This window comes from Coregonus lavaretus (genome assembly GCF_964263955.1).
Source record: "Coregonus lavaretus genome assembly, chromosome: 30".
Lineage (NCBI taxonomy): Eukaryota > Metazoa > Chordata > Actinopteri > Salmoniformes > Salmonidae > Coregonus > Coregonus lavaretus.
The window spans coordinates 18,480,458-18,552,546 of NC_140017.1; the positions used below are offsets into that span (position 1 = coordinate 18,480,458).

Here is a 72,089-nt window from a genome sequence, read left to right on the forward strand (position 1 = left end):
CTCACACTGACAGCGACACTAAGCCCATCAGAATAGAGTATGTGTGTGTGTGTGTGTGTGTGTGTGTGTGTGTGTGTGTGTGTGTGCGTGTGCGTGTGCGTGTGCGTGTGCGTGTGCGTGCGCGTCCATGTATTTGTGCATTTTAGGGATGATCCTGAGATCACGCTTGGTGTCAGTAGATGTCATCAGACAGGCGAATCACACACACACACACACACACGCTCAGTGGCAGCCCCCCGATACCCAGTGGCTAATGGTAAATCATGTTAAAAGCCTCATCCACCATATCAGGTCCTTATTGAATTAAATCAGTGTGTTCCTATGTTACTGCTACACTAAGAGGATTTGAACACCTTTGTTTAGCACTGTAATCTCTACGGTTACTATCACAGTTCGGATTGGGAAATAAGGGATAATTAACAGATTAAAAGCAAGAATTTAAGAGGTTATCATCTTGTTCATAGTATTATATGATGACATTCTATCTTCTATTCTATTCTAGAGAGAGAGAGAGAGAGAGAGAGAGAGAGAGGAGAGAGACATAGGGTAGAACTAATGTCTCATCCTAATACTGCAGGTGAATGGCCCTACACTGCTGTGTCGTTTGGCAATGTAAATGGTTAGTCCTGTAAATGTGCTGACCCCAGTGTTATCTCTGCTATTACATATCCTGTGTTAAGAGTGGCTATGCCCTTACTGCAGTCTCCTTCACCTCTCTGCCCCCTGGAATCTCCTAAAGGACCTGTTCTCTTCTAGCCAGACATAAACGCATTTCTTTCCTCCTCTCACTCTTATATGTAGGTATACATTTTCTCCTGCCTTCTCTCTCTCTCTCTTTCTCTCTCTCTCTTTCTCTCTCTCTATATGATACACACACACTCGCTCGTCTTCCCCATGCTGAGTGTGTACAGTACCTGAGGAGACAGAGAGATGAGAGGGTGTGCCTGACCTTTAAATTGTTAGCCCACAGACACACACACAATGATTTACACAAAGAAACAAATGGTGGTGTGCGTAGCAGTGACAGCCTGTGTTAGTGAGGGATTTGGTCACATCAGCCAGACGCATATGGCAAGGCTTAATTACGGTTGCCCACAGATGCACATAATTGACCATGTAATCAATGAATGAATGTTGGCTGTTTAGTTAGTGGCCCGTAAAGCCCATTTGCTTTTAAAGGTCTTTAGAATGATGAAGGGCTATGGATCAGGGGTATAAAATAATATACGGACAGAGAATGAATGAATGGTACAATAAGAGAGAGGGGGAGAGAGCGGGAGGGGAGTGTGGGGGAAGAGAGAGTGGGGGAGCAGGTGGGGTGTGTGTGGGGGAAGAGAGAGAGTGGGGGAGAGGGAGGGGAGTGTGGGGGAAGAGAGAGTAGGGGAGCGGGGGATGTGTGGGGGATGTGTGGGGGAAGAGAGCGTGGGAGAGTGGGAGGGGTGTGTGGGGGAAGAGAGCATGGGAGAGTGGGAGGGGTGTGTGGGGGAAGAGAGAGTAGGGGAGCGGGGGATGTGTGGGGGAAGAGAGAGTGGGGGAGCGGAAGGGGTGTGTGGGGGAAGAGAGAGTGGGGGAGTGGGAGGGGTGTGTGGGGGAAGAGAGAGTGGGGGAGTGGGAGGGGTGTGCATCATTTCTACCCCCTCTTTCCACTGCATTTTTCATTGATTCACAGATATACACTGATATTCTAGTCCCTTCTCTCTCACCTACCTGAGGGTTCTAGTATGGTTAGGGAGAGTATGTAGAGATGTATATTAGTATACCACTGTATAGTCCTCTATACTGCTCTTTCTAGAGTGGTGGTCCTGATGAGACAGACTGCCTTTCTTTCTGAGCCCTAGTTATCACTCCTCCACTGATGAATGATGGACGGAGGCTGAACGGGTGATTTACCACACGACTACTGTCTCCCTTCATCAGTGTCCTGTCATCCCCTCCCTCCTCTATCACTTTCACTTCTTCTCCTGCCTCATCAGTCAGCTCAATAGAGAACAGGATCATTACAGTCTGTCCTGAATCACAGCGTGGACAGTGTAGAATAGGTGAGGACATGTAATTCACCACAACAACAAAGTCAAACAGTGGGCATCTCAGGGTTAACATTGATGTACAACAGTGTTATTTTCACGTGAGCAGCTGAACCAATACTTCATAAACAGAGCCATTAGGGATGTGCATATTTCCCTTTCAAGATGATTCGATTCGTATCTAGATACATGGGCTCCGATATGATGCAGGAACGATACGTTTGTTTGAAACGATTCGGTGCGATTCAGTTTGATTAGAGAATGAATCGATGTGATTCAGTTCGATGCGATACGATTCGATGCACTAACATGTGTTGCATAAACTCATTCATTTTCCATTCTGAATTCAAATCTGCTGCTGATGGAGCTCATGAGCTAGGCCTCTTTGAGCTGGATCTGTCTGAGCTGACTTCGGTGTGTGTGTGTTTGGTGTGTGTGTTTGGTGTGTGTGTGTGTGTGTGTGTGTGTGTGTGTGTGTGTGCTTGGTGTGTGTAAATGATGTAAGTATGGTGTATGTACTATGTAGGCTCCTGAGCAGCGCCATAAGGGAGACTAGACATTTCACCCCCAACTCGAAATCTAATGGTTTTGACCATTTGAACGTTTTTAATGGAGTGATCTTCTCTTTCCCTCTCATTTCGACCATGCAGTGCGCCTCGCAAAAGTGGTTACTGTCTCATTATGAAATTATTAACTTTACCTTGTATATCTAAAAATGACTATATATATTGTTTAAAGCAAAACTACCAAAACTATTGCTGATGGTGAACCTGAACAATGAAAATAATATATATTGTACGACCCGTTCAGCAGGTATAGCCAGATGAGAGTTGTGTCTCCGGTAGCTTACTTTTATGCCGGTAAAACACACATTTCAACAGGGCATAGATAAAAATAACCTAGCAAATGACATAGGTTGTCACTCAACTAAAAAAGCCTAATATCATGCTAGCCATTTTAGCATTTGAAGCAAGATCAGGAACAGGCCGCCTACCTCGCGTTGGTCAGCGCGCTAAGCTGGGCACAGTGTGCAGTTTGAGTAGGCTACTGATATTGCCTGGGGTTGTTCGGCATGCAAAATTACTTGTAGATCAATGACTGTCAATACAGCTACATGCAGTTCGACACTGAAGGAGAGGATGCATCAGTTGTCACAAAAGATGAGAGGTATTTTCGGAATGTAGAAAGAATGTAATATGAGCAAAATATGTTATTGAACCAGCGATTCGATGTTTGAATAAATGTTCTGACCGATGCATGCTACGTTTAGATACATTTGGGTTCCACAGACCAATGCACTTGTATCTTAAACATTTCAATTGGGAACCAATGTGTATAGGTGAATCATTACATCCTTAAGAGCCATGGGGATCCATGTTGAGGTCTGGCTTTAGTATGGCTGTTGTCACATTGATTCATGGCACCCTGTCCTGCTTATATACGGTCGATTTGTAATAACATTATCTGCAGGCAAAAAAAAAGCTATGCATATTTCATTACATTAATCAGACGAAAGTGGGTTTGTGTGTGTGTGCGTACGTACGTGCGTAGGTGTATGCGTGCATGTGTGTGATCTGCATGTGCGTGTGTGTTTACCTCACACACCTGGAGGACATTTATAATCACTACTCAGAGGCCCTCTGGCTTGGAGAGAGATGGAAAGAGAGAGAGAAGAGAGATCTAGAGTAAGAGAGAGGAAGGGGACCCTGGCGGGTGTGTTGATGCGTGGGCGGGAGCATATGCCACTCAACAATAAACCACCTTAACTACCAAAACACCAGGAGAGGAAAGACACGAGAGAGACTGAAAGACTGAGCTGCTCTCACTGCCAGATCACTAGAGAGGCTGGCTCACTGACTGAGACGGAGAACAGAAGAAAGAGAGGGAAGAGTTGGAAAGAAGAGAGAGAAGAGATGAGAATGAACAGTGAAGAGAATGAGAAGAGAGTAGAAGTGATAGATTAGATAGAGAATAGATAGAAGGGATGAAAAGGATGGAGAAGAGAAGAGGAGGAGAAAGGGGGAATAGATGCTAGAGATGGAGAAGTGGGCTGAAGCCCTGTTTCTTCATCATAGAAGCAGGCTGTGGATGTCAACACTACTGCATGTAAAGTGTACAGTAATGACTTCCAGTCCATGGTTCAATTTGTCATATGGGGCACAGGTCACTAGTGGAAATAATGTATACTACCTTTACCAGGAAAAGCATGTGAATACACACATACACATACACACACACACAAATACAAACAGGTAACTGCCAAATAAAGGAAACACTTGAGTAAATGAGGGATACAAAGTATATTGAAAGCAGGTGCTTCCACACAGGTGTGGTTCCTGAGTTAATTAAGCAATTAACATCCCATCATGCTTAAGGTCATGTATAAAAAAGCCCAGTTGCCCATTATGTTGGCTACCATGGCTAGAAGAAGATACCCACGGGGGGCCAGTATGAAAATAAATTAAAATGTATGCACTCATTAACTGTAAGTCGCTCTGGATAAGAGCGTCTGCTAAATGACTAAAATGTAAATACTCAGTGACTTTGAAAGAGGGGTCTCAAAGGAGCAAAGGGGGTTTAAAGGGTGTGTGAAGGGCTCTATATAAAATCCGCATTGCGGAGAACGTGGACGGAATCACAGAATCCAGACAAAAAAACGAATTCAACAATATACATTTTTTTATTGAACTTTGTAGGAAATCAACTAAATGTATTGAAGTTATTTGAAAATGCATTAATTTGTCTAAGTTAATCATAAGACATGAACAAAATGCATCTATGATTAATATTTTCCTGCAACTTTCTGAAACGCCACAGGAATGCCCCTGTGTGTCTGTGATTAACTGTGATGATGCTAATGATAACCGTCTTCTGGTAAAGATGAAAAGTATCCTATGCCTACCTGGCAGAATGATTTCATGATTATTTGCATCAATCCAGTGGCCACTAAACCAAAAATCCCAGAGCTCAAAAGTGGTCTCCTGATATGGGGTAAGCATTGTTGTGGACTTAAAACATCCCATTTTGTTGTTTTTCTATAAAAAAAATTAAATGGGAAAAACGGAAACCTGGAAAAACTAAACTAAGAAAACTGATTTTGGGAAAAAATATAACATACTTTATTGGGCCCTATGTGTGTGTGTGTGTGTGTGTATGTGTGTGTGTTTGTGTGTGTATCAGTCACCCAGTTGAACACGTATGGTAGATTCTGAAGCGGCACCTAAAACAGCATTTTCCACCACCATTTACAAAACACCAAATTATGGAATTTCTCATGGAAGAATGGTCCCTCCAATTGAGTTCCAGACACTTGTGTGCCAAGGTGCATTGAAGCTGTTCAGGTGGATCGTGGTGACCCAATGGTTTTGTTTAGGCATTTTAGTTCATTTGACATTTGGCAATGTGAAACCAACCGGACCAAATGAAAAAAATACAATGTAACAAATATTCCAACTCTTATTCAAACTATAGCTCAGAACTATGTGTGAAAACGCCCTTAGAGAGAGACAGAGACAGAGACTACTACTGATGAGACACTGCTGGCATTGACATGCTATACTCCTGGCTCGTCTCACACCTGATCCCTCTCTTTCTCTCTGCCATGTCCCTCTTCCCCACTTAACTTTCATCCCCCCCATCCTCAGTCACAGCCTCCAGACAGACACCACTCATCTCCCTCCCTCCATCCATCCATCCATCCATCCATCCATGACCAGATGGCTGGTGCAGATCTGTCAGCCAGGAGACAGAGACAGGCTCTCTGCTCTGTTCTCTTTGAGGCTCCACACCCTGCTGCCATAAATCACTCAGGCAGAGATGGAAGGATGGAGAGATGGAGGGTTGGCGAGATGGACCGCTTCATGGTGTTTCTGACACAAACAGATCTGGCAACAAATTCATCATCGGGATGAGGGGTGTGTAGGGGAGAGGAGGGGAGGATCAGGGTGCAGAAACATCACAAAACAGATGATTGTTGACAGTGTACAGCACACATCTACTGTAACCTCTTACCACCCTAGTGACCCTCTTGCCAGTCTTTATGTCTGGTCACCTTTCCCCCCACGACCCCACAACCCATGGAAAGTCTCTCAGACACTATATAAAGTTTCATAAGAAAGTAAAACTAGTGGACAAACATTTATATTGTATTCTCCTTCAGGGAGAGAGGGAGGGAGAGAGGGAGGGAGAGAGGGAGAGAGAGAGAGAGATGTAACCACTAGTTCCTGATCATTACCTCTTCTTTCCTTAGAGGTCAGAGTTCATTGGAGGCTGGCATTACCATTGGGCTGGCTTTAACATAGCATCCAGACATGCAGGGGAATCCTGGGATAGCAGCAGGCTAACGAGTACAATGCTCCTCTAATGATGGCTAATGCTAACCACTGGTGTGAGCTAAAGCTAACTAATGAAGGGAGCGCAGCAGAGGTCTCCCTAGGGGACAGCGAGAGGAGAGTTGGAGAGAGAGAGATGTTGAGAGAAAGGGAGGGTAGGAGAGGTGGAGAGAAAAGGAGGTGAGACAAAGAGAGAGGAGAGATGGAGGGAGACAGTGTTAATACTGAAGACGTTCAGGCTAACTAATCAATGGAGCAGAGAGTGGCCCCTGAGTGGCGCCTGAGACCCAGGGTTCATGCATAGGGAACAGATCTGTTTAAATAGGCCCATTTGTAATGAATGCATGTCTGGAGGAGAGAGTGTGGCTATTTAACAGTACCACCACAAACCACAGGAAGTCAAGGTGTCACAATGCCTTCCTCCGCTAATCCCAGAGAGAATGTGTGTGTGTGTGTGTGTGTTGTGTGTGTGTGTGTGTGTGTGTGTGTGTGTGTGTGTGTGTGTGTGTGTGTGTGTGTGTGTGTGTGTGTGTGTGTGTGTGTGTGTGTGTGTGTGTGTGTGTGTGTGTGTGTCTTGTAAAGAGGGAGATGGATAGAGGATAAAAATATCTCCCATAGAAATGGGTTAATCCCCTCTTTATTACTCCTCATCTCCCTTTATTCTCATTGATTGAAGGATGGACGGGCTAAATTTAAATCATTACGCTCCAACGTAAACACCACTTTGTGTTATTTGCTCATACACTCTGTGAGCCCATTGCAATAAACTATGACGTTATTTTAATGCAGATGAGAAATGTGATTGCCTTGATTGGGGCAATATATGCGACCAAAACGGAGAGTGTACACTCCTTTTTTTTTCCAGGAGAATGCTTGGGGAAGTTTTAGTTTTGATAACTTACTCGTTGCACAGAAGCAAAGGGAAAATGTATCTACAACCACTATGTGTGTTGTAAAGCCATGCAGATACATGGTAAGGTAATGTATAGAGAAGAGAATGTACTGTACAGGGCCTTGCAAAAGTATTCATCCCCCTTGGCATTTTTCCTATTTTGTTGCATTACAACCTGTCATTTAAATTGATTTTTATTTGGATTTTGTGTAATGGACATACACAAAATTGTCCAAATTGGTGAAGCGAAATGAAAAAAATAAATAATGGAAAAGTGGTGCGTGCATATGTATTCACCCCCTTTGCTATGAAGCCCCTAGATAAGATCTGGTGCAACCAATTACCTTCAGAAGTCACATAATTAGTTAAATAAAGTCCACCTGTGTGCAATCTAAGTGACACATGATCTCAGTATATATACACCTGTTCTGAAAGGCCCCAGAGTCTGCAACACCACTAAGCAAGGGGCACCATCAAGCAAGCGGCACCATGAAGACCAAGGAGCTCTCCAAACAGGTCAGGGACAAAGTTGTGGAGAAGTACAGATCAGGGTTGGGTTATAAAAAAATATCCGAAACTTTGAACATCCCACGGAGCACTGTTAAATCCATAATTAAAAAATGGAAAGAATATGGCACCACAACAAACCTGCCAAGAGAGGGCCGCCCACCAAAACTCACGGACCAGGCAAGGAGGGCATTAATCAGAGAGGCAACAAAGACACCAAAGATAACCCTGAAGGAGCTGCAAAGCTCCACAGCGGAGAATGGAAACCCAACACCTCTCATCACCCTGAGAACACCATCCCCACAGTGAAGCATGGTGGTGGCAGCATCATGCTGTGGGGATGTTTTTCATCGGCAGGGACTGGGAAACTGGTCAGAATTGAAGGAATGGTGGATGGTGCTAAATACAGGGACATTCTTGAGGGAAACCTGTTTCAGTCTTCCAGAGATTTGAGACTGGGACGGAGGTTCACCTTCCAGCAGGACAATGACCCTAAACATACTGCTAAAGCAACACTCGAGTGGTTTAAGGGGAGACATTTAAATGTCTTGGAATGGCCTAGTCAAAGCCCAGACCTCAATTCAATTGAGAATCTATGGTATGACTTAAAGATTGCTGTACACCATCGGAACCCATCCAACTTGAAGGAGGTGGAGCAGTTTTGCCTTGAAGAATGGGCAAAAATCCCAGTGGCTAGATGTGCCAAGCTTATAGAGACATACCCCAAGAGACTTGCAGCTGTAATTGCTGCAAAAGGTTGCTCTACAAAGTATTGACTTTGGGGGGGGGGGGATGAATAGTTATGCACGCTCAAGTTTTCAGTTTTTTTGTCTTATTTCTTGTTTGTTTCACAATAAAAATTTGGTAGGTATGTTGTGTAAATCAAATTATTCAAACCCCCGCAAAATCCATTTAAATTCCAGGTTGTAAGGCAACAAAATAGGAAAAATGCCAAGGGGGGTGAATACTTTCGCAAGCTACTGTATATGCTGTTGTAAGCTATATCTGTTCTGTACTCCTCTATTTCAACTTAATAGAAAAAAATCACCTGGCTTCTCTCTCTGTCTCCCCCTCTCTCTCTTCTCCCCCCTATCTCTCCCTCTCCCCCCTCTCTCTCTCTTCTCTCCCTCCCTCTCTCTTTCTTTCTTTTTGCGTCTTTTGTGTCTTTAATTGGTTTGGCATTTTCTTCCCTTCCCCAAAAAGAGAAACCATCATTAGGCAGCCGTCCGCTGAGTCGGCCAATCAAAGAGTCTTCTATCTGGGGTCACCATGGGGTAACAGAACAGCGGCTGCCTGTCATTCCGATAGGTCAAAGGTCAACCTTAGACCAAATAATTTCCTCTCCATCTCCCTGGCTTCCTCTCTCTTCCCCTTTCCATCCTGCATTCATTTCCTCAGTGCTGACTGGGCCTGACGAGGCCAGCCAATCAGATTGCATTTTCCGCATCACTGCTCTCCCAGGGTCAAAGGTCAGCCATCAGAAAGGGGGATTATGGGATACCTTCACTTCACAGATTAAGCACCTGCTGATAGTTTCAGATTGTGAGGATGTTTCCTCTGGATTATAGAGTGTTATGTTGACATAACGTTGCCTTAATGTTGTTCCCAGGTTGTGAGCACATCAAATAAAATAAAATGTTATTTGTCACATGTGCCGAATACAACAGTGAAATTCTTACTTACAAGCCCTTAACCAACAATGCAGTTTTAAGAAAAATAAGTGTTACAAAAGTATTTACTAAATAAACGGAAGTAAAAAAAAATATTGAAAAATAATAGAAGAAAATAGAAAAATAACTAATAATTAAAGAGACACAATAAAATAACAGTAACGAGGCTATATACAGGGGGTACCAGTACAGAGTCAATGTGCGGGGGCACAGGTTAGTCGAGGTAGTTGAGGTAATATGTTCATATAGGTAGAGGTAAAGTGACTATGCATAGACTATGCAATTCACATAGTCCGGGTAGCCATTTGATTAGCTGTTCAGGAGTCTTATGGCTTGGGGGTAGAAGCTGTTAAGAAGCCTTTTGGACCTAGACTTGGCGCCCCGGTACCGCTTGCCGTGCGGTAGCAGAGAGAGCAGTCTATGACTAGGGTGGCTGGAGACTTTGGCAATTTATAGGGCCTTCCTCTGACACCGCCTGGTATAGAGGTCCTGGATGGCAGGAAGCTTGGCTGCAGTGATGCACTGGGCCGTACGCACTACCCTCTGTAGTGCCTTGCGGTCGGAGGCCGAGCAGTTGCCATACCAGGTGGTGATGCAACCATTCAGGATGCTCTTGATAGTACAGCTGTATAACTTTTTAAGGATCTGAGGATCCATGCCAAATCTTTTCAGTCTCCTGAGGGGGAATAGGCATGTTTGGTGTGTTTGGACCATGATAGTTTGTTGGTGATGTGGACACCAAGGAACTTGAAGCTCTCAACCTGCTCCACTACAGCCCCGTAGATGAGAATGGGGGCGTGCTCGGCCCTCCTTTTCCTGTAGTCCACGATCATCTCCTTTGTCTTGATCACGTTGAGGAAGAGGTTGTTATCCTGGCACCACACTGCCAGGTCTCTGTCCTCCTCCCTATAGGCTGTCTCATCGTTGTCGGTGATCAGGCCTACCACTGTTGTGTCGTCAGCAAACTTAATGATGGTGTTGGAGTCGTGCTTGGCCATGCAGTCATGGGTGAACAGGGAGTTACTGGAGGCGACTGAGCACACACCACTGAGGGGCCCCCGTGTTGAGGATCAGCGTGGCAGATGTGTTGTTACCTACCCTTACCACCTGGGGGCGGCCCATTAGGAAGTCCAGGATCCAGTTGCAGAGGGAGGTGTTTAGTCCCAGGGTCCTTAGCTTAGTGATTAGCTTTGAGGGCACTATGGTGTTGAATGCTGAGCTGTAGTCAATGAATAGCATTCTCACGTAGGTGTTCCTTTTGTCCAGGTGGAAAAGGGCAGTGTGGAGTACAATAGAGATTGCGTCATCTGTGGATCTGTTGGGGCGGTATGCAAATTGGAATGGGTCTAGGGTTTCTGGGATAAAGGTGTTGTTGTGAGCCATGACCAGCCTTTCAAAGCACTTCATGGCTACAGACGTGAGTGCTACGGGTCAGTAGTCATTTAGGCAGGTTACCTTGTTGTTCTTGGGCACAGAGACTATGATGGTCCGCTTGAAACATGTTGGTATTACAGACAGTAATACAGTGAAGACACTTGCCAGTTGGTCAACGCATGCTCAGAGTACACGTCCTGATAATCCATCCACCTGGTTTAGATCCTACCTGTCGGAAAGATATCAGTTTGTCTCTGTGAATGGTCTGTCCTCCGACAAATCAACTGTACATTTCGGTGTTCCTCAAGGTTCCGTTTTAGGACCACTATTGTTTTCACTATATATTTTACCTCTTGGGGATGTTATTCGAAAACATAATGTTAACTTTCACTGCTATGCGGATGACACACAGCTGTACATTTCAATGAAGCATGGTGAAGCCCCAAAATTGCCCTCGCTAGAAGCCTGTGTTTCAGACATAAGGAAGTGGATGGCTGAAAACTTTTTACTTTTAAACTCGGACAAAACAGAGATGCTTGTTCTAGGTCCCAAGAAACAAAGAGATCTTCTGTTAAATCTGACAATTCATCTTGATGGTTGTAAAGTCGTCTCAAATAAAACTGTGAAGGACCTAGGCGTTACTCTTGACCCTGATCTCTCTTTTGACGAACATATCAAGACTGTTTCAAGGACAGCTTTTTTCCATCTACGTAACATTGCAAAAATCAGAAATTTTCTGTCCAAAAATGATGCAGAAAAATTAATCCATGCATTTGTTACTTCTAGATTAGACTACTGCAATGCTCTATTTTCCGGCTACCCGGATAAAGCACTAAATAAACTTCAGTTAGTGCTAAATACGGCTGCTAGAATCCTGACTAGAACCAAGAAATTTGATCATATTACTCCAGTGCTAGCTTCCCTACACTGGCTTCCTGTTAAGGCAAGGGCTGATTTCAAGGTTTTACTGTTAACCTATAAAGCGTTACATGGGCTTGCTCCTACCTATCTTTCCGAGTTGGTCCTGCCGTACATACCAATACGTACGCTACGGTCACAAGACGCAGGCCTCCTAATTGTCCCTAGAATTTCTAAGCAAACAGCGGGAGGCAGGGCTTTCTCCTATAGATCTCCATTTTTATGGAACAGTCTGCCTACCCATGTGAGAGACGCAGACTCGGTCTCAACCTTTAAGTCTTTACTGAAGACTTATCTCTTCAGTAGGTCATATGATTGAGTGTAGTCTGGCCCAGGAGTGTGAAGGTGAACGGAAAGGCTGGAGCAACGAACAGCCCTTGCTGTCTCTGCCAGGCCGGTTCCCCTCTCCACTGGGGTTCTCTGCCTCTAACCCTGTTGCAGGGGCTGAGTCACTGGCCTGCTGGTGCTCTTTCATGCCGTCCCTGGGAGGGGTGCGTCACTTGAGTGGGTTGAGTTACTGACGTGATCTTCCTGTCTGGGTTGGCGCCCCCCCCCCCCTTGGTTTGTGCTGTGGTGGAGACCTCTGTGGGCTATACTCGGCCTTGTCTCAGGATTGTAAGTTGGTGGTTGGGGATATCCCTCTAGTGGTGCGGGGGCTGTGCTTTGGCGGAGTGGGTGGGGTTATATCCTTCCTGTTTGGCCCTGTCCGGGGGTTTCTTCGGATGGGGCCACAGTGTCTCCGGACCGCTCCTGTCTCAGCCTCCAGTATTTATGCTGCAGTAGTTTATGTGTCGGGGGGCTGGGGTTAGTTGGTTATACCTGGAGTACTTCTCCTGTCTTATCCAGTGTCCTGTGTGAATTTAAGTATGCTCTCTCTAATTCTCTCGTTCTCTCTTTCTCTCTGAGAACCTGAGCCCTAGGACCATACGTCAGGACTACCGGGCATGATGACACCCTGCTGCCCCCAGTCCGCCTGGCCTTGCTGCTATTCCAGTTTCAACTGTTCTGCCTGCGGCTACGAAACCCCTACCTGTCCCAGACCTGCTGTTTTCAACTCTAAATGATCGGCTATGAAAAGCCAACTGAGAGACCTGAGCCCTAGGACCATACGTCGGGACTACCGGCCGTGGTGACTCCTTGCTATCCCCAGTCCGCCTGGCCTTGCTGCTATTCCAGTTTAAACTGTTCTGCCTGCGGTTATGGAACCCCTACCTGTCCCAGACCTGCTGTTTTAAACTCTAATGATCGGCTATGAAAAGCCAACTGAGATTTATTCCTGATTATTATTTGACCATGCTTGTCACTTATGAACATTTTTGAACATCTTGGCATGGTTCTGTTATAATCTCCACCCGGCACAGCCAGAAGAGGACTGGCCACCCCTCATAGCCTGGTTCCTCTCTAGGTTTCTTCCTAGGTTTTGCCTTTCTAGGGAGTTTTTCCTAGCCACCGTGCTTCTACACCTGCATTACTAGCTGTTTGGGGTTTTAGGCTGGGTTTCTGTACAGCACTTCGAGATATTAGCTGATGTAAGAAGGGCTATATAAAATAAAATTGATTGATTGATTGATCTGGCCGTGCGGCCTTGTGAATGTTAACCTGTTTAAAGGTCTTACTCAAATCGGCTACGGAGAGCATGATCACACAGTCGTCCGGAACAGCTGGTGCTCTTTTTTTATTTTATTTTTTTATTTCACCTTTATTTAACCAGGTAAGCCAGTTGAGAACAACTTCTCATTTACAACTGCGACCTGGCCAAGATAAAGCAAAGCAGTGCGATAAAAAAAACAACACAGAGTTACATATGGGGTAAAAAAACATAAAGTAAAAAAAAATACAACAGAAAATATATATACAGTGTGTGCAAATGTAGCAAGTTATGGAAGTAAGGCAATAAATAGGCTATAGTGCAAAATAATTACAATTTAGTATTAACACTGGAATGATAGATGTGCAAGAGATTATGTGCAAATAGAGATACTGGGGTACAAAAGAGCAAAACAAATAACAATATAGGGATGAGGTAGTTGGGTGGGCTAATTTCAGATGGGCTGTGTACAGGTGCAGTGATCGGTAAGGTGCTCTGACAACTGATGCTTAATGTTAGTGAGGGAGATAAGAGTCTCCAGCTTCAGAGATTTTTGCAATTCGTTCCAGTCATTGGCAGCAGAGAACTGGAAGGAATGGCGGCCAAAGGAGGTGTTGGCTTTGGGAATGACCAGTGAGATATACCTGCTGGAGCGCAGACTACGGGTGGGTGCTGCTATGGTGACCAATGAGCTAAGATAAGGCGGGGATTTGCCTAGCAGTGATTTATAGATGGCCTGGAGCCAGTGGGTTTGATGACGAACATGTAGTGAGGACCAGCCAACAAGAGCGTACAGGTCACAGTGGTGGGTAGTGTATGGGGCTTTGGAGACAAAACGGATGGCACTGTGATAGACTACATCCAATTTGCTGAGTAGAGTGTTGGAGGCTATTTTGTAAATGACATCGCCGAAGTCAAGGATCGGTAGGATAGTCCGTTTTACGAGGGCATGTTTGGCAGCATGAGTGAAGGAGGCTTTGTTGCGAAATAGGAAGCCGATTCTAGATTTAACTTTGGATTGGAGATTCTTAATGTGAGTCTGGAAGGAGAGTTTACAGTCTAACCAGACACCTAGGTATTTGTAGTTGTCCACATACTCTAGGTCAGACCATTTTTGGCTCTCATGCATGCTTCAGTGTTGCTTGCCTTGAAGCGTGCATAGAAGTCATTTAGCTCGTCTGGTTGGCTCGTGTCACTGGGCAGCTCGCGGCTGTGCTTCCCTTTGTAGTCCGTAATAGAGAGGGAGAGGGAATGAATGCAGAAGAATATGCAAAAGAACATGCTTTTGTTATGTTGCTATAACGTTGCTGTAACATTATTGTGAGGTTGTGGGAGTGTTTTTCCTATTAATTAAGGCAGTAGGGTGGATGAGGTCAGAGCCCTCCACACCAGGCTCATTACCCAAAGGCACTGAGGATCAATGGAGATGGGCATTTTTCTCTTTCTTTCACTCTATCGATTTTTCATTTATCCCCCCATCCATGTGGCTGGGACGTGTGAGGACCACCATTGATGTTCGCGTGTGAGTGTGTGTTCTACAATATAGTATACCAAATATCAGTGAAATATATGGACAGAATGGGGTAGGTAGGCATCAGTTGAGTTGTGCAGAATCTGAAGTACAGTACATTCATCATATTCTCTGTTGTGAGATCTGACTCCCAGGGTAGCAGTTGCAGCATGCATGCTGTATGTCACATGAGATGAGATGAGATGTGTGCTTTCTTTGAGTGTTGCTCCTTTTCTATTTTAGTTCACTCCTCATCTACATCTCCTACAGTCACATTGGATTATCTATCACTTAGCCTTCCTCTCCTCTCTTACACGCTCACTCTCCCACATGCATTCTCTTTCTCTCTCTCTTTCTCTCTCTCATTCTCACTCATTCTTTTGCATTAATTTCCTCTCCTTCTCTCTCTCCAACCTCTCCCTCTCTCTCCCTGTCTCTCTCAGGTCCAGGCCCAGTGTGTGTTCAGTAGCAGCTCATTAGTATAATATACACTGCTCAAAAAAATAAAGGGAACACTTAAACAACACATCCTAGATCTGAATGAATGAAATAATCTTATTAAATACTTTTTTCTTTACATAGTTGAATGTGCTGACAACAAAATCACACAAAAATTATCAATGGAAATCACATTTATCAACCCATGGAGGTCTGGATTTGGAGTCACCCTCAAAATTAAAGTGGAAAACCACACTACAGGCTGATCCAACTTTGATGTAATGTCCTTAAAACAAGTCAAAATGATGCTCAGTAGTGTGTGTGGCCTGTATGACCTCCCTACAACGCCTGGGCATGCTCCTGATGAGGTGGCGGATGGTCTCCTGAGGGATCTCCTCCCAGACCTGGACTAAAGCGTCCGCCAACTCCTGGACAGTCTGTGGTGCAATGTGGCGTTGGTGGATGGAGCGAGACATGATGTCCCAGATGTGCTCAATTGGATTCAGGTCTGGGGAACGGGCGGGCCAGTCCATAGCATTAATGCCTTCCTCTTGCAGGAACTGCTGACACACTTCAGCCACATGAGGTCTAGCATTGTCTTGCATTAGGAGGAACCCAGGGCCAACCGCACCAGCATATGGTCTCACAAGGGGTCTGAGGATCTCATCTCGGTACCTAATGGCAGTCAGGCTACCTCTGGCGAGCACATGGAGGGCTGTGCGGCCCCCCAAAGAAATGCCACCCCACACCATGACTGACCCACCGCAAAACCGGTCATGCTGGAGGATGTTGCAGGCAGCAGAATGTTCTCCACGGCGTCTCCAGACTCCGTCTGTCACATGTGCTCAGTGTGAACCTGCTTTCATATGTGAAGAGCACAGGGCGCCAGTGGCGAATTTGCCAATCTTGGTGTTCTCTGGCAAATGCCAAACGTCCTGCACGGTGTTGGGCTGTAAGCACAACCCCCACCTGTGGACGTCGAGCCCTCATACCACCCTCATGGAGTCTGTTTCTGACCGTTTGAGCAGACACATGCACATTTGTGGCCTGCTGGAGGTCATTTTGCAGGGCTCTGGCAGTGCTCCTCCTGCTCCTCCTTGCACAAAGGCGGAGGTAGCGGTCCTGCTGCTGGGTTGTTGCCCTCCTACGGCCTCCTCCACGTCTCCTGATGTACTGGCCTGTCTCCTGGTAGCGCCTCCATGCTCTGTACACTACGCTGACAGACACAGCAAACCTTCTTGCCACAGCTCGCATTGATGTGCCATCCTGGATGAGCTGCACTACCTGTGCCACTTGTGTGGGTTGTAGACTCCGTCTCATGCTACCACTAGAGTGAAAGCACCGCCAGCATTCAAAAGTGACCAAAACATCAGCCAGGAAGCATAGGAACTGAGAAGTGGTCTGTGGTCACCACCTGCAGAACCACTTCTTTATTGGGGGTGTCTTGATAATTGCCTATAATTTCCACCTGTTGTCTATTCCATTTGCACAACAGCATGTGAAATTTATTGTCAATCAGTGTTGCTTCCTAAGTGGACAGTTTGATTTCACAGAAGTGTGATTGACTTGGAGTTACATTGTGTTGTTTAAGTGTTCCCTTTATTTTTTTGAGCAGTGTATATGGTGCGGTCCAGTGATTAGGGGGCCAGGGCAGGACAGGTGGTTTAAAATCAAATCAAATCAAATGTTATTGGTCACATATACGTGTTTAGCAGATGTTATTGCGGGTGTAGCGAAATGCTTGTGTTTCTAGCTCCAACAGTGCAGGAATATCTAACAAGTAATATCTAACAGTTTCACAACATATACCCAATACACACAAATCAAGTAAAGCAATGGAATTAAGAATATATAAATATATAAATATATGGACAAGCAATGTCAGAGCGGCATAGACTAAGATACAGTAGAATATAATAGAATAGAATACAGTATATACATATGAAATTAGTAATGTATAAATATATAAACAATATTAAGTGGTCCTCTGTAGCTCAGCTGGTAGAGCACGGCGCTTGTAACGCCAAGGTAGTGGGTTCGATTCCCGGGACCACCCATACACAAAAAATTTATGCACACATGACTGTAAGTCGCTTTGGATAAAAGCGTCTGCTAAATGGCTTATTATTATTATTAAAGTGGCCAGTGATTTCTAATCTATGTATATAGGCAGCAGCCTCTAATGTGCTAGTGAAGGCTATTTAACAGTCTGATGGCCTTGAGATAGAAGCTGTTTTTCAGTCTCTCGGTCCCAGCTGTGATGCACCTGTACTGATCTCGCCTTCTGGATGATAGCGGGGTGAACAGGCAGTGGCTCGGGTGGTTGTTATCGTTGATTATCTTTTTGGCCTTCCTGTGACATCGTGTGTTGTAGGTGTCCTGGAGGGCTGGTAGTTTGTCCCCGGTGATTCATTGCAAAGACTGTACCACCCTCTGGAGAGCCCTGCGGTTGTGGGCGGTGCAGTTGCCATACCAGGTGGTGATACAGCCCGACAGGATGCTCTCAATTGTGCATCTGTAAAAGTTTGTGAGGGTTTTAGGTGCCAAGTAAAATTTATTCTGCCTCCTGCGGTTGAAGAGGCGCTGTTGCGCCTTCTTCGCCACACTAACTTACTACATTTGCACACACTGTATATAGATTTTCTATTGTGTTATTGACTGTATGTTTTGTTTTATCCCATGTGTAACTCTGTGTTGTTGTTGTTTTTATCGCACTGCTTTGCTTTATCTTGGCCAGGTCACAGTTGTAAATGAGAACTTGTTCTCAACTGGCTTACCTGGTTAAATAAAGGTTAAAAAAATATATAAAAAAATAATAACAATTAAAACTGTCTGTGTGGGTGGACCATTTCAGTTTGTCAGTGATGTGTACACCGAGGATCTTGAAGCTTTCCACCTTCTCCATTGCGGTCCCATCGTTGTGGATAGGGGGGTGCTCCCTCTGCTGTTTCCTGAAGTCCACGATCATCTCCTTTGTTTTGTTGACGTTGAGTGAGAGGTTATTATCCTGGCACCACACTCCCAGAGCCCTCACCTCCTCCCTGTAGGCTGTCTCATCATTGTTGGTAATCAAGCCTACTACTGTTGTGTCGTCTGCAAACTTGATGATTGAGTTGGAGGCGTGCTTGGCCACGCAGTCATGGGTGAACAGGGAGTACAGGAGGGGGCTGAGCACGCACCCTTGTGGGGCCCCAGTGTTGAGGATCAGCAAAGTGGAGTTGTTGTTACCTACCTTCACCACCTGGGGGCAGCCCGTCAGGAAGTCCAGGACCCAGTTGCACAGGGCGGGGTTCAGACCCAGGGCCTCGAGCTTAATGATGAGCTTGGAGGGTACTATGGTGTTGAATGCTGAGCTATAGTCAATTAACAGCATTCTTATATAGGTATTCCTCTTGTCCAGATGGGATAGGGCAGTGTGCAGTGTGATGGCGATTGCATCGTCTGTGGATCTATTGGGACGGTAAGCAAATTGAAGTGGGTCTAGGGTGGCATGTAAGGTAGAGGTGATATGATCCTTGACTAGTCTCTCAAAGCACTTCATGATGGCAGAAGTGAGTGCTATGGGGTGATAGTCATTTAGTTCAGTTACCTTTGCTTTCTTGGTTACAGGGACAATGGTGGCCATCTTGAAGCATGTGGGGACAGCAGACTGGGTTAGGGAGAGATTGAATATGTCCGTAAACACACCAGCCAGCTGGTCTGCGCATGCTCTGAGGACGCGGCTAGGGATCCCATCTGGGCCGGCAGCCTTGCGAGGGTTAACACGCTTAAATGTCTTACTCACGTCAGCCACAGAGAAGGAGAACCCACAGTCCTTGGTAGCGGGCCGCATCGGTGGCACTGTATTATCCTCAAAGCGGGCGAAGAAGGTGTTTAGCTTGTCCAGAAGCAAGATGTAGACCCTACTACATACGTCTCGTGTCTGAGCCGTTGAATTGCGACTACACTTTGTCCCTATACTGATGTTTTGCCTGTTTGATTGCCTTGTGGAGGGAATAACTACACTGTTTGTATTCAGCCATATTCCTAGTCACCTTGCCATGGTTAAATGCGGTGGTTCGCGCTTTCAGTTTTGCGCGAATGCTGCCGTCTATCCAAGGTTTCTGGTTAGGGCAGGTTTTAATAGTCAACCAGTGTAACACAGTACTGCTTACGGTGCTACAGACTTTACTGGAGCTTGCGGCATTGTATCAGGACACCTAATCGATCCCAGGCCAGAGAGATTGATAAACCACTAAAAAGTATATTTCTGTCCTGCCTTCAGAGTGTAGTTTAAAGGTAGACTCAGGGAAATGACGTTGCCAAGAGCAGCACCGGAGATATTGAGATGAGCGAGATGCAACACTTTGCTCTCACACAGTCACACACAGTATCTGCGCATGTGAACGGGTTCACATCACGCTCTTACAGTGTGGTATCCACGGGACCAAAACAGCGGAGAAGTTTAGCCTCGCGCTTTAACGCTCATAGTTGTTGCTGAAATTGACCCACTATGTTGTTTACTTTCTGCATCTATGTCATATTACTGAGTCTACCTTTAACTCAGGGTAATGAATGGAATGAGTCTAAGATTAGCATGTGGGATGGTGGGGAGAGTCTGTTTTAGCGTGTGTTTCAGTTCATGTGTGTGTGAATGTGTATGAAATGTGTCTGTGCATAGTACACAGTTCTAGTGGATGCATTGGGCAGGTAAGGCTATAGTTATTTTACAAAGAGAGCCTGTTCATTTATCACAAGGCCATACACACACACACACACACCTCCTCTCTCTCTCTCATACACATACTGGCAAGGAGAATACTGAGAGTAGCCACCGCGGGCAACTCTTTTACCACCCCAACTATAACAACACACCATCGCCATGATTCATCATCTGATGGGCCCAGCTCAAAGCGGTGGGTGTGTGATCAGCCAGACCAAGGTTGTTAGACCAGGGAGGGAGGTACTGTATACATGGACTTTAATAGGCCTGTATATCTGAAGGGGTAAAACAACATCATTCAGGGCACGATTTTGAAATCAGACTTTAAACTGCGTACAAACACATTATACTGCACATTCAGCCTTTAAGTGTTACCTCTACTGTTTGTTCTCTCCAGACCTCTATTTTCCCATTCTCTCTCTCTCTCTCTCTCTCTCTCTCTCTCTCTCTCTCTCTCTCCTCTCTCCTCTCTCTCTCTCCTCTCTCCTCTCTCTCTCTCTCTCCCTCTCTCTCTCTCTCTCTCTCTCTCTCTCTCTCTCGTCTCTCTCTCTCTCTCCTCTCTCTCTCTCTCCTCTCTCTCTCTCCCTCTCACTCTCTCTCTCTCGCTCTCCTCTCTCTCTCTCTCTCTCTCTCTCTCTCTCTCTCTCTCTCTCTCTCTCTCTCTCTCTCTCTCTCTCTCTCTCCTCTCTCTCTCTCTCTCTCTCTCTCTCTCTCTCTCTCTCTCTCTCTCTCTCTCTCCTCTCTCTCTCTCCCCGGGAGGGCTCCTATTAACGGCCTATGGCCCAGAGATACATACGGTTAATCAGTCCTAAATGAAGTAATCCATTATGTGAACCCCCAGACTCCTCAGTGGCATGGCACCTCCCGGTTACCCCCTCCCTCTAGCTGCCCCACATTCTGGGAGGAGGGTCTCGTGGGTGGAAAATCAGAAATGGGGAAAAATGAAGGATAAAGGTAGAGTTTGATTATGGGGTAACAGGGGGTGAGAAGGTCCTTTGAGAGATGGAGGAAGAGAAAGAGGGAGGAAAGAAGGATGGAGGCAGGAGGTAGAGTTTGATTATGAGGTAACGAGGTGAGAGGGTTCTCTGAGAGGGACCATAAAAGAAAGAAGGGAAAGAAGTAAAGGCGGTTGGAAGAGAGGGGGAAGAAGACATCTGCCTGTGTGTGTGTGTTCTCCCATCGCTGCAACGTTGCGTCACAGCGAGATGTTTTTGGTCCCTCTCTGAATATTTCACACATCCGCCTCATGCTCTCTCCCAGAGTGGAAAAAAGGAACCATAATAAATGGATCTGCACCTCTGCGCTCTACTTCTCTCTCCTCCTCCTCCTCCTCCTCGTCCTCCTCCTCCTCCTCCTCCACCTCTTCTCTCCATCTATCTCTTTCGTTCTTTTCTCTCTGTCTCTCAATTTTTTTCCTATATCTCTCCTTTTCTAATCCAGTGCCTGTCCTGTGCTGTGATGTGAGGCGCAGCCCCCTTGTGCGGTAATGGCTCTGAAAGATGCATGTGATGTAATCCAAACAGACTCCCACTCTCACGGTTTCAGGGATGCCGTTCTCCAACCCCCTGTGGACACAGGGCTTAGCCCCCTCCCTTCCCCCTGGCCCCTCCCCTCCCTTCCCCTGGCCCCTCCCTTCTGCTTCCCCTTCCCTCTGCACTACAGAGAGAGAAGAAAGCCCTTGTTGAACTGTTTTAGTTCCTGTTTCTCTCTTCACATCTTTGTTTTCCTTTAGACTAACAACATGGCCACTTTAGAACCTAGTTGATTCCAAACCCTCTCTGTCTTGAGTTGTGAAAGGAGCTTTACTTTAACTCTGGTGTCTTCGAATATCGTATTCCCAATGTGTTTGTGACCAAGCCTGTGAAACTAAAGATGAATACCAATTCCCTGTTTTATCCCAAATGGACGATAAAGCTTTTGAACTTGAACTTTGAACTCTGTTGCACCGCGGGGGAGCCACCAGGTGTTTCAGTAGATCAAAGGCTGTTGAGCGACGGTTAACTTTTGTACCTGTAGATATCCGTGCTCAGGACTCTCCCTCTGACTGAACCTCATCTCAGTAGCTGTCAGTAATTCTCCCTGAGCCGACAGTGATGAGGAACAGTGATGAACTGAATATGCTGAGCATGTTTCTCAGCCGTAGGTCATTACTGATAGACCCACAGTACAATGCCTCTGTCACATCGCTTTGTTACCATGCCCCATACTATAATGAGAAAGTGAGGACGAGAGGACAAGATGGAGAAAGAGAGGGAACAAAGAAGGAGAATCAGAGAATGAGAAAGAAAATTACCAATGAGAGAGAATCAGTGATTTGATGTGCAGTTACATTTTCAGAACCATTGGAATGACAGGTCAACAACACCCAGAACTCTTCCTCTAAGGAGAGAAATGTAAACCTTTTAACCCTTCAGAGTACACACGTGTATCAACAGCATTGCATGCCTTTCTTTTACACTGTCTGTTGTGCATAATGCATTTGCTAACAGAGAATTAGTCTCACAAACGCTTAGCTACATTATCTATGTGTGTTGTCGTTCTCTCTGTCTCTCTCTCATCTCTCTCTCTCCTTCCTCCCTTGTTCTCCCTTCATCTTGATGCTATATTTGTAGATTTCTGTCAGTAAATCTAACAGTTCAGTTTTGATATTTCTCAAACTCTTGACTTTTATTGTTTTAACGTTTTGAACTTGATGTTCCAAAGCTAGAGTGGACGAATGTGCGTGTGTACGTACGTGTGTCTCTGTGTGCGTTATCATCTGGAGATTGTTTATTCGTTTTACTATTATTTTCTCTCAACATTCATATTGTTGGGAAAGGTAAATGCTCAGTTTATAATGCATTTCTGTCAACAGTTGGTGCTGGTATTGTAAAGTAGAAACACATTAAGTACGGTCTGGGCCATGTATGTAAGTGAGTCATGTTTGACATTGGCCCAGTTCTTTTGCCCAGCAGTAAATCTGTAATTATGATGGTGTAATCTAGCTGGGTGACATCACTGTTCCATGGTTTGAGGTTGGGACATGGGGCTGGTATTTGGGCTGGGGATAAGTGGATGAGGTTGAGACATGGGGCAGATGTTTGGGCTGGGGATAAGTGGATGAGGTTGAGGCATGGGGCTGGTCTTTGGCCTGGGGGTAAGTGGATGAGGTTGGGACATGGGGCTGGTCTTTGGCCTGGGGGTAAGTGGATGAGGTTGGGACATGGGGCTGGTATTTGGGTTGGGGGTAAGGGGATGAGGTTGAGGCATGGGGCTGGACATTGGCCTGGGGGTAAGTGGATGAGACTTTGGGGAACAGAGGTCTAGGATGATGTTGCTCAGAGTCAACATGAAGCCGCTAATCCTAAAAGTGAACACACACACACACAGACAGAGAGACAAACATATACACAGGCAGGACACACACATCAGACAGGACACACACCCAGACAGGATACACACCCAGGCAGAACACACACATCAGACAGGACACACACCCAGACAGGACACATGCAGGCAGGACACACACCCAGCAGGACACACACCCAGGCAGAACACACACATCAGACAGGACACACACCCAGACAGAACACACACCCAGGCAGAGCACACACACAGACAGGACACACACAACACATTCAGACATGACAGAAAAACACACATACACTTTGGTAGGACACACATACAGAGATATAGTACACACATTTACAAGTAGGCAACACTCAAACAAACACACACACGTCATAAATACACTCACACATACTACAGTACGCCCAAACTAAAGCGGGATATTTGGGTCAAGCGGTGGGATTGTGGCTGGCTCTGGCTCAGTGGATGTCCTGCATTTGAGTTGCTGCTGCTTTTTACCAGATTGGATTTTGGCCTCTCATCTGCTAATGGCTGGGCACTGAGTTAACCTAATGTTTACTGACTGTCTGAGAGTGGGTTAGCCAGACTGGGCTGCCTCCACTCCTCTTCTCTACTCACTCTCACCGTGTCTCTCTCTCCTCTCACCGTCTCTCTCTCCTCTCTCCTCTCTCCAGTCTACCCTGGTTAGTTTAGTCATTTCCCTCTCTTCCTCCTCTTTCATGACTTAGCTCACCTTTAAAAATGTGTTTACATTTGCCGGTTTCCCTTTCCCCTCTGCACAGTAACCCTAACTTTTCACTCTGACACTGACCTGTGACCTCTGCTAACGGAAGGGATAGCCACATCCTGTCTCAACAGCCTGAGTCAACTACTCTTGTTGTTGAAACACACTCACACACACACACACAGACAGATACACACACACACAGACACACACACAGTGCATCCTCCCTTCATTCCAACTTCTCTCTGACAGACCATTTAAACCTCTCTGATAAACACTAATGCTATCTCTCTCGCTCTGTGTAATAGATTAATCAATGCTACTCTCTCGGCCAATCAGAGGGCTTTTCTGCCCTTAACTGTCACGATCGTCGGGAACAGAGGACCAAGGCGCAGCGTGGAAGGTGAACATATTTTTATTATATGAGTAATCACACGAACAAAACAACAAACGATAACGTGACGTCCTCGGTTTAAACACAAACCTAATTGGAACAAGATCCCACAAACACTGTGGGAAAACTGGCTGCTTAAGTATGGTTCCCAATCAGAGACAACAAGCAACAGCTGATACACGTTGCCTCTGATTGAGAACCACACTGGCCAACATAGAAATACTAAACTAGAACGAAAAACAAATGAAACCTCACACCCTGGCTCAACATACTAGAGTCCCCAGAGCCAGGGCGTGACATTAACTGATGTGGCAATGTCTCATCATTTGGAGGAGACAGTGGCAAGGGCAGAGGCAGTGTCTGAAGATGAGGGGGTGAAGGAGTGAAGAGAGATGTGGAGGAAGAGGGGAGGGAGGGAGAGAGATAGGAAGGGGAGAGAGTGGGATATGTGTACTCTCTGTGTCAGTGGGAGCTTGATAATCAAGTCTCACTCTACTGAACTGTCTACTGCAGAGAGAAGAGGAGAACAGAGCGGAGAGAGAGAGATAGAGTTGCAACATACCTTTTTAGTGTATGTTTAGGGATTGTATATCCAGAGCATCATGACATCTGGTAAACAAACACTAGATAACAATAAATGACTAACAAACCTCTAGAAGTTAGGGTCCCCTCCTCTCCAGTTGTCCCCCCGTCTCCACTTGCCCCCCCTCCAGTTGTCCCCTCCTCTCCAGTTGTCCCCCCCTCTCTACTTGTCCCTCCTCTCCAGTTGTCCCCTCCTCTCCAGTTGTCCCCTCCTCTCCAGTTGTCCCTTCATCTCCAGTTGTCCCTTCCTCTCCAGTTGTCCCTTCCTCTCCAGTTTTCACCCCCTCTCTGAGGAAAATATATAGGGGAGAGAAATGGTGTTAGTGTGTGACACTCTATCGCCTCTCCAGCTCCTGACAGAGCCCTGACGATGGGGCTGCTGGGCTGAGGTGGTAGATCCACAGGCAGAGCTATTGATTATCTATAGCCAACACAACAATACCATGATGATGATGATGATGATGATGATGGTGAAGATGATGGTCCTAGAACTATGCTGGAGAGGCATCCGTGTTGCCTAAGGACACAGACACACAGGGGAAATGAATGTATAATAAAACAGTGAAACTTATTTGTTAACAATTTTAAGGAGGACATTCTTACAGTACACAAACTGCTAGTGTAATTACCGCGAGGAAGGAATATGTAAATTGGGGTATGTGTCAGAGAATATTTGGAATACCTTAGTCATTGTGATAATGAGCTAACTGTCTTGTTCTTAAACTGCTTCAGTACTGGAAGTTAGAGGGCTGTGCTGTGGGTGGCCGATATAACCTTTGACCCTGTTTGTTTAGATGCGGTGTTGAAGCTTTAGAGGAGCCTCACTGTGTCTTTGTGTCTGTATAACAGAGTAGGAGGTCAGAGAGATCAAGATGCTATCGCTACAGAAGCAAACAACAGGGGTTTTCGTCCATGCAGAGATTGTTGCTTGACGTCTCAGAGTATCCCTATTATGTTTCACCCTTTACTGTGCGGAAGAGAAATTCTCATTATGTTTTTCCAATGTATACATTCTATTCACTACTATTCAGCTTCTGCGGAGCAGTGAATAGTGGTATATATTTGTATTCTCGCACAAACATTTGTGTGTGAGTGCATGTACTGTATGCTTGTCTTTGAGAGTGTGAGTATGCACAGGCCTCCTCTAATAAAAGTCCAACTAGTACACTGACAGAGACAAACTCAGGAATCGATCTCTGCGTGCTGAACGCTCCCCTCTCTCTTCCCGCTTTCATCCCACAGGAAAATGGAGAGAGAAAATGTTTGTTTTGTGGAGAGAGAAAATGTATTTTTCTCTTCTCTGGCCTCTGCACTGTTGCCCCAGACAGCCCTGCAGTTGTCCAGACCTCTGACACACACACACACACTCCTCTGACTTAAGCAGCTCTAATATGTGGGGCGTGAGTCTTTTACAGCATGTTCAATATTACACCGCAGGGCCCCTCAACACAGGCATCCCCACTAAAGATGGAGAGGGGAACAGAGAGAGAGAGAGAGGGAGGGATGATGGAAGGATGTGAGGAAGGATGGCACAAAATCATAAACACACAGTTAACCTATTAACCTCTCCTTTTCCCTACGTACAGTATGGATCCTCCTACAGCCCATGTAAGACACATACCCATCCACCCTCCATAGTCTGCTCTATACTCCAAATAACACCCTCTACACGCAGTTACTGGAAAGAATGATAATGAATCCTCAACAGACACATGCACAAAACACACAAACACACACACACAGACACAGAGACACACACACACACACAGACACACTGGAGGGAACAGAGGACAGATACAGTATGTGAGTACATTACCCTATAGCAGACAGTTAGGCCTATTTCTCTAGACAGACAGACTGGAGATGTGTGCTAATATTTGACAGGTTATCCATTGATCCATAAGAGTGTTTATTGAGGCGCTTCAGATTAAGTGCAGAGCCTCAGAACATAGTGACACAGAGCAGAATGAGATTAGCATCAGCACCAGGCTAGTTTAAACACACTGCTGGATCCGGATCAGTGTGCTTCTGTGGTTGGCTACTACTTCTGGATAGTTCTGTTATTTAGTAATTTTCTCCATTTAGTGTTAGTGATATAGCTAGGTCTCTTTAGGTGTCTCCAGTAATGAGTTATGCCAAGAAATGGCATAGAGGTTTTCATAGTGTATTGCTTGCCTCACAATAAACATGTGGACCATTACCATTACAGGCTCAACGAGACATGGAAGGTTATATGGTCAAGCTAACTCATTCCAATACAGACTAACAGGAGGCAGATGGTAGATATACAGGATGGTTGGCCAATTGGAGACAGGTTGTAGACACTATGGAATCGCATCATGTTGATAATGATCCATGGTGAGATTAACTCTCCCTCCCACCTTCTCTCTCTCTCTTTCTCTCTCTTTCTGCACTCCCCTGACAAAGTCGGGGGTCTACTCCTTAAATATAGTGCCTTCAGAAAGTATTCCCCTGACAAAGTCGGGGGGTTCTCACCAATCTACACACAATACTCCATAATGACCAAGTGAAAACATGTTTTTACAAATGTTTGCAAATTTATAGAAAATAAAATACAGAAATACAGTATCTAATTTACATAAGTATTCAAGCCCCTGAGTCAATACATTTTACAATCACCTTTGGCAGCGATTACAGCTGTGAGTCTTTCTGGGTAAGTCTCTAAGAGGTTTACACACCTGGATTGTACAATATTTGCCCATTATTCTTTTCAAAATTGTTCAAGCTCTGTCAAATTGGTTCTTGATCATTACTAGACAACCATTTTCAGGTCTGGCCATAGATTTTCAAGTAGATTTAAGTCAAAACTGAAACTCGGCCACTTAGGAACATTCTCTATCTTCTTGGTAAGCAACTCCAGTTTAGATTTGGCCTTGTGTTTTAGGTTATTGTCCAGCTGTAAGGTGAATTCATCTCCCAGTGTCTGGTGGAAAGCAGACTGAACCAGGTTTTCCTCTAGGATGTTGCCTGTGCTTAGCTCCATTCCATTTCTTTTTTATTCTGAAAAACTCCCCAGTCCTTAATGATTACAAGCATACCCATAACATGATGCAGCCACCACTATGCTTGAAAATCTGGAGAGTGGTATTTGCCCCTAAACATAACACTTTATATTCAGGACAAAAGGTTAATTGCTTTGCCACATTATTTGCATTATTACTGTAGTGCCTTGTTGCAAAAAGGATGTGTGTACTCAAATAATTTTTATTCTGTACAGGCTTAGTATTGTAGAGTAACTATACTGTTGTTGATCCATCCTCAGGTTTCTCCTATCACAGCCATTAAACTCTGTAACTGTTTTAAAGTCACCATTGGCCTCATGGTGAAATCCCTGAGCAGTTTCCTTCCTCTCCGGCAACTGAATTAGGAAGGACTCCTGTATCATTGTAGTGACTGGGTGTATTGATACACCATCCAAAGTGTAATTAATAACTTCACAATGCTCAAAGGGATATTACATTTTACCCATCTACCAATAGGTGCCCTTTTTTGTGAGGCATTGGAAAAGCACCCTGGTCTTTGTGGTTGAATCTGTATTTGAAATTCACTAATTGACTGAGGGACCTTACAGATAATTGTATGTGTGGGGTACAGGGATGAGGTAGTTATTAAAAAATCATGTTAAACACTATTATTGCACACAGAGTGAGTCGAACTTATTATGTGACTTGTTGAGCAGATTTTTACTCCTGAACTTATTTAGGCTTGCCATAACAAAGGGGTTGAATACTTATTGACTCAAGACATTTCAGCTTTTCATTTTTAATTAATTTGTAAAAATTAACTTTAAATCCATTTAAAATCTGTGTGTGTGTGTGTGTGTGTTTGGTGTGTGTGTGTGTGTGTGTGTGTGTGTGTGTGCGTGTAAGGGAGAATGTGAAAGCAGGACAGATGCTGAGTGCTTCTCTGCTCTGTTCATTCACATGCAGTCCCCAGAGACACACAGGCTCGTTTTAGAGGACTGAAAAAGGAAAGAGAGAGAAAGAAATGAACATAAAGGAGAACTGGCCTTGTTCAGACAGAACTCTGCTAGTTTAGCCCTTCAGTGTGAGACAGGAGAAACCATGTTAAATTTACTTAGAAAACTGTTTAGATGGCTGGATAGGAGAGGTCACCCTCTTCTTCCTCCTTCCTCCCCCATCTCTTCTCTCTCCATCTCTCAGCTTCCCTCCTTACTCTCCTTCCCTCTCTCCATCTCTTCTCTCTCCATCTCTTCTCTCTCCATCTCTCAGCTTCCCTGCTTAGTCTCCTTCCCTCTCTCCCACCTGAGCCCAACACCTGTGTGAGTGCTGAGTTCTAGGAAGGGGGGCCAGGATCCCGTCACAGCGAGCCCATCACAAGCTCTCCCCCACTGGGTACCACACACAGCCTGCCAGCCTCTCCCCTGGAAGAGGGGGACTAGCACTGGAGAGTGTGTGCGAAGGGCTCTTTCTCCATGAGGGAATACGGATGGGGATATGCTCACTCTTTATAGCTCTCTCTTTCTCTCTCTTTCTCTCTCCTCTTCTTATTCTTCTATCCACCTTTTCAATCTGCAAACACACCCATATGCACACACATAAACAAACACGCGTGCACACACACAGTCCTCTATACCCTGTCCTGTCCATACCCGTGTGTTTGTCCTGTTGAGTCATGAGTTGTGACAAACCCTCTTATCAGCTCCAGATGGTCTTCTTTAATTCGTCAATGTTATGATCTGCCAATCAATCAGAGGACATGCAATATTCATGAATAAAAAGATGTGGGGAGTAGATGTTATGCCCCTTTTAAGTCTCTCTCTTCTAATTTTCTCTCTTGCTCTCTCACACACACGCATGCACACACACACAATGGAAAGCAGAGAGCTGTAAAACTGCTATCTGTGATATGTAATTAAAATTCACACACACATTATTATAGACACACACGGACACACAGACACCCATGGATACCCATGGACAAACACACACACACACATATTATAACTGTTTAATTATCAGTGATATGTAATTAGAGTATATTTACTGCAGTGCTGATGGTAGCAGTAATGACTGAAGTGTTAGTATATTAGTATGCATGGCAGCTGGCTCACTCCCTCACTCTGCATCTCATTGTTCTGCACTTGCAGAAGGAAACAGTGGGAAACGGTGGGAAAGCAGTGTGTGTGTGTTTGTGCTTTCGGCAAATATCCCTTTCCTTCAAATGCGTGTTTCTCTGTCCATCTCCTCCCTTCCTCTCTTCCTCCGTCTCTCCTGGCTCTAATGAGTCATCTGATGTGTTAAAGCCAGCCCTTAGCCAGGCCACTGGCCTCTCCATCACTAACACTACTGCCAGCCCTTAGCCAGGCCACTGGCCTCTCCATCACTAACACTACTGCCAGCCCTTAGCCAGGCCACTGGCCTCTCCATCACTAACACTACTGCCAGCCCTTAGCCAGGCCACTGGCCTCTCCATCACTAACACTACTGCCAGCCCTTAGCCAGGCCACTGGCCTCTCCATCACTAACACTACTGCCAGCCCTGACCGCTCTCTCTCTCTCTGAGGAGAAACAGTCAGAGAGAAGGAGAGTGGTTCCATTAGGGGGCTGACGGAGGGAAGACGGCCCTTCTCTGTCCATTACCCTGGAGATGGATCTAACACTGAAGGGAGAGGGACTGACCAGCATCTCAATACTGACCTGGACAAAGCTGGTCAAGGCTGGTCTGGTTCAGAGGTATAGTAGAAAACAGGTTTAGTGTTAAGGCTGGTTAGACAAGACACTGTTAAGACATGACATGACAGTGGGTATGTGTATGTGTAAATACCTGTCATTGGTGTCATCTCAAAAACGTTACAAAGAAATAATCTTCTGATCCTCTTATCCCTAATAGCTCAGATGTCAGAGCTGCCATCGCTTTGTGCTCAGTGTGTGTGTGTGTATATGTATGTGTGTTGCTCAGCTGACTTTGTGGCTGTGTGTTTAGGCTGTTCCCAGCGCTGTTTGTTATTCTGTGTCCTGCTCTGTCCTGGCCTTAGTGTTGACTCAGGGCATCTGCAGTGCAGGAATAAAACCTTTATTTTATACTCAAGTGTTAACACAAATAATGGCACACTGCCTTTTCAGAAATGAAATAAAAATTAAAACATACAAATAAATTTTAAAAAAATACAAAAAAGCATATATACTGTATATACATTCAACTCATTTCATCAACAAAAAATAGTTTCCCCTCCTCCACAAAACAAACCGCTCCTTTGTAAGCCCACTTCTCCTCAAACAATGGGAGATCTTTTACAGCCGAGAAGAACTCAAAATCCACTTTTATTCTCGAATTCACTAATCCTTTAAAAACACATTTTACATTTCCAAGAGAGGCTTTATACTCTCACACTCCATAAAACAGTGAAAAATGGTTTATCTTATATTACAAAAAGGACATCCATCTCCAACATCTGAGTTAATAACAGATACAAAAGCCTTAACTGCAATGATGCCATGCAAAACCCTCCATTGCATATCACCAGTACCCTTTTGTAAAGGAGGCTTTTAAAATGTGCTCTCCATGCTGGCTTTACCTTGTCATCAATGCCCAATTTTACCCTCCATGGAGTGTCTTTTCTATTTTTCAATGTATCTTTATTCAACACCTTGACACACCCCCTATATAAGTATTTCCCATTCACCTCATCCAAACCCACCTCTTCCAACCCTCTCAAATCCAGTAATAACGTCTTTCTTTCTGACTCTGGGATATTGGGCGTAATCCCTAGTCTTGGAAATGAGACGTTTTCATCTTGTACCTTCTTTTTGTGACTATTAAGCATACCCCACTCTTCTGCTGACAGAGCCTTCCTGCAGCTTCCTAGCAGTTGTACGACAATCCTTTCCGACCTCACCCCCAAATGTTCAGCCACCCGTCTTCCATCCATTAAGGTGGGCCCAGCATGGCCATTAACTGTTTTAAGGTGATGATTTTGCCCTTCACCAGAATCTTGGAGAAATGTGGAACAGCTGCAGTTGTACAATCCAGTCTTGCCCCATACACCAGAGGTTCCTCCAACAGACAATGCACTGACTCCGCTGAAGTGCGTCTGGACACCTTCATTATGCTCCACACCCTAAGAAGGCCTCTGTAAAATGGAGGTACTCCCTCCTTAGAAATCTGGCTACTATCAACCAAAAATAAAGCCTTCTTTAAACCTAATCCCACAACCTGCTGTAATACAAGACCTGCCACCCCTCTCCAAAATAAATCTACAATAATCGCCTGTATCTTAGCCAGAAGGCCAGATGGTGGCTCTAAAACTGACAACCGATGCCACAGTGCAGAGGCAACCACATTGTTAACTATAATAGTGCGCCCCCTATATGACATACGAGATAACAACCAACACCATCTCCTCATCCTCCCTTCCACCATTTCAACCACACCAATCTAATTTTTTTCCATTGTCCCCTCATCTCCTACGTACACTCCAAGATACTTAAAACCTCCCTTACACCATTCCAGCTCCCCTGACAAAGCCATGATCCCTCCAGACCATTCCCAATCTGTAAAGCACAATTTTTTTTCCCAATTTACCTTTGCAGAGGATATTCCCCTAAAACGATCAATCATTAGACAAAAACTGTCCACCTCCGCTTGATTTTTCACTAGAATAACTACATCATCAGCATAGGCTGAGAGACGAATAGGAGGAATATCCTCTGAAAGGTACAGCCCTTCAATGCGTCTTCTAATGCTAGTGGCTCTATAGCAATGGCATACAACATTCCCGACAAAGAACATCCCTGCCTAATACCTCTACACACTTTAAAAGGAGCACTCAAGCCACCGTTAACTTTCAATACACTTTCAATGTCACCATATATCACCCTTATCATGGCAATAAAACCAGAGCTGAAACCAAACGCCTCAAAAGTGTGCCATAAGTATTGATGTTCAACTCAGTCAAATGCTTTTTCCTGATCAATTGAAATTAGACCAGCATCCAACCCAATAGCCCTAGAGACGTCCAAAAAATCCTGAATCAGAGAAATGTTATCCCCTATCTGCCTGCAGGGAACACAGTAGGACTGGTCCGTATGTATGATTTGCCCAATCAGCTCCCTCAGCCTGTTGGACAAAGCCTTTGACAGGATCTTATAATCAGTGCACAATAAAGCCACCAGCCTCCAGTTCTTCACCTCCCTAGGGTCACCCTTTTTGGGCAGCAGGGTGAGGACAGCCCTTCTGCAGCTTATCGGTAGTAACCCTCTGGTCAAACTATCATTAACTACTGCTAGCCAATCCTCTCCCAACATAGCCCAAAAATACTTTCAAAAAGTAAACGGGAAGCCCATCAATGCCTGGTGCCCTTCCATTTTCCATGCAGTGTATAGCTCCTGCAAAGACAATGGTTGCTGTAGCTCAACCTGAGCTTCTGCAGCCACCTGTGGGAGCCCATCAAGGAACTGCTGTGTCACTGTTTTATCCTCTTTGTACTCACACTTGTAAAGCTCAGCATAGAACTCTACTGCCCTCTTTCTAATTTCACTAGGGCTAGTGATCTCCTGTCCAACAGCTGATTTGAGGCAATTAATAATTGTTCTTTGTCCATTCTTTTTCTCTAAACCAAAGAAAAATTTGGATGAGGCATCCATTTCAGAGATTCTCTGAAACTTACTTCTCACCAATGCCCCCTGTGCTCTGATACCCAGCAGGTCTGCCAATGCAGCTTTTTTCCTCTTGAGGGCCAGAGTATGGCCTCGATCTCCTGTAGTCTCAACCAACGTCAGGAGTTCCACTATTTCAGACACTAGGGCTTTCATTGATCTGGTGATGTCTTTGGTGACATTCCTTGTGTATTGATTACAGAATTGTTGAATCTGGATTTTCCCTATATCCCACCACTGTTGAAGGGATACAAAACTGGCCTTTTGAGACCTCCACCTCTCCCAGAAAAAACTAAAACATTTTCTGAAGTGAGCATCACTCAATAAAGTTATATTAAAATGCCAGTATGCGCTTTTGGGTTTTACAGCATTAATGAACACCACCTCTGTTATTAAACAATTATCAGAAAATCCTACTGGGGTTATCACACTTGATTTACAGACCTGAGATTGATGCTCAAAACAATAAAACCTATCTAACCTGGCCATAGAGATGGTGTTCTCTCTCACATGGGCCCAGGTGTACTGTCTCGTGCCTCCATGTTGACTCAAATATCACACAGTTCATGTGTTACAATGAGGCGTTTTAAAAAAAGTCCTTGAGGCTATATGAGGTTCTTTGGGTTTTCTATCTAAATCACTGACTGTGCAGTTAAAATCCCCAGCAATAAATAAATAAATAATCTTCAGTATTACATTTCTCAATGGTATTTGATAATGTCTCTAAAAAACATACCCTCTCAACTGCCACCACTGGGGCATATACATTTACCAGACACATAGTGATGTTTTTATACCTCGCTCTAACTTTTAATAACCTCCCCTCAAATACCTCTTCAACCTCATATGACAAAGGCAAAAACCCTTTTGAGAACAAGATGGCCACACCCCCACTTTATGAGTTTTTATGACTACACACCACTGTCCCCCCCCCCCCCCCCCCACTCCTGTTGCCACATAACTTCATTTTCCATATTACTATGTGTTTCTTGTAGAAAACGTATGTCACTTCCCTTTCCCCTAATTAACTCATACACTAGGGCTCTTTTTTAACATCTCTCGCCCCATTTACATTTAAAGAATACATCTTAAAACTGCTCATAGATGAAAGAAATATACAGAGGAAGACAGAAACCACATCTCTTTACAGAGTTAAGGCTGCGACTGACCTCTTTCATTTCCTTTAGAATTTACATCACTTATCACTCTCGTGACCACTTTCTTGAGTCTAGCAATTTCAGGGCTTGTCAAACCTCCCCCTGTTATTTTTTACATCAGAAACTTTACTGATTCAATAAACAATTCACTTTCAGGAAAAAAATATGTTACATTATAATCCTGCATATATTTCTTCCCTTTTGTCAAATTCAGAAATTGACGTACTTTCTCAATCCCATACTTCCCTTCCACCCCATTTCTCTCACTATTTTGTTGTGACGCGTCAGATGACTCACTCTCGCTATCCTCCCCAGAAGAAAACTCCACCATCTCTACAACCTGTTTATCCTCAACTGATTTATCAATCTCTACCTTCCTCTTAGAATTAGACCCTTCACCACCCCTTAAATTCTTCCTCTTACTCCTCGGTACTTTGAAAACAGCTGCTTCCTTTTCCATTATTTCAATTTCCTCTTGACCTCCAATTTCATTTTCCAGCACCACCTCAGCGACTGCAGTCGCAATCTCACCGACTGTTATACAGTAGCTTATGTTAACCAGGGGCGCAACACTGGTTTTAGAAGTGGGGGAGGGGCATAACCTGGCAGGGTGTCTGGGGGGCCTCCCTCAGAATTTTTTGGGGCATCTAAAGCTAATTTCCTGCAGTTCTACACAATAAGAATAGAATAGATGCACAAATATCATACTGTTATTGTAATGTTGATATAATATTTGTGTGTCTGTAACTTTCTCACTCATCATTATTCATGATTCATTCAGGATTATCTGTAATCATGGTAGCATCCACATTAACATAGATGTGTTTAGAAACATATTCTATTCTTATTTACAATAAAAGTGACACCAACATGGCACAATACATTATTTACTATTCATTTCTATTGGGCACAAAATATTCTGAAACACAACCAAAACAAACAGCAAATGCATCCAACAAATGTGTAGAGTCACAGACTTGATGTAGTCATTGTGTGCTATGAAAGTGGGACCAAATACCAAATTTTTTACTACTTTAATACACAGTGAATTTGTCCCAATACTTCTGCGCTCCTAAAATGGGGGGACTATGCACAAAATGTGCTGTAATTTCTAAACGGTTCACCCAACATGGATGTAAATACCCTCAAATTAAAGCTGACAGGCTGCACTTTAACTTTATAGTCATTGTTTTATTTCAAGTATAGAGACAAAAGAAGAAAACATGCTTCACTGTCCCAATAATTATGGAGGGCACTGTATTGTACTGTAGAGCTCTTTTTTTTGCACACAATATAGCTGAATCGCCCCGTCCTGCCCCTAGGGGTCCACAGCCCTGCAGTGCCCCAACCCAACACACCCCACTCAGCTTTAGGATCTTAGTGAAACATTTATTATTGGTTTCAGGTGTGACAACCAACACTACGGCAGACCCCCAGGGCCAGGACTGAGCAGCCCAGCAGCTAGGGATTGCCTAAATAGGTATCTCTCCTGACATGGGCATGTTTTCAATACAGACTCCTTTTATCATACAGTATTCCATACAAGGCATCCAGACCTTAGGAAAGTTGCACAGTATACTCTTAATCTTGTAATAAATCAAATCTAGTGATACATAACTTGACATTTCTGTCATCCATTGTGACATTGTGGAAGGATAACCAACCTTCCAATTACATTTTTTTTCAATTGCTAACATGCATTGGTCAAAACTGAAGTCACATTGTCAAAACTCTTCACACAGTCAGTGAAACAGAAGTGTATGTGGACCAAACTGTGAATCATTTTTTATTGCTTTCACACTAAATGCATTCAATGACTACATTCTCCGAAATCCATGAACTCTTTTCTCATTCATACTCCACCACCTGCAAAACTATATATTTGCAGCACATGTTTTCAAATGCTAACACACTGTTTTCAAAACGGTTAAAAACACATTCAAAACAGAAGGATGGCAAATGTCGTGCATATAGAACATATAGAAAATCTCAGCAGAATATCATTCCAAACACAGCTGATTGCAATTTCAGCTGAAAGCCTACCCAAGTGTCCTGTTTTTAGTCTCGTTACCAAACAGACAAAAGAGGATGGCTTCGGAATGATTTAGTTTTGAAACATGGATCAAGGAAGACAGGTTGGTGGGGAAAGAAGAGTGGCAGGGAGAGGGAGAATGCATGGAGGACAAAGGAGAGGAAGACCAAGAGCGGTGGTCTCTGATGAAATAAGGGCCACAATTATTGACCATGTTTGAGAGAGGCCGGTTTAAGGGTGCAACCAAATCTGCAGCGTTCAACAGTTGCATCAACAATACACATTTTCCGGCAAAACAACAGGTGAGATGTGCATCCTTCAATGATAATTGAACTACATATTACAGTACAATACAGTATGTTCACATTTTTACATGTACTGACATTTTGAAATATATTGATTGTTTTGTGTTTTTCAGTAGGATCCAAAGGTTGGCTCCCACAGGAGGGAGAGCCAGAATATTATCAGATGCGCAGGAAATTGCCATTGTTGACATGGTAATTGACAACAATGCAATAAAACTGCGGGAAATTCGGGACAGAGTGCTGGCAGACAATATCACTTTTGGGAATGTGAATACAGTCAGCACAACGACAATTGCCAGAGTCCTAGAGAAACATAAAATAAGGATGAAGCAGTTGTACACTGTACCCTTTGAGAGAAACGGTGAACGTGTGAAAGAACTCCGGTATCAACATGTCCAGGTAAGATGTCTGTTACAGCTATGCATAATGTAAAGATCCGTAAAACTGTGGATTTACTGTATTTTAGAGAGTAATGGAGATGGAAGCCAGGCAAACTGCACATACATTCATCTTTGTGAATGAAGCTGGATTCAACCTGGCAAAAACACGCCGCAGGGGAAGAAATGTGATTGGACAGAGAGCAACCGTGGATGTCCCAGGCCAGAGAGGAGCTAATATCACAATGTGAACAGCACTGTCCAATGATAATTTGCATAATTGACTTGTGCCAGCAGAGGAGAGAGGAGCAAGAAACTCCCCTACCTTCGTTGTTGTGTGGGATAATGTGGCATTCCACCACTCTGCTGCAGTCACAGACTGGTTTGCTGCACATCCCAGAATGTCAGTACTATTCCTGCCTCCATACTTCCCCTTCCTAAACCCCATAGAGGAGTTTTCCTCTGCGTGGAGGTGGAAGGTTTATGACCACCATCCACATGACCAGATGGTGTGGAGACACTTCTCCTGAAGACTGCCAGGGTTGGATTAGACATTCCAGAAGATACTTTCCAAGATGCATCGCCAGAGAATAAATAAGATGTGATGTTGATGAGAACTAGTGGCCAAGTAAATTATTATATGCAAAGATATGGAACAAATAAAGGCCATTGAAGCAAATTGCTGCATTTCTGAATCATTATTGTTACATATACTTTAATACAATCAATAAAGTGAAAAGGTGTTATTCTTATTCTATAATGAAATACTGATTTATGTGAAAAATCATTCAAACCTCAAAGAGGAAAGTTCATCATTTATGTAATGCTCCCTTTTGTTAGTGTTTTTTAGGTCTGTGTGTTTTGAGTGACAATGTATGCTTTCTGAGTGAGAATTGTTGCCAGTGTATGGTCGAACAAGCTTATTTTGAAACATGTATGAAGTGTTTTGGTGGTTCTAGTCAGTTTTGGAGGAGAGATTAACTGTTTGGCCATGATGCATGTTGGTAATGCAGACTGTGTGAAGAGTTTTGAAAAAGTGGCTTCAGTATTGACCGATGCGTGTTAGCAATTGATAAAAACTGTAATGACAATGCCTTTCTTAGCCGCTATAGGTGACACAATTTCTTCTGATAACAGTCTCCAGTATCAACATTTCCAAGCAAACAAAAACAGGGAGAAGGGAGAATCTGTAGACATTCTGAGATATAAGAACATACTTTTTGCCAACTTTAGAGGTTTGTCAGACTGCCTTAAAATAGTTTAAATCTTTGAAGCTTCTGGCTTGTCCAGTGTTTTCTGCACAGAGTGAATAAAGTGTTGCATCTGCAAAAGTTCACCTCAGCTCTGTCACAGACTGGTCTTCCCTGGTTGCCTGACCTTGCTGAGACCCCTGTCACCATCTGATCCTGCTAAGATGAGGAATAGAATAGAATCAATGGTTCAATAATTGAAATGACCAGTAGTCCCAGATCCCAGACTGTAGCTGCTGTCATGTAGCTTCTGTAGCTACAGTAGGCCTACCCATCAACTCAAGATGGAACTTTTTATCCATTCACTGATTGCTATAATATACTGTAAAATTCACCTGAGCTCCGTAGACCGGTCTTCCCTGGCTGTCTGACCCTGCTGGGACACCTGTCACCATCTGATCCTGCTAAGACATGATGAGCATAGTGTTGTGTAGTGTGTACTGACTGTGCAAAATGAGTCATGACAGTGAAGCCTGTAGAGCTGTTTATGCTGTGTCCGTGTGAAAAGTAGGGAATTACCTGAAACTGACTGATCAATAACATTACATTATAATGACTATAAAAAAGAAACTCTCATTGAGCTGTCAAAAAACGTCTGAATATTGGTCTTCAATCGTTTGGCCGTTGGTTTCATCATTTGATTCAGGTCTAGTGTAATTGAGGCAAAAATAATAGCTAAAGTTAGTGAGCTAGCTAGCTAACGTTAGCCAACTTTTGGCTAACTCTAATGGTACATCAACTGGCGAAAACTAGCCAAGTTAATTTACTTCTGTTGATACAGCTGTTAGATACTGCTACCTGACAGATACTGAGATAGCTAGAGGCTAGAGCTGAACTGGCTGTGGTAGTTATTAGCTACAGTAGTTACTGTAGCTATTTCATTCACTTCAGACACAACTTCAGTCGAGAGAGGATGAAACATTAGCTAATGTTACATGTCAATTAGCTACACTACTAGCTCAGCACTGGGAATAAATACTTGTTTTCCTATTAAGTCAAACAGCAGTTACCTTGCATCAGTCAAATAAAGAGTAGCCAGTTTCTGCTCTGCTCTGCTTGCTTTTACAACTCTGAGAAAAAGCGCAACACACACAGACAGCACCTACCTCTGTTCATCTATCCCGTGAAGGTCCTATAAGCTAGGCTTTCTGAAGCTTTGCCTTCACACAGCCTGTCCGCCCGTTCTGTGGTGGACAAAAATATAATTTCAGAATGTTGGGGGGTCATGCCCCCCGTCCCCCCGTCCCCCCCCCCGTCCCCAGTGAAAGTTGTGCCCCTGATGTTAACTACAACTGGGGGAGTTAAATCTGGGACTTCCTGGAAACAGGTTTCTGTTTAAAAACATTTAGGGGAGAGTGGGGTAAGCTGAGCAATATTTACAGTCAGCATCACTACGTCAAGGGAAATATATTATTCTTTCTAACAAAGATAACTACATATATTTCAGGATGTTGTATATGCCTGGAAATAATCAGAATTCATGTAAGCATAACGGTTTTGAAAACATTTTGAAAACATAGCTTGTCCCACAAAAGTGGTCTCTTGGCACAACTTACCCCGGGTATGGGGTAAGTTGAGCTTACCCCGGGTATGCGGTAAGTTGAGCTTAGGGACAGGGTAAGTTGAGCCACCTTGAGGTAAGTTGGTGATGGTGTCCTGTGACAGTGGGTGATGGTGCTGGTAGGTCAAAGTTTAATTCATGGAATGGGGGTATGGTATATTGTATACCTTAAATGTATGGCTCTATTCAGATATAGATCTCTCTATTCAATATCACTTACCTTTCCATTTCTTGTCTGGAACAGGGATGTTGTTTCGATGTGCCAATTCTTCGGCAAGTTATCTGCATTTGAAGCTACTGAAAGCCCATGAAACTGGTCGGCAAAATTGTTGATACAGTGAGGGAAAAAAGTATTTGATCCCCTGCTGATTTTGTACGTTTGCCCACTGACAAAGAAATGATCAGTCTATAATTTTAATGGTAGGTTTATTTGAACAGTGAGAGACAGAATAACAACAAAAAAATCCTGAAAAACGCATGTCAAAAATGTTATAAATTGATTTGCATTTTAATGAGGGAAATAAGTATTTGACCCCCTCTCAATCAGAAAGATTTCTGGCTCCCAGGTGTCTTGTATACAGGTAACGAGCTGAGATTAGGAGCACACTCTTAAAGGGAGTGCTCCTAATCTCAGTTTGTTACCTGTATAAAAGACACCTGTCCACAGAAGCAATCAATCAATCAGATTCCAAACTCTCCACCATGGCCAAGACCAAAGAGCTCTCCAAGGATGTCAGGGACAAGATTGTAGACCTACACAAGGCTGGAATGGGCTACAAGGCCATCGTCAAGCAGCTTGGTGAGAAGGTGACAACAGTTGGTGCGATTATTCGCAAATGGAAGAAACACAAAAGAACTGTCAATCTCCCTCGGCCTGGGGGTCCATGCAAGATCTCACCTCGTGGAGTTGCAATGATCATGAGAACGGTGAGGAATCAGCCCAGAACTACACGGGAGGATCTTGTCAATGATCTCAAGGCAGCTGGGACCATAGTCACCAAGAAAACAATTGGTAACACACTACGCCGTGAAAGACTGAAATCCTGCAGCGCCCGCACGGTCCCCCTGCTCAAGAAAGCACATATACAGGGCCGTCTGAAGTTTGCCAATGAACATCTGAATGATTCAGAGGAGAACTGGGTGAAAGTGTTTTGGTCAGATGAGACCAAAATCGAGCTCTTTGGCATCAACTCAACTCGCCGTGTTTGGAGGAGGAGGAATGCTGCCTATGACCCCAAGAACACCATCCCCACCATCAAACATGGAGGTGGAAACATTATGCTTTGGGGGTGTTTTTCTGCTAAGGGGACAGGACAACTTCATCGCATCAAAGGGACGATGGACGGGGCCATGTACCATCAAATCTTGGGTGAGAACCTCCTTCCCTCAGCCAGGGCATTGAAAATGGGTAGTGGATGGGTATTCCAGCATGACAATGACCCAAAACACACGGCCAAGGCAACAAAGGAGTGGCTCAAGAAGAAGCACATTAAGGTCCTGGAGTGGCCTAGCCAGTCTCCAGACCTTAATCCCATAGAACATCTGTGGAGGGAGCTGAAGGTTGGAGTTGCCAAACGTCAGCCTCGAAACCTTAATGACTTGGAGAAGATCTGCAAAGAGGAGTGGGACAAAATCCCTCCTGAGATGTGTGCAAACCTGGTGGCCAACTACAAGAAACGTCTGACCTCTGTGATTGCCAACAAGGCTTTTGCCACCAAGTACTAAGTCATGTTTTGCAGAGGGGTCAAATACTTATTTCCCTCATTAAAATGCAAATCAATTTATAAAAATTTTGACATGCGTTTTTTTGGATTTTTTTGTTGTTATTCTGTCTCTCACTGTTCAAATAAACCTACCATTAAAATTATAGACTGATTATGTCTTTGTCAGTGGGCAAACGTACAAAATCAGCAGGGGATCAAATACTTTTTTCCCTCACTGTATATTTAGCAACCTCAGACTCCATGTCATCAGATAAGACCTTGTGTGCCTCTACTAATCTATCATAGCCTCTCTTTCGCACAGGTCCATGTTCGTTATCTTTTTTGTCAATGTACCTCTTCAGTGTCATTCAGTCCAATTTTTCATCCCTTGCTGCTGCTCGAATGGACTTCTTCCATTCTCTCAGTTCCTTGGCTGGTCTCTCAAGAACCTCAAGGGCAGCCAGACCCCTGCTTGTTTTACGGATGTATACACGGGGCATGATGATGTCTGCTCTGTAACAATACAAATGCACTATCTTGAGTTCATATGCATGACACATTGCAAAAATACAATGCATATTATGTATAAAACGTCATTTGTATTGGGTATGGTGGCCATTGGCTTAATTTACCATGGCCATTGGCTAACTTACCCCAAAGCCAACATTTTGACTATGTTAACCCAGACAGCTACAAGGATGCACTTTCATGATTCGGCTATTTCAGGCACACTCGTTGCTGACAGGTGTATAAAATCGAGCACACAGCCATGCCATCTCCATAGACAAACATTGGCAGTAGAATGGCCTTACTGAAGAGCTCAGTGATTTTCAACGTGGCACCGTCATAGGATGCTACCTTTCCAACAAGTTTATTCGTCAAATGTCTGCCCTGCTAGAGCTGCCCTGGTCATCTCTAAGTGCTGTTATTGTGAAGTGGGAAAGTCTAGGAGCAAAAATGGCTCAGCCGCGAAATGGTAGGCCCCTTAGTTCCAGTGAAGGGAAATCTTAACGCTACAGCATACAATGACATTCTAGACGATTCTGTGCTTCCAACTTTGTGGCTTCCAACATGTTTCAGCATGACAATGCCCACGTGCACAAAGCAAGGTCCATACAGAAATTGTTTGTTGAGATCGGTGTGGAAGAATTTGACTGGCCTGCACAGAACACTGGATTGGTCTGCAGTGACCCTGGATAAGTGAGAGAAACATGAGAAATGTCAACAGACCAGTTTATGTTTGCAGATGAAGACTCTCAGAGTCATCCAGTCCTCTTCCCTGAATGCCCTGATGACGCACATCTGAAAGATCAGTTCAATAATGCTGAATTTAGAGAGTGAGAGAGTGAGAAAATGAGCAAGAGAAGGGGAGAGGGAGGGAGAGAAGGAGAGAGCTCAATGTGAGGGTATGACAAATAGCCTGCAGGTTGGTTGGGTGTGAAAGAGTTTTGTATCAGTAGAGCCTTTCAAACACAGAGAAAATGTCATAAACTAAAAATAGTGAAAAACCTCATCGTCGTCATCATGGGAAGTGTTGCGTTTGTCACAAGGTCTCCTTTCTCAGGGTAGAGAGAAATCTTCCTCTGTCTCTCACTCACGCTTTCTTTCTCTCTCATACACACGCACACACACACATCTGGTCAGTATTGGCTGGGCCGAATCAAACCTCATCTACAGTGATTGATTAGGTAGGCTCAAGGGTTTATGTGACATAATCTACCAGATCACACACACACACAGAGAGACCCTTTCCTAAGACAGTCCGATGGGTGTCATGCTGTGTGTGTGATGTGCTGCTGACTGAGTGATGTTGAAGTGTCATGACCCTGTTCTGCAGAGGGTTTAATGTTGGTTTAAACCAGGCTGTTCTGCAGAGGGTTTAATGTTGGTTTAAACCAGGCTGTTCTGCAGAGGGTTTAATGTTGGTTTAAACCAGACTGTTCTGCAGAGGGTTTAATGTTGGTTTAAACCAGGATGTTCTGCAGAGGGTTTAATGTTGGTTTAAACCAGGCTGTTCTGCAGAGGGTTTAATGTTGGTTTAAACCAGGCTGTTCTGCAGAGGGTTTAATGTTGGTTTAAACCAGGCTGTTCTGCAGAGGGTTTAATGTTGGTTTAAACCAGGCTGTTCTGCAGAGGTTTTAATGTTGGTTTAAACCAGGCTGTTCTACATAGGGTTTAATGTTGGTTTAAACCAGGCTGTTCTACAGAGGGTTTAATGTTGGTTTAAACCAGGCTGTAGCCTAGAATGGAGCTATAGTAGGTGGTCTACTTAACACAGTAGCTGCATACATTTACATTTGAGTCATTTAGCTCTTATCCAGTCGACTTACAGTTAGTGCAGCAACATCAGTGCCAGTAGGAAAAGACAAGTGTATCATTTATTTTTTTCGACTGAGATGTCTTATTTAAGATGCACAGTGTTCTCTCTTAATGCCCTCTGTCTGTTCCTCTCTGATACTGCCTGGGTTGGATGATATGCATCATTAGGCTTCTACTTTCTATCAAACCTTTTTTATATACCTTTCAATTCCCGGCTGCTCACTGTGCAAGGTTTAGATAAAGCAAGACAAACGTTCCAATAATCAAACACACTGTCAAACTCACAGAATTAAATATGCATGTGCATCAGTCACTCATCTGTATGGACATACAGGCAGTGTTGCAGTGTTAACATAGCCATTACCAAGTCTCAGGTAGCTCAGAGGAGAAGATGACCTCTGTCTATACATAGAAAAACGTGTTTTCTCACGTGAACTTTAAGTTAAGATTGAATGCTGAGATGATTGTGGCGTTCGTTGTCGCTGTGTGCTTTTGATGTGTTTAAATGCGTGGTTAAAAAGGGAGGTCTGAGATGGAATAAGAACACATGAGAATGTTATCAGGAAGAGGAAAAGATAGCATCCCCTCTGCCACCACAGTAAAATGGAGGCCATGGAAAAGTCGATAGTTGAGTGTTGATGTAAGCAGACACACCAGCCACACAGATCCCCAACCTTCCTGATAACACTGACTGCTGTCTGCTTTCTCTTCATGAGTGTGTGTGTGTGTGCACAAAGACAAAGAGCTGAAATGTGCATCCTAAGTCTGGTTGTTCGGTCTTATCGAGGGTAAAAAACACAGCATCATCAAAAACATGACTGTGCATCCACAAAGCTGAGCTGTCAATCAATAAGTCTGACCTTTTGACCTTTTACCCAACGTTTAAGCTTTGCCCCAGGACACCCAGGAATGGACTCCCCTGAACTCATCAGAGTTGTCTCTCTCTCTCTTTCTCTCCCTCCTTTTTTCTGTGTGAACTCAGACAACTTTCCCTCCCTCTCTCTCTGCCTCTGTCTTTCCGATCAAACGCCTGTTTATGAGCTTTACAGCAAAAACACAAGTTTTATGTTTCCTCTTCTTTTCATGTCTCCTCCTCTCACCGTGGCAGCAGAGTTCACAGGCTGTCAGACTGTTACTGGTGTACAGCGTGGCAGCAGTCCCCCTCTCCTCTCTCTCGCTCTCTCTCCCTCTCTCTCTCCTCTTTAATATCACAAGGATTGGACTAATTCAAGTTTCATTGGGAAATAGTTGTTCTGTTGTTGTGTGGGTGGGGAGGGTTACAGAAAGGGCAACTCTCTCCCATTCATAGTGAGGTCACCTCTGGTCTTTGTCTAATCTCGGGACAACACAGAGAACACAACAGATGGCAGTTGCCTCCAACGCTGACCTCTGTTAGACAGATGTCTCACCTGTTCTTTTAGAAACACACTCCCATGGCTGTGATGTACGAGTGACAGTACCTGTTGAAAGACAATACATAAAACCTGGAATGAGATTTAGACAGTCATGTCATGTCATGTCACAAATCTCAAGATTCTTGAAGAAGTAGTCTATTATCTGCAATAGCAGCCAAATCCCAGTGAATGGAGCTGAATGGAACTCTGAATGGTTGGTTCACACGTGTAGCCGAAGCTTCTTCCTGGTTTCTTTGATGACATAATCTGTGTTGAGTTGTGTTCTATCTCATTCTAGCATTACGCTGGTCTCCTCCATTCGATAAGCTGGCTTTCTCTGAGGCCTCAATTAGTCTTTCCTTTCTTCCTTCCTCTCCACCATAATCACATTTAGAATGCTGTAATTACCTCGTTGCCCAGAGAGGCCTGATTGGCTGGTCAAAGATCCCAGAAGGGGGTGGGGAGGGTCTTACTATAAAAGGCCTGGAGGCAGTTTGCTGATATGTTCTAATCTATGATCAAGCTGTGCTCAAACCTTTGGTTCAAACCCCATTTACCTAAAGGTACATTTAGTGCTACTGAAAGGTGCTACCTAATATCCACATCATTACAAAACTCACTGTGACAAAACCAAATTACTAAATCAGAAAATGTAGAATTTCAGCATTGAGTTTGCATCAGAATCCGTTACCACTATCTTCTCACACAGTGTGGAGTGTGTATGGTTTTATTTCTGTCCAATAGAAGCATACACACTCCACAGCCGACAATTCGTTGAGAAATTGTCATCAGAATCAGAAATTATGCTACAAGACTGCTTTGCTAGCGTTGATTGGAATAAGTTCCGAGACTCCGCCGATAACATCGACGAGCTAACCACCTCTGTCACCGGCTTCATAAGGAAATGCATTGGTGACGTTGTCCCCACAGTGAATGTTCACTGCTTCCCCAATCAAAAGCCCTGGATTAACACAGAGGTTGGCGCTAAACTAAAGGACAGAGCTACCTCACATAGGGCTATTGCAGACAACCCTGAGGCTACGGCTGAGGACAGGAACAAGTACAAGAAGTCCCACTACGACCTCCACAGTCATCAAATGAGCAAAAGGACAATATAGGAATAAGGTGGAATCATATTACACAGGCTCCGATGCCCACCGCATGTGGCTGGGGCTACAGTCCATTACAGATTACAAAGGAAGACCCAGCCGTGATCTGCCTAATGATGCCTCTCTCCAGACGAACGCAATGTATTTTATGCATGCTTTTCAACAATAACAACACTGTACTGTACGTGAGGGCCCCCACCGACCCAGAGGACTGGGTGATCTCGCTCTCCGAGGCTGACGTAAGGTCTTTAATCAGGTCAACATTCGCAAGGCCAGGGCGCTGGACGGTATTCCAGGGTGCGTTCTCAGAGCATGCGCAGATCAGTTGGCTGGAATATTCACGGTCATTTCCAACCTTTCCTTGTCCCAGTCAGTAATCCCCACATGTCTTAAAATGACCACCATCATTCCTGTTCTCAAGAACTCTAAGGCTTCATGCCACAATTACTGCCCTGTAGCAAGTAGCTTCTTACTTTCTCATGTTCTTCTTATTTCTTATTTTTATTTCTTGTTTGTTTTTGTTCTACATTGTTATTTTTTGTGCTGCATTGATATTGATTGCTGCATTGTTGGGTTTGGAGCTTGCAAGAAAGGCATTTCACTGTACTTGTGAATGTGACATTAACATTTGAAACTTGAACTTGAAAAACGTAATAAAGAATACAGAGCCATTCCTTTATCTGAATCATGTTGTGCTGCTGGGTGTGTTGTCAGTGGTGTTGAGAGCTATTTATCATTTCCAACCGGGCTGGGACCTCCTCCCATCAGGCCTTGGCTAGGCAGCTATCTTTCTCAAGAAGAAACACACAACTCTCGGCTGACAAACACACACAGCAGTTCACACACCTCACAGCCTCAACAGGGCGCTCTATCTTTCTCTCTCACACACACATGCACACGATCATACACACACATACAGTATAAATAAATATATGCGCACATACACATGCACACACTCGTATGAATGCAGACACACACACTGTAACATCAGAGGTCCTGGCAGTGATGCTTCTCGTTGGCAGACTGCGACTCTCCTCACAAACACACATACACACACATTTCCTCTCTCCTCAGTTAATGACTTCCTGTTGTCCCATCATGCCCCACTTCAGTGATCAGGGGACATCTGCCAATCAGTCTGTTGGGGGAATCATTACCTCTCATGTGCTGACACACACACTCACACACACAGCCACACAAATGAGGACGGATTGCAGTTCAGAAACACTTCCCAAGGGCCCTGTCATTGATATCCCTGCCTTACAGGAGAGAAGAGAGAGGTATTCACTGTCACCCTTTTAAGAGCTGCCGGGGTCAGAATACATGTTTTTTCTCCAAATAGGGTCACAAGCCGTTTCTTGTGTAATAACTAACCCTACTACCCTCACACACACACTCTGTCAGACAGCCACAAACCACTGTGTTTGTTGATGTGTGCGTGCAGTGTGTGTGTGTGTGTGTGTGTGTGTGTGTGTGTGTGTGTGTGTGTGTGTGTGTGTGTGTGTGTGTGTGTGTGTGCACAACCTCCATGATCTACCCCTCCCTCCCTCCATCTATCATCCTCCTCCTCCTCCTCAGCTAATGAAGGTGGGATAAAATACTAATTAAACCAACTGACGATCCCACCTTCACAGCACTGGACAGCATGAACCAGGAGAGAAGGAGAAAAGGGAAGAGAGATGAAGGAAGGGAGCGAGAGATGGAGATGGAGGAACACATGGGAAAGAGAGAGGGTGAGATAGAAAGACAACAAGAAAGATTGGAGAGAGGAGAGAGGGATAGACTGATGATTCCTCAAAGGCCATTGGAGAGCATGAATGATCGTTTCATTTGCTCTCCTCCGTGAAAAATTGATTATTCGGTCAGATTTGCCTTTTCATGTGGTGTTTTTCTGTTTACATTTACAGTTTGGCAGCCAGTCTGTCTGTTTGGCCAGAGTCTAAAGTCCTGTCCTTTTCTGTGAAAGAGTTACTAAGCTGTACTGTGTGAAAAGCTAGCCTCAGTCCTCTGCTCCTCAGGAGAGCTGCACACTACAGTTATCTACCATTCCTCTCTTCTTTAATTTTATCTGTATCCATCCAACCAACCCCTCCTTCTCTAATTTTACCATACCTACCCTCGCGTTCTTCTTTCGTCTGATCGTCTACTCTTCATTCATTTGACCATATCTTCTATTCCTTTCATTCTACCATGCCCATATCTCACCCTCTCAGCCCTGTGCGCCTCTGGCGTTGACATTTGAAACAGTGTTGAAGTATTTCTGCTGGGCCATAGACGTGGCTGCCGCTGTTTGGCGTGTGGTTATTGTTTTGCGTGAAGGCACAGGGCTGTGTATGTCTCTATGTCCCTGGATGTCTCTGTATGACTGTGTGTACCCCTTTATTGCTGTGTATGTAGCACTGCAGGATTATCCCCTGGTTAAGACCCTGTGTCTGACTGAACAGGCCTGACTGCTGCCTGCAGATTACCCAGCAGCACGGAGAACAAAACACACACTCTGGGAAGAGAGGACATAGGCCAGAACACCAGACAGGAGAAAGAAGGGATATAAAGAGAATAATAGAAGATGAGGGGTGGAAACGAGAGAACGGTTGGAGATGGTGAATGAAGAGAGATGAAGAAAGAATGAATTAAAAGAGAGAGAGGTTAGGTGTAGTAAAACAAGAGAACAAGGCAAATGAATTATATGGTAAAGTAGAGGGGGATGAGATGTTAAAGATGAAGATATAAAGAGAGGGAGGAGAAGAGAGGTATATATTGACAGTGTTTTGGTATGAGCTGAAGGAGGGGCTAGATACAGGAGGTGAAGTGATAGACACGATAGAGGGATGGATGAAAGGGTAGAAGGTTAGAGATTGGGGAGAGTTATCTATGAGACACCAGAGTCAGGGTGGTTGGGCTGTGACCGCTACAGAGAGAGACAGCTTTCACCAGACCGTCAATTCTGCCTCCATTCCCTTAAGAGTACCATGAACAATTGTCAAATTAAATCCTACTAACACACACTCTATCTCTCTGCTACATACTCACTCACCCTCCCACCAAAACCACCGGCTATAATTTGGCTGTGGCCACATGCCCATCAATAACATGTACACAAACCCACACACACTCTTACAAGCACAAATACACATGTACCCTTACTATATGCTCCCTTCTGTTTGTGGTAGACTGCTGGCCTAGTGCGTTTACACACACACACACACACACACACACATCCATCCAACAGTAGCATGACACACCCTCCTTGATGCATCCCTGTTCTTGCTTGTGGCCAGCAGGTGTCACATCAGAGGTGACTTGGCACATACAGTGCTGTTGGTAGCTGTCCAACCTGTCACCTCCGCCACACACACACAGCTGCTCTCCTGCCTCACTTTCTCTGACAGCCTGGCAGGAAGCTGCTGGCAGTACAACACGCACTCCCCCACTGCCCCCCTCCTTCCCGCACACACATACACACACATACACACATACACACACATACACACCTATACACACACATACACATACACCCATACACACCTATACACACTCGCACCCTGGAAATATAACAGTAGATATACTTGTCCCTCTCTGGCCTCCCATTATCGGTGAAAGAGAGGTATTAGGGGTAGCCGGACGCCAAGTTAAGGGCACATGGTTTGCCACGAGTGTTGGGAGAGAAGAGCGCTAGTTCCCTTTCCCTCTCCCTCTCTCTCCATCTCTTCTCTCTCTCTCTCTCTCTCTCTCTCTCTCTCTCTCTCTCTCTCTCTCTCTCTCTCTCTCTCTCTCTCTCTCTCTCTCTCTCTCTCTCTCTCTCTCTCTCTCGCTCTCTCTCTCTCTCTCTTTCTCTCTCCACATTGAGTCTGTGCCTAGACAACACTGAGTTAATCCATGCCTTTAATTTGCTCTAATCAGAACAGTGAAATCACCTCTTTATTCCTGTGTCCTGGAGAGTGTGTGTGTGTGGGTGTGCACATGCATGTGTGGTGTGTGTTTGCGTGCCTGCGTGGTCTGTGTGTGTGCCTATGTATGTCTGTCTGTCCCAGTGTCTGTGTGTTGGGTGTATAGTTAATCGCATACACACAGAGACACAGACATACATACACTGGGCATCGGATCCCTATAAGGACTCACTGTGGGAGAAGTAGGTAAGTGGGCAAGTTTAGAGAACAGAGGGAGGGGTGTCAGGGGAGGGGAGTTAGAAGTTAACCAGGAGAGCATGAAGAGGAAATCCTGTTGACTGAAGGAGAGGAGAGGAAGAGAGGGGAGGAGAAGAAGAGAGGGGGGCGGGGCTGAGGGAGAGAGGGGGGGGACCCATCTTGGGTTGCAGGTTTAGGTCAGGTGGGGTCTGCTGAGTTCTGTCTGTGTCGGGGAGCATGGTCGACGCTGAGAGGAAGTAGACCATGAGACAACCGCTGCGTGAAACCATGGTGATCGCCAGAAACAAGTGCCGCTAGGGCAATTACCGTAACAACCATAGTCATGCAAGGGCCGGTTAGTCCAACACGAGTCGTTATGCTCAATGATCACATGTTAGGTCATGGTACTGATTCTGGATCAGTATGCAGGTTCATGCTGAGATTCATGCTGCCCACATTTACATTAACTCTTAATAATGGGGTTGTCGCTACGCTGAATACCTGGGATACGACTGCAGAGGAAATATAATTGTCAGATCTGTCTCTCTCTTTCTCTCTCTCCCTCCCTCTTTCTCTGTCTTGATGGACGCATCTCTTCATCAGCATATGGTCAGCGTTCCCTCTCTAACTCTGTACATGTGATGGTCATCTCTCTGTGTCTCCTTTCTCCACTCCTGAATCTCTTATTAGTTTTTGTTTGAAGGGCCAGGTACCGCAGGTCTGTAGGTCTGTAGGTCTGTAGGTCTGTAGTCGTTCTTTGTCTCTGATATTGCTACGACTTCTACTGGCGGACATACACATATAACTCATTCACAGACTTATTGTCCAAAGCTCTGCAATTTAACAGCAGGAAATAACAGTGTCAGAGGAGAGTGGGGCTTTGAGTTGTGGAGATACTGTATGGCGTGTGGATGAAGAATGTACCTGTTAGCTGTGTAGTGGAGCTGGAGCAGTAAAGAGACATGGTGAGCAGGAGAGAGTTGAGAGAGAGAGAGATTTCTTCTCTGGTGTTGATGGTGAATATCAATGATCTTGTGCAGGTTCCTCTCCTCTTCCTCTCCTCCACCCCCTCTCGCCTACTCATTCCTTCCTCTCATCTTTTCATCTTACCCTCCTCATCTCTCATCCTCCCCCTCTTCTCCCCTGTCCCATTTATTCCTCTCCTCTCCTCTCCTCTCCTCTCCTCTCCTCTCCTCTCCTCTCCTCTCCTCTCCTCTCCTCTCCTCTCCTCTCCTCTCCTCTCCTCTCCTCTCCTCTCCTCCTCCTCTCCCCTCTGTTCTTCAGTTTCTTGGCCTGGGTGAGGGATGGTGTTACATGGCCCAGCTATCTCCAAATAGCCCATAAATCACTGGTCTTGGCATGGCCTGTAGAGTGAGGTCCAGCCAGGGCAGAGCTACTAACACAGGGGCACCACGCTCCCTCTCCCCTGCCTTCTCTCCCTCTCCTCTGCCTTCTCTCCCTCTCCTCTGCCTTCTCTCCCTCTCCTCCTCTCCACCTATGCTTATTTTTCTCATTCTCTTATTTCTTTTTTGTCCTCTCTCACTCCTGTCTGTGTCAGGGCAGGGCTATTACCACTGGGGATGCACCTTGCATCTCTCCTCTCACTCCCCTACTTCACCTTTTCTCTTTTATTTTATCTGCCTCCCTTACACCTGTCCTCTCTCCTCCCTCACTCCTTCCCTATCTTCCCCTGGAGACTTCCACATACAGCTTTAGATTGAACAGTCTTATGTCACTCTCATTCCTTATCAGAGACAGACAGACCCACTGGGCCAAGCACACACCTGTCTGCACAGGGGACTCTGAGCACTGAAATTCCAAAGCTAGTTTTCCCATTAGTTCCATATTAGAGGGATTGGGATAGAATTGAGAAATAGTTGTGGTCTGTACAGCACCGAATTTCAAATGAACCCACAATTGCGCCCAAGAAACGACCCCATAATGATTGACAGCTAACCCTTGTTTATACTGGATCCACAAAAAAACAGTCTCCCCAGTTCTAAACCACACAAAAGCATGGCTGGCTTTAGCGAGGCAAACAAACGTGTTTAGGCTGGCCGGATATTGAAAGAGCAGCAGTCAAGTGAAAACACTCTGTCACCATGATGCATGGTTTTCATTTATCCCTTCACTGAATGTGATTGTACTCACTTATTACTATTTATTGCTCCAAAATGCCTTTCTATACAATGAGAGTATTTTTAGGTTACAATGCTAAAGCAGGTTTTCTCCCCTCAGTTAATCTGTGTGTGGGTGGGGAACGGGGAGTCATAATGCCATGCTGTTATTGAGCTGTAATCCCTCTCTCTCTCTCTGCCATTTCCCCTATTAAAAAGGATAGAAGGGATGAGGGAATTCACCTCCCTGGAACAGGTGATTTTAAGGATAAGGATCCAGCATTACACACATTAAAGGGGCTAGAAATGGGAGGAGAAAAGGAAAGGGTAAAGAAGAGGGAGAGGAGGGAAAGAGATGAGGGAGTACAGGGAGAGAGAGAGTGAAAGGAGGAGAACAGGAGGAGACAGATGCTCCTCTTGGCAGCTGAGGACAGATAGGCCATCACAACCATTTAAATATGTATACATCATATGCAAATCAGAGTTATTTAAATATGTATGTATCATCTGCAAATCACAGGGTGCTCTGACACAGCAGCCAGCCATTCTGTCCACACACACACACATACACACGGCATTAATGCGCAATCATGACAGTTTTATTGTAAACGGGTAAAGAAATGATGCATATAATTGTATTTCCCGGGGGCGTCTTGTCCTACAGGGGCCCAGAGGCATATAGCTCTCTGAGTGTGTGTACATGCCTTCATATGGGTGTGTACTCTCTTCGGTGGCTCAAGGATGAGTGATGGGTCAGGCACTGTTTTGGCCACCTCTCTCAGTGTGTCCTGCATCTGTCAGGCGGCGTCTTGGCCACCTCACCCTCCGTCTCCTGTTAGGGGTCATCTCCGTAGTGGATGGAATGATTGATCTGTCAGGCAGTTTGTTGGCCACCTCTCAGGTTCTCATACCTAAGGAGTCCTCTCTCTGGTGGTGGGGATCTCTCGGGCAATACTGTGGCCACATCTGTGTTTCTCCCGCTGCTGTCTTCTGTTCTAATTGGAGCAGCAGGCTCACTAAGCATACATCCTATGTCAGACTACTTCACCTCTCAGCATATGGTGCCTCTCTCCTTTTCTCTCTCTCTCGCTCTCTCTCTCTCTCTGTCTCCTCTGTATGCTTCATCTCTCAGCATATGAACATCTCTCTACGTCTCCTCTATCCACTCCTGAATGTCTTATTAGTTTTTGATTGAAGGGCCAGGTCTGCAGGTTTACAGTCGTTTTTTGTCTCTGACATTGCCACTACTTCTGCTGGACGCCAGAGAAAGTTATCCATACATATGAACACACATACCCACACCCCCATCCCCTCCTCCTCCTCCTCCTCCTCCTCCTCATTTCCACCTCTCATTCTTCTCTCCCTGTTCTGAGGCTGAGGCTGAACCACATGCCCCAGCCCCAGCCCACATCACCAACTATACTCTCTGCTGGAATGTGACCTCACCCCACAGGATAACCAATCAGAGTGGGTGTCACTTGACCTCACACACACACACTGGGCAAAGCTGAGATAGGAGTGATGAGGACCTAGCATTAAGATCATGAAATAAAATAACACACAATAACAAACAATGCTTCATGTTTTCTTCATGCCACACTACTCCGCAGAACAACAGTAATGAATGTAGAGAGAATCGTATCTCTTTCTACTTTATTTGTCTGATGTTTAAGTGATCTGAGGAGGTTGGAGAGAACTGCTTTCCGTATCTCAGCTCCCAGGCAGATTTAATTCCTGTCTCATTAGTTCATATTTTCCACTCCTTTGTTTCTCTTGCATTCAAATGTGGCATCGAAGCAGTCTGCATGTCTGTGTGTGTGAATGCAAATACTGGCAGAGTTTGTGGCTGATGCCAAATCTGTCTGCCAAGCCAAGCGGGCGCCTCAGGCATGCCAATCCACCGTGAGTAGATACGCCGTGAGACGGCCTGATCTGTCAGACATTCCCCAATTATTCACTAGTACAGCACAGAGAAGGAAGGATGGGAGAGATAGCAAAGAGAGGGATGAGTGGAAGATGAGTGGGCAGAGAGAGTGACAGGAACCGGGGATGGAGGGGGGGACAGGACAGGGAGGAGTAGTAGATAAGAGGGAGTGGAGGAGAGAGAAAGTGGAGAGCTGGGATGAGTGGAGAATTAATTAGGAAATGAGAAACGTCTTGAGCTGCACTTAAGCTGCTATATCTGTTGAATTTAAAAAATAAACATACAGACATCAGTATGGTGGAGGAGAACCAGTGAGGTCATTCTAACTAGATTATCACTCTAACGTTCTCCTCTCTGTCTCCAGTCCAGTCCATTACATTCCCCCAGTGGAGAAACAGTGGTAATATCAGCCTCTGCACCTGGACTGTTACACCTGCGGTCTTCACTCTGGGTTGGCAGGTTACATTAGAGTATTGAGTTGTGCATTAAACCATCAATCAATCAATTTTATTTTATATAGCCCTTCGTACATCAGCTAATATCTCGAAGTGCTGTACAGAAACCCAGCCTAAAACCCCAAACAGCTAGTAATGCAGGTGTAGAAGCACGGTGGCTAGGAAAAACTCCCTAGAAAGGCCAAAACCTAGGAAGAAACCTAGAGAGGAACCAGGCTATGAGGGGTGGCCAGTCCTCTTCTGGCTGTGCCGGGTGGAGATTATAACAGAACCATGCCAAGATGTTCAAAAATGTTCATAAGTGACAAGCATGGTCAAATAATAATCAGGAATAAATCTCAGTTGGCTTTTCATAGCCGATCATTAAGAGTTGAAAACAGCAGGTCTGGGACAGGTAGGGGTTCCATAACCGCAGGCAGAACAGTTGAAACTGGAATAGCAGCAAGGCCAGGCGGACTGGGGACAGCAAGGAGTCACCACGGCCGGTAGTCCCGACGTATGGTCCTAGGGCTCAGGTCTCTCAGTAGGCTTTTCAAAACAACATGTACAGTATTCTAGCAAAATGTAAAGCGCATAGAATTAAAAAGGTATTGTCGGACATTATTCATTCTAATCAGACAGGTTTTTTACATGGACGATACATTAGAGATAATATAAGGCAAGTACTGGAAACAATAGAACACTATGAAAATTCTGGGAAGCCAGGCCTACTATTCATAGCAGACTTCGAAAAGGCATTTGATAAAGTACGACTGGGGTTTATATATAAATGCCTGGAGCATTTCAATTTTGGACAATCTCTTATAAATTGGGTTAAAATCATGTATAGTAATCCTAGATGTAAAATAGTAAATAATGGCTATTTCTCAGAAAGTTTTAAACTGTCAAGAGGAGTGGTGCAGTGGTCTAAGGCACTGCATCGTAGTGCTAGCTATGCCACTAGAGATCCACGACCGAGAGACCCATGGGGCGGCGCACAATTGGCCCAGCGTCGTCCAGGGTAGGGGAGGGAATGGCCGGCAGGGATGTAGCTCAGTTGGTAGAGCATGGCACCCTGTGATTTGCAACACCAGGGTTGTGGGTTTGATTCCCACGGGGGGCCAGTATGAAAAAAAAAAAATTATGTATGCACTCACTAACTGTAAGTCGCTCTGGATAAGAGTGTCTGCTAAATGTAAATATTAAAGCTGATCTACCCTAATAATACAATTAAAATAAATCAACATGTATCCTATCTATCTTCTACGTGTCATAGAGTTATCTTTATTGGTTGAACACTTAGCAGTGAGATGGACAGAATGTCCTGGAGTCTGGGTTAGTCGGCAGAACAGAGTAGAACGTATTGTATTATCTCTGACACACACACACACTCCCCTTATGAATGTGAACAATGTTAACTCCTACACTGTGGTCGTGTCACTAGCCGGGAATTGCAAGCTTCTGTTAGACTTAAAACTGTCTCACTGCCTTACTCCCTCAGTAGTTGATTCTCTCTCTCTCGCTCTCTCTCTCTCTCACACGCACACGCACACACTCATGTTCGTACACTCACACACTCTGATCTGAACTGATTCTGTCACCGGAGCAAAGTTTGAAAGTGCAGTTCGAAACATTGATTTTCCAGTAAATTGGTGTTCAGGTTCTTATGGGCTCAAGTGCCGTAGAATAGGAGATACAGTAGTTCAGACACCTATCACAACTCAAGACATGAAGTTATACTTAGAAGACCTGCATAGGCTACAATACTGGGCTGTAATTCTCTGGCCAGATAATCCAACTATTCTGTAAAAACTCTATTACGTAGAGATTTGATTTCAGAGAGAGAAGTTAGACACTCAAAGCTCTGTTGTGGTAGTCAGGTCTGCTTTACTCATTCGGTAACTGTAGAATGTAGAGACTGTAAGGTAGCCTGTAATGTCGAACACACAGTAACAGGATCTGTGGACCTGCTGTAGGATTCCAGCCAAGCCTCTTTATAAGATTGTGTGCGTGTTTCATGTGTGCGTGCGTGTGTGCGTCGCTGTGTCTGTGGGTGTTTGGAAGAGAGTGTGACACAACATTGCTCAAGCTCAAATTACCTAGCAGCTGCCATCCCAAGTCACCCTACTGTCAAAGCATACCCCTGACTGGGGACATCTCAAACACAAGCAAACACACACACACACACACACACACACACACACACACACACACACACACACACACACACACACACACTAGCCTCTCTGAGGTATCCTTCAGACAGCGGTCCCTGCCCACGGCAGTTTTAGGGAAATGAATGAGCTCTTACTATTCTGCATCACCTTCCTGTGTGCTGCGGCCCCAGGGAAGACCAGATTAACACACAGAGATGGAGATCGCTCAATCACCATGGTTACGCAGATGGGCCCCAGAGAGAGGCCGGCCAACGCCAAGGTTGGACGAGAGACGCACACATGCGCAAACAAACACACACTCTTTCTCGTTTGGTCATGTCTGCTCGAGTGGGTTTGTCGTTGCACTTTTTCTGTCTTGTGATATTGGTGAAGGTGATTTCAACAAGTGGAGAGCAGGGAGAGGTTGTGTGGGGGGATGTGTAGCGGGGGGGAATGTGTATGTGAGGGTCGCTCCTTCAAAAGACAGCCCCTTTGCAGCCCCTAACCTAACACCATGCTGTGTATCTATCTGTACCTTTATGACACTTATCATTTGGACTACAACAGCACTGCAGATAGAAAACCCCTCTCTCCTCTATAAGGTTTCATCAGGGAATACAAAATAGTAATAATACATTTCCTAAACTAACACTCGCACTTTACTTTTTTCCCCCTTACTAGCTCTGACTTTGCTGAAAGCTACTTTGAGGAAAAATGTACTTACTATGACTGTGATATGTGGTTGTCCCACTTAGCTATCTTAAGATGAATGCACTAAGTCACTCTGGAGAATCTGCTAAATGACTAAAATGTCAAATTAATAGAGATATCACAAAAGTGAAATATGCCCCAACTACAGTGGGGAGAACAAGTATTTGATACACTGCCGATTTTGCAGGTTTTCCTACTTACAAAGCATGTAGAGGTCTGTAATTCTTATCATAGGTACACTTCAACTGTGAGAGACGGAATCTAAAACAAAAATCCAGAAAATCACATTGTATGATTTTTAAGTAATTCATTTGCATTTTATTGCATGACATAAGTATTTGATACATCAGAAAAGCAGAACTTAATATTTGGTACAGAAACCTTTGTTTGCAATTACAGAGATCATACGTTTCCTGTAGGTCTTGACCAGGTTTGCACACACTGCAGCAGGGATTTTGGCCCACTCCTCCATACAGACCTTCTCCAGATCCTTCAGGTTTCGGGGCTGTCGCTGGGCAATACGGACTTTCAGCTCCCTCCAAAGATTTTCTATTGGGTTCAGGTCTGGAGACTGGCTAGGCCACTCCAGGACCTTGAGATGCTTCTTACGGAGCCAATCCTTAGTTGCCCTGGCTGGTGTTTCGGGTCGTTGTCATGCTGGAAGACCCAGCCACGACCCATCTTCAATGCTCTTACTGAGGGAAGGAGGTTGTTGGCCACGATCTCGCGATACATGGCCCCATCCATCCTCCCCTCAATATGGTGCAGTCGTCCTGTCCCCTTTGCAGAAAAGCATCCCCAAAGAATGATGTTTCCACCTCCATGCTTCACGGTTGGGATGGTGTTCTTGGGATTGTACTCATCCTTCTTCTTCCTCCAAACACAGCGAGTGGAGTTTAGACCAAAAAGCTCTATTTTTGTCTCATCAGACCACATGACCTTCTCCCATTCCTCCTCTGGATCATCCAGATGGTCATTGGCAAACTTCAGACGGGCCTGGACATGCGCTGGCTTGAGCAGGGGGACCTTGCGTGCACTGCAGGATTTTAATCCATGACGGCGTAGTGTGTTACTAATGGTTTTCTTTGAGACTGTGGTCCCAGCTCTCTTCAGGTCATTGACCAGGTCCTGCCGTGTAGTTCTGGGCTGATCCCTCACCTTCCTCATGATCATTGATGCCCCACGAGGTGAGATCTTGCATGGAGCCCCAGACCGAGGGTGATTGACCGTCATCTTGAACTTCTTCCATTTTCTAATAATTGCGCCAACAGTTGTTGCCTTCTCACCAAGCTGCTTGCCTATTGTCCTGTAGCCAATCCCAGCCTTGTGCAGGTCTACAATTGTATCCCTGATGTCCTTACACAGCTCTCTGGTCTTGGCCATTGTGGAGAGGTTGGAGTCTGTTTGATTGAGTGTGTGGACAGGTGTCTTTTATACAGGTAACGAGTTCAAACAGGTGCAGTTAATACAGGTAATGAGTGGAGAACAGGAGGGCTTCTTAAAGAAAAACTAACAGGTCTGTGAGAGCCGGAATTCTTACTGGTTGGTAGGTGATCAAATACTTATGTCATGCAATAAAATACACATTAATTACTTAAAAATCATACAATGTGATTTTCTGTATTTTTGTTTTAGATTCCGTTTCTCACAGTTGAAGTGTACCTATGATAAAAATTACAGACCTCTACATGCTTTGTAAGTAGGAAAACCTGCAAAATCGGCAGTGTATCAAATACTTCTTCTCCCCACTGTATATAGAATAGACTGTATATGGTTAATATCCGCGGAGACAGACCAGGAATATATCATTTTGAAGACTGTGTGTGTGTGTGAGAGAGCGAGCGAGAGCGAGACAGAGGGGGAGAGAGGGTGTGTCTGCATATGTGTGTGGGATTACTTTTCCATCTCGTTCTTTCACCTCTGTTACGCCCACGGGGCTCTCTCTCTCTCCCTGCGTCCGTTGTGTCCCAGGGGCATGCGTTGTCGTCCCTCCCCTCTCTCAGGGATCTCCAGCCTGACAACCGTGTAGCCAGTCCTCCCTGGGGGGCTGGGGGCTCGGCTACTTTAGCAGCCTCAGAGGGTTCCCTTTTAGGGTGGGGAGAGGAGAGATCACAATACCTTACCACAATTCATCAACTTTCTCAATAGTTGTCAATTTCTTACATACAGACATGCTCACAGACCTACAGACAGACAAATATGGTTTCTCTGCTGTAACAGTGAGAGGGCAGTGTCGGTTGCCATGACGCTGTGACCAGCTCCTCTCTGTAGGGGGGATATAATGAGTGGGGCGGTGAGGCGGTGCGGGGCAGGGCGGTGGTCTGCATTAACAGTGACACCAGATGAGACCCTGTGGTGGCTGAAGAGACTGAAGGCTACTGTAGACCTTGCTGTAGACAATGCTATTCTTGGTACTGAAGATCCTCACCACTCTACAAACACTGTAACACTATCCATTATGTGTACAGGGAGAGTGAGGAGGAAAAGCAGGGAAGAATGGAGGTAAAATAAAGGAAACAAGTGATAAACAATAAAAATATAATTTGAATGGCTTAGTACAGTAGTGTATTCCTGGTATGTTACTGTGTGTTACTAGTTGAATCTACTGGCCCACACGTCAGATTGCTCATTCACTACAGGGCTGTGAGGGTGCGGCGTCTGTGTACAGATGTAGGTTCTTAATTTGATCACTCTTTTGTTGCTGAGAATTGTCCTGCAAAGCAGGAGATGCAAACTTGTAGTGTGTCCAAGGTTTAAAAAGGCTTCAAAAGTTGTGTAATTTCCACTTTAAATGTCAGACTTGATTTGCCTTAATGAAAAATGTATCAATCCCTACAAAAAAATCCCATTAATTAATCATCCACATAATTATTAACATTACCTGTTGCTGCAGGTGTCACGTCTCCTCCCGTTGCTCCCCTCCGGCGCTCTGATTCGCCGGTCTACTGAGCCACCGGTCTGAGCGCACCACCTCGGCAACACCGGAATGGAAACCCAACGCACCCTAATCACCTGAAGCTCACCTGCACCTCATCATCTCATCACCACCCCTATTTAGCCCTGGACTGTTCTGGATGATGTTGTGTGTGATTGTTAAGCTTCGTGTCGTTTACGCTATCGTTGTTATTTCTCTTTGTCATTGTTAAGTAAACCTTGACCTTGTTAAGTCCTGCGTCTGCGTCCTGCCTCTTCGTATACTCAGTACTCGTCACAGCAGGATTATTTTCATGCTGTAGCAAACTGGCTCAAATGAAGATCCTACGTCTTCATTTCTATGTGTGTAATCTGTTGCACGCCAAATGGCTCTCGCTATATTGGAATGGAGGGGGCAGCAGTGTAGTCGGCAGGATATGACTGCGCTACCAGACAAAACCAGTCAAGTGCAAAACTAATCCACCAACCATTTGTTCTGAGTGTGACCGATGCAGTCTGCGGCCAGCGTGGGAGGTATAATTGCTCTGTGTTATTAGGATTAGCATAGTTATTGTTCCTCATAGAGACAGTGAAGGCTTTCATAACCCATAATATAGTGGTGTGTTCTCTCTCTCTCTAGGATGTTTTAGATTGCACAGGCACAGCAATAATTGAATGAAAACAGTGTTAGTGTGTGTTTTAGTTATTTTTTATTTAACCTTTATTTAACTAGGCAAGTGTGTGTGTGTGTGTCCAACGTCAGTAGCCTAACTGAATTTTATTAGCAGTAAGCTGTTTGTGTTCTTCTGTGGATGCATAGATAATGCACAGTATGTCTTGGTCAGCAGCCTTTCTGTCTGAGCATATTATGAGCCTGCTGTTGTGGGTGATTGTCTATGAGGGGGAGGTTGAGGAGGAATGTCTGAGGCAGGTCTTAATTACACTGGGTTAGGGTCAGGTATTAGCATAGAGGTGAGACCAGACAGCATTACATTAGCATGGGTTTTACTATCATTATACTCAGGCAATCTGTGAGATGTACGTGAGATGAAAATCTAGAGGTATCTTTGTGGGTTATAGGCTATACTGTGTGCATTGGTAAGGTTTTACTGCTACCTTCCCCTCCCTGCCCCTCAAACCAAAGGGACTGTGTCATTAAAATGTTAATGAGTTTGATCAGTTTAATAATGTCACCAGACACATTTTCATATGTAATATAATGCTGACATGAATACAGTCACTGTTTATGCTAATGAGGAGCTTTTTGGCTCTTCTTTTCAAAGGGGCCTTTTTTTTACAGCAGTGGTCATGAATTTCTTATCTTTGTCCATCACGCCTTCCCTCTCTCTCTCCCCATTCAACTCTTCCACTTATTCTCTCTCACCCTCACCCAAATCAAATCAAATCAAGCATTATTTATAGAGCACATTTCTGACATGGAATGCAACACAATGTGCTTCACAGAAGAAAAGTAAACATTTAAAAGAATATATATAAAAACGTTCATATTTACTACACAACAAACATAAGAGGATAAAAAACTAAAGAATAACAATCAAAACTGAACGACTAAAAAGCACCCTAAGGAAAAGCAAAGCTAAAATGTTGTATTTTAAGATCTCTTTTTTTAAATTTCAGTTTCGGCCCCCCTCAGGTTCTCTGGCAGGCCATTCCAGAGGCTGAGGGCATAGTAACTAAAGGCTGCTTCTCCATGCCTCTTGGTCCTAGGCTTTGGGATATTTAAAAGGCCAGAGGACCTGAGGGACCTACTGGGTACATAACTTAAAAGCATATCTGACATGTATTGGGGTGCACAATCGTGGATTGATTTAAAAACCAATAGAATAATCTTAAAATTAATTCTATAACTCACAGGCAGCCAGTGCAGAGAACTTAAAACCAGTGTAATGTGTGCTCTCCGTCTGGTCTTGGTCAGTACCCGTGCTGCAGTATTCTGTATGTTTTGCAGTTGACAATTGCTTTCTTGGGTAGACCAGACAGAAGAGCATTATAGTAGTCAAACCTGCTTGTAATAAAAGCATGGATGAGTCTCTCTGTATCAGCCTGAGAGAGAAACGGCTGCACCTTGGCAATGTTCCTCAGGTGGTAAAAAGCAATTTTGGTCATATTCCTGATGTGTGATTCGAAACTAAGTTCAGAATTTAAATTACAACTAGGTTTTTTACCTGGTGTTTTATCTTTTATTGCCTGTATTGAATTAAAATTACTGAATTAAAATGTGTGGCCAGATTCTCTCTCTATGCTTTGGCTCCAACAGTAAGTACCTCAGTCTTGTCTTGATTTAGCTGGAGGAAGTTGTGAGCCATCCAAGTATTTAAATCACTAATACAGTCTAATAATTTATCCATGGAGTTAAATCCTCATGGTCAACAGTGTCTTGCTTGACTGATAACCAACCTAATGTTTGTTATCTTATCTCTGAGATATGCTGCAAACTCATAACATTTAGATGTGGAGGAAAGATCACATAGGTTTGCAGGGGTAGGATTTATCAGGCCATCAATGGTCGAGAAGAGCACTCTCGAATTATTCTGATTATTAGTGATCAAGTTAGAAAAATTAGCCCGTCTGGCATTTCTAATTGCCTTGTAATAAATGCCAAGTTTCTCTCTCAGAATATCATAATGGACCTGCAACTTTGACTTTCTCCATTTCCGCTTTGCCTTTCTGCAATTTCTCTTTAATTGATTAGTTTCCTCACTCATCCAAGGGGCTCTCTGTTTGGATGTGACCTTTTTCAACTTTACTGGAGCTATGGCATCAATGATTGCCCTTAATTTGCTATTAACGTTATCAACTAAATCATTACAAGAGGAAGGCAGAATAGGTGATGGAGTATTGTTCATACACTCAATAAAATCTGTAGCAACTTCAGAGGTAAGATAGCATTTCTGTAGCTCAGTTGGTAGAGCATGGCGCTTGCAACGCCAAGGTTGTGGGTTTGTTTCCCACAGGGGGCCAGTATGAAAATGTATGCACTCGCTAACTGTAAGTCGCTCTGGATAAGAGCATCTGCTAAATGACTAAAATGTAAAATAGAGGATATGTCGATAGAAAGTCCCTTGGTAATAATCAAGTCCAGAGTATGGTCGTGGTTATGGGTGGGCCCAGTAACATGTTGGATAAAGTCCATAGAGCTCAAAAGATTCCGAAATTCAATGGCCTTGGAGTCAGTCTCTTTGTCAACATGAATATTAAAATCACCCAACACAATAATTGTATCATAGTTCTCAAGGACAATAGACAATAGTTCAGAGAAATCAGTAAAGAAAGTGGGGCAGTGCTTTGGTGGCCTATATAGGGTTATGGCCAGCACTGGTGGCTGATATTTGAGCAGTATCGCATGATGCTCAAAAGACCCAAAGTCGCCAAATGAAATGTCCTTACAGCTGAGAGCATTAGTAAAAATAGAGGCTGTCCCCCCACCCCTTTTCCCTTTTCTGATAGAGTATGAAAATATGTAGTCCGGGGGGAGGTTTCAATAAGAGTGGCACTACGGTCTGAAGACAGCCATGTTTCAGTGAGAAACATGCAATCAACTTTGCGCTCAGTAATGAGGTCATTGACGAGAATTACTAGTGATTGCTCTAACATTTAAAAGTGCCATATTCAATGAGTGTGGGCCACTCTGCCCCTGGGACATCTGCCTAGGGGTAACCAATTAAATAACAACCAAATTATTAACGTTACAACCACGTTTTCTGACAGTCTCCAATCTATCAGAATGGTAGGAGATGACAGTTTGTATAAACTCACTAGAAGGTGGAATTAAAGGAACATAAATTAGGTTACTCACAATAACCATAGCGCCTTTTCAATAGGAGTTTATTTGGTTTACAAGTCCTCTATTGCTTATTCTTACAGGGAGAACTGGAGCACTACCAGACCTTGTCTGTCAGTCTCTAAAACTGTTTGCAATCTTGCTGGAAATAATCCTGGAACCCCTGCGTTTAGGGTGAATCCCGTCTCTTTTAAAATGTGCTGGTTGCTCCCACAGCAAATCAAAGTTGTCACAAAAAGAGACATTCCTGTCGTTGCAAAGTTTTTTCAGGTACTCGTTTAGCGCAAAGAGTCGGCTGAAACGTTCCGAACCCCTTCGGTAGCACAAAATGGGGCCAGAGATAATTATTCTCTTCCCTGTACTAGCGAGGGTCTTTAAACATTTTTTGTAGTTCTCCTTCAGGTCCTTAGATCACCTAAAACGAAGGTTGTTAAAACCTACGTGGGTGACGATGGTGTCAATATTGGAGTAGTTGGCCAGAACAGTGGGCAGGAGGGCGCTGATGTCATGGACACTGGCTCCTGGGTGACACTGGACCTTGGTCTGTCCACAGACCGTAGGCAGGCCAAAATCTCTCACCATCGAGCTGCCCACAATGATGGTGGTAGTGATGGAATCCGATGGGGAAACAACCTGCTGAACTGTGGTGGCCGTGGGGGAGGGTGCCACTGGGCAGCCTCCCCCACTCCCGGGGCTGGTAGGTCCGTCTCAAGCGAGGCCAAGCTGTTTGATAGCTGGAACGGATCTTCTCCGATAGATGGGTGGCCAGACTGCCTCCCAGATCTCCTACACCTTGTGAGTGTCCAGTCTCACATGGGTCGCGGATTTGAGCTTAACATCTGTCCATTGGATTGGGACAGATCAATGCCGCCTGACTCATCGACAGCTTCGCTATAGGAGGCATTTCAAACTGAGATTCGGTTTGCCTGGGTTACAGCAAGGTTGGTGTACATGAAAACCAGGTTTTCCTTTTCTCGCAGCCGAGCTAACAGCTGGAGGATCTCTTCCCTAAGATGCTTGATGGTGATGCATTGAAGGCAGACAAATCCCTGTTCCTTTTTTCAGTTCCACCTTATCTTCATCTTGTGATTGTGTGAAAATCATCTCACACCTGAAGCATTTGTGCCCAGCGGTGGATAAAAACTCTGGTGGGCTAGCACTGCTAGCATTAGCCTGCTCCATTTTCATGATGGCTAGCAGCAACCTGCTACTTAACAGTAATCCAGGACACTAACTTGCGGCCCCAGCTGTAAAGGTTGACCGCGTTGCGGAATTAGTAGCAATACAAACTTTAGCTATGATTAAAAACGATTTCATTAAAACGATTTCATAAAAACAACAAACCGAGTGTAGGCAGTACACTGTTCTGTTGCACGCTCTGACCCAGACTCAGACACATGGCCATCTCCCATCTGATTGGTTTCATTGTGGTTTGCATTCTTTCTGAGGGACTGTAATGTGAAACAATAGGGCCTGTTTCTCTCTCTCCCTTAGTTGTGATGCAGTGGTCTGTATGTGTCTGTGTTGCTGTGACAGTCCTGTCTCTCCCAGCCAGACGCTGCCCTGGACAGGCTGAGCTGGGCTGGCGTGCTCTCTCCCCCCTGCAGTAACTGTTTTGTTTGTACACTGTGATGTCTACAGACCTTAATATGTTGTAGTGTGCCACATCATCTGTTTGTGTGTGTGTGTGTGCGCGTGTGTGGGGACACAGTATGACAGAGTGGGTACGTGCATCTGTGTACCCCTTGATACACGCAGGACGGTCAGTGGGAGGTCAATATTTTGTACCCTGGTCATGTTCCACTCCCACCCCAATCACAATTACAGCCCGATGGAAATAAATAATAACCGCTTTACTGGAGTTAGTTAGTGCAATGCTAATGTATCCCAGGAGTACCCCTGATCCAGCTAGCGTGGTGCACCATGAAACAGGCTCATTAACTGTGTGTTTCAGGGAGGGTTGGCTCGTTTTAGCTAGCGATCTCCTTTCCATTGGCTCTTAGACCTTGATCGATTTGACTTGGGATTGTTCACCTGAGTATGTCCCAGAGGAGAGTGCGTGTGTGCGCGTGCGTGTGTGTGTGCGGGCACGCGTGTGCCATGTGTCCCCACACCTGCGTTTTCTGCATGCAGTGACCCTCATCCATTACCAATTAGTGAGTGATCAATAGGTTGTTGTTGTGATGCGGTGGGATTAGTCAAATGACATTTCCCTGGCAGGGATCACGCTGACCCCTCCCTCCCTGGATAAGTGACCTTATTGTTCTAATTAGAACACAGCCCTGCTCTCCCCTATGGTATATACAGGCCCACACAACAATCTCCCTCCACACTTATCGCTCTCTGCCCTCCCTCATTCCCCCTTCTAAAAAAAGTATGTAGTGAGAACACTGCAGAATCTGACTCACAATCTGACATCTGTGGAACCTCATTTCCCACCTCTCTGTTCTTCTGTTTCTTCTTGTTCTGAACAAGGTGAGCTGTTCTTTTTTCAGTGCCGATGGGAGGGGAGGGGGGGGTAGGAGCGTGACTTGGCTCTGTCCTCAGATTCCCCCAAAAAACACACCTCCTCTCTCACCGTTTCTGTTCCTTGTCTGAGCAGAGAGAGAGAGAGAGAGAGCCGTAGCACTCTTAACTTGTGATTCATTGTCCCTGTGACAATTCATTTCCACCCTCTGCTACATTTCTGTCCATCCCTTCTCTTGTCCCTCTCTCCCTCTCTCTCTAAGAACCGTAATTACTGGCCACTTAGGCTGAAAGGCCTGAGGAACAAAGGGAGGAGCAGAGAGAGGGGTCGAGAGAGAGAGATCAAGGAATGATTCTGTGTTGTGTCAATGGTTCTAAAGCGTAGTCAGTCATTCACAGGGAGAATGTTAATGCCTCTTGACCTTTTGGCAGGCAGCCAAAACATGACAAAGTGAAAACGTCATTGGCTGGTTGCCACAATGCATCTCTCTCAAAGGCTAAACTATGCCTGCATTCTCAACTTTTAAAGGCCCAATGCAGCCATTGTTATCTCAATAACAAATTATTTCTGGGTAGCAATTAAAGGGATACTTGGGTATCTAATAGATACCCATAGCATGCTAGTAGATACCCATAGACTTCCAATCATTGGCTAACGCTAGTTAGCTTTGGCTCGGGAAACTACATCTAACTTCCTTCATACTGGACACAGAGACATAAAAATGGTATCAACAAGTTCATCTGATTCTGGGGAAGTAGATAAAGGGCATCATTGCCAACATCCCGAAGTATCCTTTTATGTATCTGACTGTGATTGCTTTAAATTAAAATGGTCAAAAAGCTTCTTAGCAAGAGCAATTTCTCAAGCAAGAATTGAACTAGGACTGTCTGATGACACATTTTACATCTTATCCAGAGCGACTTACAGGAGCAGTTAGGGTTAAGTGCCTTGCTCGATGGGGGCACCTTCACCTAGTCGGCTAAGGGATTTGAACCAGTCACCTTTCTGTTACTGGCCCAACGCTCTTAACGCCTAGGCTACCTGCCGGTACTTACACAAGCATACACACACTCACACTGCCATTCGAGCCATCCCTGAGATATAGCTGTTGAATTTGAGTCCGTAGCGTCACATAACTAGGTGACACACTCCTGTCTGGGATGTGGTGGCAGTGAGTGGTAAGGTTCTGGCAAGGGTGTAAAATGGGTTGGCAGGGGGGTAGGAAGGATTTAGGTTTTAGCTAGGGTTTTGGTTCCACCAGAGGTGAAGAGGAAGCGTAAACCTGTCACACCTGTTTGCAGCCCACTGTGCTTATCAGACAGCTTTTCCAGCCCACAGAACACATGCAGGCTGTCACCATGCAGGGCAGACCTGGGCACTGAGGGAAGGGAGGGGGGTGTTGGCTAAGGTGGCACAGGGAAAGAGGAGGCTTGTGCTAGGCATAAGAACTCACCTTGTTCACCCACCCCCAGCTCTCTCAGCTGCTGCCAGTATGGGAGGGAGCATGCATGAATTGCTCTGAGGTGAGAAGAGGCAGGGAGGTTTGGAGGGAGGGGGATGAGGGGGGGCAGTAGAGAAGGAGGGCAAGATTAACAGACTGATGTGGGATGGCGGTTTGAAAGCTTCTGCACTCTCCTCCCTCTCTAGCTGGGAAGTGAACAGATACAAGGCAGTGCAGGAGAATTCTCACTGCATCTCTCACGAGTGTGATCATCTATAGGCTGTCTAGGGTAATAATTACAACATGGACATAAGACATCCTGTACACTGAGAAAGATTCTGTATATTGTACAGTATATGTTTAAGAAGACATGGTTGGAAGGGACACCAGCAAGTGCTAGGTTTGTTTCGTCATGGTGCTAGTTTGTCTCTGAAAGCCCTTATCAGGTGACCCCAACACACTGATATACAGCTGCACTGCAGAAACAACTCTGTTGCTAGGTGACTCAGCAGCACAAACCATTACACATTTTCTGATTATTTGACATTTTACACAGCAGAATGGAAACTTGATATTATTTGTAACACGTCCTCTCCATTTGTAACATCTTCTCTGATTCAAGATTACCTTGACTTACAATGCTTAATCATGTATGATTCCCTTCTCTCTCACTGTCAGTGAGCTGTGAGTTACAGTCCCTTCAGAAAGTATTCATACCCCTTTACGACTTATTCCACATTTTGTTGTGTTACAGCCTGAATTCAAAATTGATTAAATAGATATTTTGTCACCCCTCTACACACAATACCCCATAATGACAAAGTGAAAACATGTTTTTAGAAATGTTTGCAAATGTTTTGAAAATGAAATACAGAAATATCTAATTTACATAAGTATTCACACCCCTCTGCTATGACACTCCAAATTGCATCCAACTTCCTTTGATCATCCTTGAGATGTCACTACAACTTCATTGGAGTCCACATGTGGCCAATTCAATTGTTTGGATTGTATGAATATGAATTGTCTATATAAGGTCCCACATTTGACAGTGCATGTCAGAGCAGAACTATACCATGAAGTCCAAGGATAATTTCTAGAGTTTTGAAAGTTTCCAAGGGCACAGTTGTCTCCATCATTGGGAAATTGAAAAAATATGGAACCACTGACTGTCTGACCAAACTGAGCAACCGGGCAAGAAGGACCTTGGTCAGGGAGGTGACCAAGAACCCAATCACCACTCTGATAGAACTACAGAGTTCCTTGTGTGAGATGGGAACCTGCCAGAAGGACAACAGTCTCTACAGCACTTCACTAATCTTGGCTTAATGGGAGAGTGGCCAGACGGAAGCAACTTCTGAATAGAATGTAACATGACAGCATGCCTGGAGTTTGCAAAAAGACACGTGAAAGACTCTGAGATCATAAGGCAAAAGATTTGGTGGTCTGACACAAAAATTCAACTCTTTGACCTGAATGTAAAGCAGTATGTCTGGAGAAAACCAGGCAAAGCTCATCACCCGTCTAACAACATCCCTACCGTGAAGCATGGTGGTGGCACCATCATGCTATGGGGATGTTTTTCAGCACCAGGGACTGGGAGACTGTTAAGGATAGAGAGAACAATTAATGGTTGGAACCTGCTTCAGAGTTCAAACTACCTCAGACTGGGGGGCGAAGATTTACGTTCCAATGGGACAATGACCCCAAGCATACAGCCAAAGCAACACTGGAATGGCTTTAGCACAATAATGTGAAAGTCCTTGAGTGGCCCAGCCAAAGCCTAGACTTGAATCCCATTGAAAATCAGTGGAAAGACTTGAAGATTGCTGTTCACGCCACTCCCCATCTAATTTAACAGAGCTTGAGAAAATCTGCAAGGAAGAATAGAAGATAATCCCCAAATTTAGATGTGCAAAGCTAATACAGACATACCCAAGGTGACTCAAAGCTGTAATCGCCACCAAAGGTACTTCTACAAAGTATTGACTCATGGGTGTGAATACTTATGTAAATTGATTATTTCTGTATTTAATTTTCAATAAATGTGCAAAAATTTGTAAAAACATGTTTTCACTTTATCATTATGGGGTATTGTGTGTAGGGTGAGAGAGAACATATATTTAATACATTTTGAATTCAGGCTGTAACACAACAAAATGTGTAATAAGGCAAGGGGGATGACTACTTTCTGAAGGCACTGTAAATGTTCCCAGGTAGCCAGCAAAATAGTCAGTTCTGCTGCCAGAGAGCAGGAGAGAGGGAGAGAAGAGAGACAAAAAAGAAATAAAAGAGGGGGAGGGAGAGATGGAGCACAAGAAAACGGAGAGAGATGAAGGGAGCAGTTGAGAAGTGTGCTTATGCGTGATGGTGTCGATAATCTCTCCTCGAGTGTGGTGCAGTGTGGAACGGTCCCCGAGGGACGTGAGGTGAGGCCTTTTTTCGGGAGAGAGCACACAGGGACCTTTCCGTTATCCACTCTGGATGTGACATTTACATTTTAGTCATTTAGCAGACGCTCTTATCCAGAGCGACTTACAGTTAGTGAGTGCATACATTTACATTTTAGTCATTTAGCAGACGCTCTTATCCAGAGCGACTTACAGGAGCAATTAGAGTTAAGTGCCTTGCTTAAGGGCACATCGACAGATTTTTCACCTAGTCGGCTCAGGGATTAGAACCAGCAACCTTTCAGTTACTGGCACAACGCTCTTACCCACTAAGCTACCTGCCGCCCACTAAGCTACCTGCATACATTGTTTTTGGTTTTTTCATACTGGTCCCCCGTGGGAAACGAACCCACAACCCTTGCGTTGCAAGCACCATGCTCTACCAACTGAGCTACACGGGACTGTGGGACAGCACATACATTTCAGCTGGAGTGGCTCGCTGCCATTATGGCTCTCACTCATTAGTGGCTGCAGAGTGCCCTGCCTTTTTATCCATTACAGCTCTGAATCAGTCACAGTTGCTCGACCCGCTGTCATTAGTTAACCTAGTCTGGAGTAACTGTGAGGGGAAAGCCACCTGTTGGCTTTGGCTAATATTTAGCCAAGGCTGTTATAATATACAGTGAGTGTACAAAAGATTAAGAAACCCCCCCCCCCCCAACTCACATTTTGCCCTCTGAACAGCCTCAATTTGTCAGGGCA

The 72,089-nt window shown here is 44.7% G+C and overlaps 1 long non-coding RNA gene across 1 annotated transcript; it reads right to left on the reverse strand.

Moving 5' to 3' along the window:
• Window positions 1–25,199: 25,199 nt before the first annotated feature.
• Window positions 25,200–30,897, reverse strand: LOC311105980. Its single transcript, XR_014610291.1, has 4 exons — window positions 30,811–30,897; window positions 29,636–29,722; window positions 25,445–25,519; window positions 25,200–25,290 (listed from the first exon to the last, which is right to left on the reverse strand). It is a non-coding gene; the product is annotated as an uncharacterized lncRNA (long non-coding RNA).
• Window positions 30,898–72,089: the final 41,192 nt, after the last annotated feature.